Raw genomic sequence first — 72,089 nt, forward strand, 5'->3', positions numbered from 1 at the left:
AATTCCAAAACCGGGGTTTGACCTAAAGGCAAACCCCTCATCCCTAACCCCCCAATCGTCCTCTCTTTTCTGTGTGTAGGTTGCAGGTACGCGGCTGTAATTGAAGATCTGGAATCCTTGTGCAGAGATGAACAGATCCCCCTTCGTTTCGCGGATTTTTCGGAGGACCGTGTGCACGCCGGGCGCCATCGTCCCGTCAACTTTCACTCAAATTTGCAGAACAGCACCGTCTCGACATTTTACTGCTAATTCCAGGTCCGCAGCTTCATATCATATTCCTATCTCTGTTTATAAGTGAATCTTTCCTACTTTACATGCATTCCTAGTTCAATCATTCCATCTACATTTCTTTACAAAAGAGGGTATGCTTGCTATCACAACCCTTGAAACTCATATAGAATCCAATCTTGCATTGCGTGGGATTGGATCTTGTGGGTTTCAACCCCTCTTTTGAATGTAAAGTCTCTCCTAAGTGAAAACCATCAACCCTAGTGACTCTCCCTTCTCTCTCCTTGGAGATTGGGAAGGGGAGAACGACTAGGGTTCGATTTTTCCGCTTTACATGCATGTTATGAAGAAATAAAAAAAATATATAAACAGAATGCTTAGTGTGTGTGTGTGTATATATATATGAGAGTCTACATTTTTTTTTTTTTTTTTAAATAGACTCGGCCTGTGAATCTGATCCCTTTGAATCATTACATCCTCAGAAAGAAATATATATATATATATATATATATATATATATATATGTTTTGCCTTTTTAAAAAAAATAAAAATAAATAAACTTCATGTTGGAAACCCCCGGCGCCACACCACAAGGCGACTGACCCTAGCTATGGGCGGCGACCCCCAGCAGCGACCACAACCGCTCCTGTGGGCCGCAACCCACAGACAGGGAGGCTTCGGCCTTCCCCAGTGGGTGGCGCCCCGCAGTGGCGGCGGCAACCGAGCTACGGGCCGCGACCCCCAGGGGCGGCCAAGGCCGCCACTATGGGTCGTGACCCGCAGTCACGGTTGCGGCCGTCCCTGCGGGGAGTCCCCGTGAGAACTCCTCCATCGTCCCCCCCGTACATAAAACCCGCGGCTCCGCCATTAAAACCCTCGACCCTGCACAAGCGTCTTTTGCGGCCCGTGGTAATACGCCGCCTCCTTTGACCTACACAGTCACACACACACACAACACTACCAAAAAAAAATAAGATGATAAAAAAAAGAGGGTATAAGATTAGGGTTGCTACACCAAAAATATATATGCAACCCTAACCCAATTCGGGTTAGGGTTAGCATAGAGACCTTTTAGATTCTTTTTGAAAGAAATGAAAAAAAAAAGGGAGGGGAAATTCTCATTCGAAATTTGAATAGGGTTTTCCCCATCCCTTATACTTAATGATATGTGTTAGTTTTTTTTTAAAAAGGAACCCTTCAACCTTTATATATATATATATATATATGGACATATAATATCTAATCTTAGATTTATTAATTTACGTTCATATTTCATATGTATATATAATCATTTAAATATGATGCCTTAAATTTTAGACTCTTTGGGAGATTAACCTTTAGGGATTTATAATGACGTTTGTAAGTCATGATGGCCCTTTAATCGAGTTTGTTAGGCACATTTTAATTAATGTTAATTTTGCATAATAGGTTTTAATAATCTAAGTGTTAGGACTCATTAATTTATTTCCTAGCAAATAAAAAGGCTATTGGAGAATTATTTATATCTCTTGTCAATTTAATTTTGAGCCTTTGTTTAAATGAGTTATTTATTTATTAATTGAAGAGATAATAATAACTCTTTTGGAGAAACAATATCCCGCTTTTAAATTTAAAATATTTTTCACCGAATTGAGTTAGTTATTAGATTAGTTCAAAACATAGTTAAGACTAAACTTGTTATTCGAATCTTTTTAGCAAAATATTCTCATTAGGATGTGTTTAAAAAAAAAAAATTATTCCATTTGTGCCCAAATGTTTGGGCATGACAAGTCACTTCTCCAAATTTGGGGAAAAGTCTTCAAAATGTGTTGAAGACGTTACCTTCTTCAACAAGTTAACTTGTTGAGTCTTCCAAACTTGTAAGGCTCTTAAAAAAGCCTTGAAGGTTATCTAACTTTCAACAAGTTAACCTCCAAAGTCTTCAAAGAGCATTTAATGCCTCTTACAAAGACATCACCCTAGCCCATGATGGTTGTCCCTTTGACCATCCTTCAACTTTGCACAAGAGTTTACCTCTTGAACAAAAGCATGCTCCCTTAGATAATAGCATTATCCAATGATGTCATCCCTTGACGTTATCCCTAATGCTTGCTTAGCATCCTCTCAAGACATCTCAAGGCGACATCTGTCAACTTGGGATTGGATTGAATCCCCCTCATGGATTGATAACTTTCAATCCTAGCCCGTGTAAGCTTGTTCACTCTTGGCCATCCATTTCTCTATTTTTTCTATAAATAGAGCCCATTTCTTCAATCTTGGGATCCATCATCTTGTGCATCAAACTTATAGTCATTTTGCAACTTATCAAGGAGCTCAATTTGTCATCTTCAAGCACTTAGATCATCTTAGTTGCATGCTAGTTTAGCTTTCATCATGTTGATAGTATCATGATAATCCCATTTTCATGCTAGCTTAATTCATAGCCATTGTATATCAATTTCATAACAATCTCCATGTTAGTTTAATTAACACACCCAAGCTTTCAATTTGGAATCAGTCTTAATCTCATATCTTGCATTTCATCTTTTCTATCATTTGATCATCTAGCTAGGATCTTAGTTGCATTCATTTTGATCTTGGCATATCCTTCAATCTTGTTCTTTAGGTTGACATCTAAAAGATCAAGTGCTCTTCCAAGTGAGAGCCACCTTGAATCTTGAAGATCCTTGGAAATAAAGGAACATAAGACGTGCTTGGGGTTCTTGATTTTGAAACTAACTTAGTTTAGTTTTTATTTTGATTTCTAACTCTAACATAATGTTTCATGTGTGTGTTTGATGTTGTTTGATTCTCTTTTGCAAATTCCACACTTCTGAGCACACACAAACAAGTTGACAAAATAACATATACAATAAATTAAATAGCCTTCATATCATAATGCATACACATTAACCAACTTCCTTGTAATCTTATACATATCATCATCATTCCATTCCATATAGTCTTTTTACAATTCTTCTATCTTCTCTTCTTTCTTATACTTCTATTACACTTTGCACATTGTTACATATTATTATATCTTATACATATAAGATCCTAACAGGACGTGTCCCTTGCATTTTACAACTCTTCTAAGGGGTGTTTATCTACCCGAAGACTTTGCAACTCTTGTGATGGTTTGAAATAGAATCCTAAGACTATTTTGTTCCCTAACATATTTCAGGTTAACAAACTCATTTGCTTGATGTGTACTTGTGTATGTGATTGAAATGATTTGTAGTTAATTTAGATCTTTAAAAATCGATTTAATGAAGAGTGCATATAAAAAAAATTAAATTTAAAAAAAAAAAACTCTATATTTCTTGTTTTATTTCAACTTGCCAAAGACTGAGTCCAAGTCAAACATCAGCTTGCCAAAGCTTGCTCCGAGTCCAAATCTGCTGAGTATGCTTGATCTAGAATGTTTCTTTCAAAATCATACAACAAATTGGAGACAACAATCAATGGCTATATTTGTTAAGCTACGTGGGCATTTACTTTGTGGTCAATGCTGAAAACCTAAATTAGTTTGAAACATCCGTGTTGTTTGATAAGGACAAATTGTAGCGAATTTGTTGGACGTAGAATATTCAATACCTGATAGTCTGATACCCAACAACAGCTGTCCCAAGAGATTTTTTTCAGAGCAAAACTAGAACCTCTTACCATGGCAGATTGAGTTGTTTCTGGTTGGTATGAAGAGCAAGTCTTCAAAATGAGTCATGATGGTTTTCAACCCTGCAAGTGGCAAAAAGTTTCCTCCTGCAGTGAAGCTGGAAGGATGAAAATTGTTTAATCAATGAGAGGTTAATCGGGACCACTTTAATTAGTTTACTAGAGATAAACTTGACTTGACAAAGGGAAGTTTGAATTCTAAAGGATCAACATTGGCAGGTTTGGTTGATGGATTTTGAAAAAATTAATCGACATCAAAGTCAGACAAAGACGACAAAATTAGACAATTGCAAGGCAGGGAATTTTTTTTGTGATTACTTACACCAATTTTTGTGTAATTTCCTAAAACAATTTTCACACCAAAGTTCATGGTGATGCTAGAAGAAGATTACTTGCACCAAAGTGGAACCCAAATGCCGTGTCAAAGTCTTGGACAAGATTGGTACTAGAATTGCGCTAACATCCAATCCGCTCCAGATTCATTGATGGTTAAATTGTTCTTATTTACTTCCATGATTTTAAGCAGTTTTGATGAAAATGAGTGTAGGCCGGTGTCTCCACTTAAATCCTAAAAATTGATATCTCGGTTGGCTTCTTAGTAACTAGTTATTTTTTAAATTTCAGAAGTATTTTATCTACAAAATTTTGACAGGAACACTTAATAGAGTCAGTGCAATGTTGTATATAAAATATGTCAAATACAGATTTTCATTTTAGTAGAAGAAAAAATTATCCATAGAAGTACCATCTACTCTCGTATAGAAGCAGATACTTCCAAGTTCCAATCACATTAACAGGGGTCACATTAGCATATGACAAAGCATGAATACGAAGCATTCCAAACTTTCTCATGAAAACAATACAAATAGATCAGAAAGAAAATAGTTTATTTTTTCTATCAATACAGGATTATGATTTTACACATCCTCTGCAGTTCTTTCGTTCAATATAACATGATGAAGTGCGGCTACATATGAATCAACAAATGTGTATTTATACTATGTATAGAGATAGGCTAATTCATTACAATGTTCCTTTTGCACCCACATTGTGCGATTAAAAATATCTAAATTTGATGTTTGACGAAAAATAATAGCAGGATTTTTTCAAAGATTACAGTTTGAAAATTTATATTCAAAGATATAGCACAGTTTAACCTTAAACGGAGGAATTATATTTGCACAAATTCCAACGGGTGATAGAATAAAAAATTCTCTGATGTGGGGTGATAGAATAAAAAATTCCAACGGGTGATAGAATAAAAAATTCTCTGATGTGGGGTGATATTGCCTCAGAGACAACAGTATGCATCGTCTTATGGGTTACATATCCTGCACCAGAGAAATAACAACAATCACATTTAAATTTTGACCATAATCCACGCTCCCCAGATATTATGACGAAATTCCATTCTTTGTAAAATATTGGCCATATTATGTTCAATAGTTGGTTAATGCTCACATAGGACTACACATAAGTTGAGAAAAGATTCTGCTCAGTTATATGTGATCCAAAGAGTCGATCAATCTCCGTGCTTGCAAAAATAATTCACTTCACCACTTGGAAAACAGGGTCACCATGTGAAACTTGCCAGGTAACTCATCTTGAAGACAGCCAAAAATGATATTTGACCAAATTATTCGGAAATAAGGTTTATGAGTCAGAGATTTCTAGACCAATTATTTGGTAGGTAAGATCATCCCAGGGAAAGTGGACCTCAAGATTTAGGAATGCGAGTAAATTTAGCACGTTTCTTCCCAGCCATTCAAAATCTTGCACAAACAAGCATCATTTGTAATGCCCCGCCAGAAACCCCGAAGGGATAACACTAAAACACAAGAATAATGATACATTGAGATAACATTAAGTTCATATTACAAAATGGAAGACTTAACTAACACCTAAAGGGTTTCCCAACGTAATTACTTGATTCAACATTTAACTTACACTAATTAATCTAATTAAGTTGATTAACTTAATGACATGGTTATATTAAAACAATGGTTAAATTTATCCGATAGGTTAAAAATATAAATAACATGATTAAGTTCATCCATTACAATTTAACCATACATTACAAATACTTTCAATTATGCTAATCTACATGCTTCATGATCCATATTACTACATTTAATAACTTCATGCATACCTTTAAGATTAATATCACCTAATCCACATTATACATTTTAACCATAATGTCATCCTTACATGCAAAATAAAAAGGAACTAGATGAACACAAACACCACATAACACCAAATTGATATTGGAGTTCACCTCTAATGGGCTACATCTCCGGGTCTGCTCAACTGTAAGACCCCTCTGATAAATAATAGGGTGAAGAATACATAAAGTTCACATCCATTACAACCTGCCAATAAGGCGTACATAAACAAATAATGCATATGACCACATTGGTCAAAAGATACATGAATGATCTCAAAAGAAGGAAAAGGATCCATCTGAAACATGATAAGAAGCAAATACAAAAAAAACAACTAGAGCACCCGTGAAACTAAGTTCCTAGCAACCCATCATAAGCAACCCATGGTCTAACATGAATATCAGGTACTCTCAAAGGCATAAACGACCATATATGACTCCACAATAGTACTCCTAGCAAAGACAACACAAACTACACACTAGTGAACATAAGAGACGAGTGTCATCACATAGCTTGGTATGGTTACCTTGGCAGGTCTCCATAGGTCTCGGCCCCATCTACTAGGTTACCCTGACAACCTTTCCCGAACCTTCGGCCCATCCAAGTCTCATGTGGACCCAACATATCCTTTCGTGAAAACAGGGTTGTTGGTTTGTCATTTCAGGCCTTCTCATTGCATTCTGAGTCTGTACTAGCACTCATCCCATGTGTGAGGCACAATTATCTTACTTAGTGTTTTTATCTACTAAACTTTCTAATAAACTATTAAGTTATCACTTATTTAGACACATTTTCGATGGGTTACCCTGCTACCACTTTGGGCGCGGCCCCCACTCGAAAGCCACTCTCTCATATGACACTAAACCGCAATCAAACGAAACTCCTAAAACTAAGGTAAACACAAGGACTAGCATACGGAGTTCGATACGATAGGAACACACACTTGGCCACACAAGTCCTCACACGAGGTGCACTGACTGACGATTCTCTGACTAGAGACATGACCAGCTACAGTCAACCACATAGCAACATCCAACACTCGAATAAAGGACATGACCAGATATAAAACAATCACATGAAAATAGTCAACACTCGAGATCAAGGACATAACCAAATACAAAATAACCATATGACAATATCCAACACTCACAATCAAGGGCTTGCCATTTTTAAAATCAAATGCGAATACAGAAAATCAAACACGCATTGACATAAATCTGTAATGACAATCATTATTCCATATCGCTTAAAAATACAAATCGATCCAGTTTTCTAATTGATCTAAATCAATTACAATTTGTCTACTTTGTTAAGATACATGTCGCCCATGGTTTACTAATTCAACTATAATATGATTTATATCATAAAATGATATAAATACTTCATAATAAATTTTCAAACTAAAAACCCATTAATATAACTATATTCATATGCTATACATACAAAGATATAATTTAATTTATATTTATTAACTAAAATTGATATTTATTTTTCCAATAAATTCATCATTTCCATTATTTTTCGAAATAAATTATCTAATCTCATCTTTTTCCAAAACAAATACATACTTTCCAAAGTATTGAAATATAAATTTAAAAAGAAACTAAAATTGATAATCTTTTTTTTTTTTTTAAATAAAATAATATTTCCTTGCATATATTTTAAAAAAATATACAAACTAAAATATTAACTAGTATATATATATATTTATATATACATTAATTAATAAATTAATAATTAAATATTAATTAATATATATTTATTTATATACATTAATTAATAATTTAATAATAAAAAATACTATTTAAAAACACTTAAATTAAATTAATATTGAAACTTTATTTTATTTTTTTATTTTTTTTGTTAAAAAACAAAATAGCAAATATATTAGGGTAGACCCACGTGGACCTCCCTTTCCCCAAGGGAAGGTTTTGGCATCACTCGCTACCTTTGGTAGCACTACTACCATATGGTAGCAAAAGCTACCATCCCACGTGGTGGGGTATACCCTGCCACATGGGGGTAAAAAAAAATTTTTTTTTTTTTAACATAAAACAATTACCCAATTTCTGAGTACTCTCAGATATTTTTTTGAGAACAATTTCTGGGAACATTTTTCAGAAATAAAATAATGATTTACATATATTTTCTTTTTTAAAAGAAAACATCAATATGCCCCAAATACTCAGACTGACAAAATTTTAAGCATTCTCCACTTCCATTCAACCAAGCACAAACATACTTCTCAGTTTAAAACCTGAATTTGAATGCATTTATTTGGAATTTTAACCAAAGTTGCATGGACACGGATACGGTATCCGATACGGACACGGCTATTTTTTAAGACCCTCAATATGGATACGGCTATTTTTTAAGACCCTCAATATGGATACAGTTGGACACGTCATTCATAAAAAACACACACACATATATTTAACACAATTTTCTAAGTTATTCGAGGAGATTTTCACTACTTCAAAAGCAATATAGACATATAATTTTTATATAAATAATGATAAGTTGATTTACCATTTTACAATATGCAAAAATAAAAGAGTTGCATTGGAAGATAACCCAAAAAATGGGTCACTGAAATAGAAAAACATTTCATTTGTCTTTCTCATTTGGCGTAGGTTTTGTTAATACCATTTTAGAAAAAAAAATGCATTAATGAAGTTTTTTAAAATTAAATTTAGGAAGATTTACGTCATGTTTTTTTAAAAAATCAAATCACATTAGTATTTAGCATGGTTGGAAATCTAGGATTTTTGGGCATGTGTGGGTACAATATTCGACGTGTATCTGGGTTGTATCCCATACGTATCCATTTCAGAAACGGGAACGGATACGGGGAAACGTGTTCTCGGGGAGGGACAAAGTCGTTTCCGACAACTCTGATTTTAACAAAATTTTATTGTGAACAGCCAACCCCAAATTTTGATTTTGAAATCAATTTGAGCAAGTAAGACTCTGATTTGGAAGTGGGAAAAAGAAGCAAAGAGGATTTTAATTCTGAAATTTAACTAAACTCTTGCCATTCCATAAATCTAAAAGATTATCAAACCAAACCACATACAGATTTCTTCCAAAACAAATCAATAAATTTCTTGAAAGCAAAGAAAATTAACCAGAATCCTACCTCCATGTGCAATCCTGGAAGTGATTTGATGAAGAGCCCAACCTACAAGCTCAAGAATTTCTTCCAACCAAAAATCCCCAAAGTTTTCCATCCAAAAACAACTCTTCCCAAAATATTTTTCAAAACCTAGGTTAAAAAGAGAACTTTTTGACCAAAAGTCCATTTTTTTGTTGCAATTATTTTCCACCCAAATGAAAATTATTTATCAACAATTTAATATGCAAAAATTGTTTTTCTTGCCAAAATTGATTTTCTCAATTAAATTAAAACTAACATTTCTATTTCAAAATGCCAAAAAGAATAAGATATTTATTTTCCAATTTCTATTTAACCTTTCCTTTCAAAATGCATATACTTAATTAATTCATCATTTAAAAATAACCATTTAACCAAACTTGCTACAAACATGAATTTAGCTATCTGATTATTGATCAATCACACAAAAGGGTCTTATTTAATTTAGTCCCTTTAATTTACGAATGTGTAAAAAAAACATTTAATCTAATTAAATACTTAGGATTTAATAATCATTTTTTACCAAATGCACAACACGCAACCCAAGAAACCCAAACAAATACACGACCCGCATACAACCAAAAGAGAAACTGACGAACGACTGACGACGCTCACTAGAGCACGACTAAGGTAAAACGTAGGGTCTTACGACTACCTAATCCAATTCCTTAGGACCAATGAGATACACTCAAACTTGCGAAACCAGGTGGAGACGAATCTCGTACCTATGTGGTACTATACTTGCAATCTAACAATGAACCACACATGCATACATATATATTGAATGAAAGTGTTAGCCCGAAATTAATAACACGAATCAGAAGAACAATTAATCTTACATAAGGATCGATGCGAAAACAACATTTACAGGTACACACAATAAGCATAATACCTGACTATAACATTACAACATGGTAAATCAACCATCCAAGAAAGCTACTTAAAAAGTCAACCAAGGTCAAACCGGTTTTAAAAATCTGATTAGGGCAAGAGGTACTACATCCTTTCTTTCCGTAACTGATTAGTTTTTCCTTCTATTCTTCCAACTAGACCCATCGCCACCATAAGTGTTTTCTAGTCCACCTATCATATGTGTTACAAGATCAGTATCCTTCAATACTGTTTTAACTTTTCTGAGTATTTGCTGCTTTGACACCTGCCTCTCTGCTACTGATAAGTACTCACATTTATCTATTCCCTTTACAAAATTCATAACTGAACCCTTTAACTGAATGTTATCTTTTTCAAGTATTGCTAGCTTCTCAACAACTTTCAATGCCAGCATGCGTTCTATGCATGCTTTTCCTCCTAATTCTACTAGATCCTCAAGACAGTGCATACTAATCTCATTTGTTTTCAATGATTTACTCTCAAGTAATTGTACTAGTTTTTCAATTTGTCTTGTTTTCAAGATTCTATCTACAATCAAGTTCCTCCCTGCTCCTAGAAGAAGCTGATGAACTGCCATGTAAGCTGCATCTTGCAGTTCTGGGAATTTGCAAGACATTACCAAAAACAAGTCCTCAACAATATTGAACTTCAGAATTTTCCTGATACATGATTCACCTCCTGAACAACCCAATTTCATAAGCAAAAAAATTGCCTCAGATTTTAATCTATTCTTTTCAGGTAACCTGTGCTGTAGCTGTTCTGCTAAGTTTTCTATAAGCACAGTTTGCAAAATCATATCTCTAATCTTGGGCGAATCTGCCTTTTCAACAATAGGAACAAGATCCTGCATTGCTTTAATTGCAATTTTGGTTTCTCTGTTTAAAATGTTGCTAACAAGCTCTTCCACTGCCTCTTTCTCTTGCAAGGAAGGTACTAACCTTTCTGAAATTGTGAGTTTCTCTAAGCTAAGCCGTGCATGCCATGGCAAATTCTCCATGATTCCTGAACTTAGAAATCCATGAACTAAATCAGAACCTCCCAATTCATAAAAAGATTTCAATGTGACAACAGTGCGATGTTGAGCAACCTCAGAGCCATTCTCCAGTAGCCCTATCAACTTTCTCTCCATGCCAGCCATGAAAATTTTCTGTACTGCCTTTTCTTTTCCAGCCTTTGCTAGGCTCATGAATATTCTCAGGACATTATCATGCAATTCTTCAAAATCTGGGTCTAGCAAATCCACCAAAATTGTCATGGGAATTTTATTCAGTATTTCATTTGCCATATCTTCCCTTCCAAATTCAGCTACTCTTGCCAACACTGTAGCAACTTCTGTCTGGACCACTGGATTGTTGCAGGTTTCTAGAAGTTCTGTCAGCTTCTCAATAACATCCATATTTTCAATACTTTCCATGTATTGCATATAATCATCTTCACTAAAGAAATTGGCCATGGACCTTGCAACAGCAGCTTGAAGATCTTGAGATCCTATTGAAATTAACTCTACTATACCTGGACCTACAAGACTCCTAAAATTTGCGCTGCTTGTTTCTAATTCTGTAACTGACTTGCTAGCTAGAAGAGCTTGATAGATTGCCTCCAAAGTTACAACCACTTGTTTCTCATGCACTGATCTTAGATATCCCTTCAGCTTCTGTTCTGCAACTTTCTTTACTTTTTCTTTTCCAAAGACAAAAAGCCATGGAGCAACAGCTGCAGAAGCTTCAGGTCTTGCATCAATCAGAAGCATCTTAAGTGCATCATGCACCTTGTTGTCAAGGTAAAGGGAAACCATATCATGTAAATGATACATCTCATGTGTCTCTGCTCTTGTTAACAATGAACCTTTTGTCAGCAAAGAACCTTCTATAAGTTTGTTTGCCACAAGAAGAAAATTACTATCCTGCCCTAGAGCAGACCATACAGCTTCAAGGCATATCTCAGGGACAGGTTCAGCCCATGAAAGTGCTGCAAATGCAATAAAAAGATCTCTAGAATGAGAAGCCATTGCTTCCAGACTAAATTCAAAAGAACCATATATAGTAGCAGCATTTTCAGCCTCTTTTTCATTCAAATATGGGACTGGAACAGGAGCATACGTAGCAAATGTTTGAAGGTTGCTTACAGCCTTTTCCCATTTCTCTGATCGATTTTCCTTCCTTAGTGCTTTTCCAATTACAGCAACTGTGAGAGGATGATGACCACATCGATTAAGCAAGCTTTCAGCCACGTCCTGTGCAATTTAGGATACGTAGTCACTGATGAGCAACATGTTTCAAAATAGTCTTAGTTTCCCAAAACTTGAAAAAGGCATTCTTAAATAGAGCATGTGGAAAATACAAACAAATGGAAAATATTGGAACTTTCATTATGCAGGCCTTCAGCATGCCTGATCTTTTAAAGCAAGTAGTTTAACATTTTGGGGACAAACTTGTTAATTAACACCATAGTTCTAAAAAAGAAGGGAAAGCATTATATAAAATTTAAATTCACCCTCAAGTTATTCAAGTTCCAGTTCACACTGTAATCCTTAGACTACAATGCCAATCAATTTTTGGTCTGCCTTTGCTCTGTGCAGATTAATAAGTCACCCTAAATTTCTCAAATAACCTTAAGCAAATTAAGGTGGGCAGATATTATCAATATGTATTCAATGATCTTATTTCAAAACCCTTATTAACTGAAGTCTACGATTTTACAGTGCTTATTACTGACAACACTACTACTCAAAACAAAGACATAACATGCATTCGTATGTGTATTATTAAACATTAGATGCAATGAAATAACAAGTTTTCACGTGCAAGTTATTCAAGTTCCAGTCCAAACTGTGATCCTTAGACTACAATGCCAATATATTTTAGTCTGCTTTTGTTCTGTGTAGATTATTAAGTGTCACTAAATTTCTCAAAGAACCTTAAGCAAATTACCGTGGGTAGCTATAATGATATAATCAATATGTAATCAATGATCTTATTTCAAAACCTTTGTTAACTGAAGTCTATGATTTTACAGTGTCTATTACTGACAAGTGACAACTCTAGTACTTCTCAAAACAAAGATGTAACATGTATTTGCATATGTATTATTACACATTAGATGCACTGAAATAACAAAGGGAAAGAAACACTAGATGCATGTATCAAGGATTGGTTGCATAAGTTACACCCATTATAAGAAATTAGAATCAACCATGTCTGTAATCCAAGAATGGTCTAGAAAATTCCAACAAGACCTAGGTAAAGAAACCAACATTAATAAAGATCATTGCATAAGAAAGATGGAAATTACAGATTCACATATATCTAGAGGGAAAAAGGGAACAACTCTTTTTTGAGCACTCGACAATAAATCCATTTTCATTGGAGACCGTTGATAACTTTTCACTGCCTACCATTGGTCATTTTCATTTGAAACCATTCATGACCGAAGTGGAAAAATACCTTGTCTTTAAAACCCTAGAACTTGTGCAGTCAAAATTAAAATTTAGTTCCTTTTTTATGCTGTGAAAAACTTTACAAGGAATCCACTGTTGAGGATAATATTTGATTATTTTTACTGCAGGCAGTACTTTTTGAGTTTATAATAGTATGAATCTAGTTTCTCGCAACAGACAAATATATGTCAGAATAACCAAGCTTTTTTATAAGGCATGTGCACAATTTATTGTTGTATTTCCATGTAATCGCAGATTGATTGAGGCTAATAGTCAAAAATGCATTGTAAATAATTTCCTCACCATTGAAGCAGTCCAGGAGTTTTCTCATTCTGCATTTACTACTTCATTATTAGTTTGGCATTGATGTTTTATATAAAAAGCAACTGCTTCAAAATGATGAGTCAATGTTGTCACGTGTATCACAAACCAATTACACTATGTACTTAAAAGAGGTTCACTATGGTTATGGAAGCAATCTTTTGTTAAAGGAAGGCTTACAAAGTTTTTAAAAGAAGACAAAGATTATGTTCACATGATAGAACCTACCAGTTCTATGCGTACAAGGTTTACATGGTCAATTTGAGTCTCTTACATCTGGTAAACTGAAAAGGAGATTGAATGCAATAGTAATCTTCAATATATGCTGTCTTTGTAAATTTTCTAAATCACTTGCTGAATGGGAAAGGAAAATTAACACCCAGTATTGCCAGAGTATCTTGATTGTAAGATTGCAAGAAAGACAGAGGTATTTGTTAAAGTTTGATCAGATTTAGAGGTTATAGTATTTTTAAATATTTCTATATAATATGTTGATCACAATGTCTCTATAATTTCTTCTTGGATATATATTAATATCAATGTAATATGAATATATATCAATCTGCAGAATTCTTGATATCAATATTAATATGGAGATGCTTCAATACAATGAGATTGCAATGCAGATCAGAACTGTATATATAATGCTGCCGATATATACTTGATCCAACGATTCCAAAATATATATATATATATATATATATATTGCTGAGACTTGTTTAGCACTTATCGATTTCAGTAACTCCCAAGTCATATTGGATCGAATATAAATATTAATGAGTGGAGACATGTCTCCGTAGGGACATGTCTCTACGCGGACATAGTCCACGTAGAGACATGTCTCTACGTAGACATGTCTGTCCACTGAACACAAACTAATGTTAATCAGTGTGTGTTGGCTGTTAATTATCATTGATACTAATATCGATTCATGTTGTAATTTTAACCAAGGTCGATACTCATTATCGAACCGTAATGACATCAATGCAACATTAATATATATGATATCGGTATCATAGTATGCTATCATTGATAGCATAGTATGATATCGATATCAGCAATGTGGATATCGATACTCAATATCGATGTATGTCTAAATTAATATCAACAATGTGATTAGTATTAACAGCATGATTAAAGTTAATGATATGAACAAAATTAACAGCATGATTAATAATAGTTATATTTCAATCATGTATATGATAACCAATAATCATAGCAGAATACAGAAGAAGGATAGAGATCAAATGCTCAAGGCTGGTAGGCCACTTATGCATTTGATTTCATCGATAGGAATAATCCGATCGAAGCTACAATTCATTAACAGTATTAGTGTAAAATTGTAAATATACCAGCATTGACAGCAGACCAAGACAACTGTTTCTAGCAAATAGAAAAGATGTCTGCAGTTCACTGATAAAATTCTCTTCACTATTCATGATGCAAGAGCATCGTCTTCATTACAATGACGAAGACTATTGTCAGTGTTCAACGACAATGTTTCTTGCACTTGCTGATGAAGAACATCTCTCATGCTTGTTGAAGCAAGGTGCTGAGGAGTTTGATCGTCTCCTAGATAAAGAATATGTATAATGTTCTAAGAGAAGTTGCTAATCTGATAGAGCTTGTGTCTGGAAAACTGTTGGAGTAGCAGACTATATACTTCATAAATGATGTCATTTTACATGTCTGGTGGTTAAGAATTAAAATATCCCACTGAAAGGTGGGCCATATAAATAGTACACCAAGGGAGAATAATAATTAATTATTCTCTCAAAACCTCTGTCTCTCTGCTTCACAACAGTGATGTGTTCTACAGTCACAAGCAAATGAAAATTGTGTGTGTCGTGACGTTTTCACACATCGCCCCATTACAAATGGGGACCCCCACTTTCTTTGCTTTCTAGGTTAGCTGTCTTAGCTTAGCCGTTGGTAGTTTTAGAGTCTTTAGCTATTAGCCTTTCATTTGTGAGAGGTGTAGTTTCTCAAGTGACCAGGAGGAAATCAGGTTAAGTATCTCTCTTTAGGATGACTCATCTTTTGCTTGCAAAACTAGGGATGAAATGCTAAATTAGGTTAAGGCATGAAAATTTCCTTTGATTACCTGAGATCAGCAACCAAGGCATTGACGACACTTCCTTTGCCTAGCCAGGGCATAATCCCTTCCACTTCTCCCAGCACCGCCAATGGATGCCCAAACCCGATCACTCCCATTTCTATTCCTCACCATTACCATCACCATTTCACCTTTCCATTCCCCTCACCTTCACCTTAATCTCCTATCCTCGACCTCCCCTTTCATTTCCTTCTCCCTTACCTCCCATCTCCTTCCATTTCTTTCCATTCATCTTACCCTTCCCTTCACCTACCTTCCTTCCTTCTTTTCTTCCCTTCCATCTCCCACCATTTCCACTTCCCCTCACTTCCTTCCATTTCACCCCATATCCTTTACCCACCTACCTTCCTATCCACCATCTACCTTTCCACTCCCCCTTCCTACCTTTACCTTTACCTTTACCTTTACCCCCACTACCACTTCCATCTCCTACATTTACACCTACCTCTACCTTCACGTACACCTACCTTCACTTTCACCTACACCTACCTTTGCCTACACCTACATCCTCTACCCTCCATTTCACACCCCTTACCCCTCTACTTCCCTTAGCATCCCTTTCCACCCTCTACCTTTCTATCTTCCTACCCTTACTCCCCTTAGCCTACCCTTTCCCTACATCCCTACCTTACCCCTTCCATTTCCATCCCCTTCCCTTCCTACCTTCCACTACCCCTTACACCTCCCACATCCTTTATCCCTTACTACCACTTCCTACCCCCTCACACCTTCCACCTTAACCCCCGTGGCATCTTTCCTTACCTCTCCCTCACAACTCATCTTTTTCACTTCCAACCCATGACACCTCACATTCCTCTCCTTCTCTACCGTATTATATTACTTGCGCCCCACAAACCTTATGGTGGAGATTTAAAAGGTTTTTAAGGCATTAATAATGCATTTCAAGCACCAACAGCACTTCTTTTGACTGTCCAAGTCAGCAACCTATGAGATAAGTCATTTGTTTTGCCAATGAGGAAGAGCATTTAACATTGTAAAAACTTCCATTGCCACCGAAGAAGTACGAAATACTTCCATTGCCTTCTAAAAAGTACGAAATTCTTCTATTGCCTCCCAAATAGTCCAAATTTTTTCCTTTGCCACTTCAAAAGTCCGATGCACTTCCATTGACTCCCAAAAAGTACGAAGTACTTCCTTTGCTATTTGAAAAGTCCGAATTTCTTCTTGTGATCATGCCAAGCAACGATAGGCAATGAAGATTATTGATGAAATTTGTATATCCATACCACTAGGGATTTGCTGATTGTAAGTTTGTCTTGTGTGGTCAACTGGAATTCTTAAATGAGCCTAACTTCAATTGTTATTCACACTTTGATATGCATTGCCTTGATGGTATCCTTCTTGTTGATAGTGATTTGAACATCATTTTGGCTTTCCTTAGAAGATTGCACTAAGCTTTGTGGAGTTGTTGCTTTGCATGTCAAAGCAAGGCTTAGTTGAATTTCATCCAATCGTTCATTGTCTCTTGCATTCTTAGGATTAGATTAGACTCCTTGAACCTTATGTCTTTTGCCCTTTTTTCTCAAGCTAGTAGTTAGAATCTAAGTTCCAGCAATGTCCAAACGTTCAACATTCAAGTATTCAACGTAAGTCCCCTTGGATTACCAGCAATCACATCAACCAATTGAGCTATCCACATGTCATGACCTGACTATAGAAACCTTGGAGTCGTCTTGGTTGATCACATCATTTAGCATCCAAGAAGATTTTGATCAAGGGAGGATAGAATACTTCTGGTACTTTATTTTGTGTTCGATTGTGCTAAAAAACACATCAACAGTGTGTTACAATAAAAGTCAAATATTTGCAAAGCTGGATAGATTTTGTCTTCATCCCTTTAAATCAAGAATAATGTCTAGTTTTTTGTAAATAGTACTAGCCATATATTAAGGTGACTATAATTAGTCTAGTGACTAATCTATAATATTTGTTGTAAATTTGTAACATTCCATTTTAATAAAAATGTTTCTCAATATCTGTGTGCTGTATTTTAGTATATTCCAGTCTCAGAATATTCTACAGCACTTTCCATAACCCTGCCTTTTGTAAATTTCTCTAAGAAGAGGCCTCAAAATTCTTAGCAAAAATCTTAAAAATTTTAGCTAGCAAAAATTATTGTTGCCAAAAGAAAATAATCCACAGTTTGATGATTTCCATCCTTCCTTCTATCTGTATCATCCTACCACAGCCTCAGTTGGACAAAAAGACTGAACCTGTTAACATGAGTACACCTATATAACTGCAGAACTCATTTACCAGCACTACAAGGAAGTGGACCTTACAATGAAAGCATTTGCAAACTGTGGGATGCACTAGTATTAGACCATTCAATAGATATTTTATTATCAACTCATTGCTAAAATAGCAAACACATAAACCTTAGATGACAGGAGAAACACTATATCTAACTCCATAGTCTTTTCTGTTAATGCATTAGTAGCTTCTGCAAGATAAGACTTCTCTAACCCATTAACCTCCTTTATTCTGTTATGGTTTATTCATCTATGCTATTAGATTATCTGATTTATGCTTTCCGAACTGAATATGTTTATCAGATTGTAACATTGATCATGATTATGATATTGGCATTGGATAAAGATGGATTAGATCGACGACTTGCTTAACATAGTTAAGTGTCGATCTAAATGCTATCGGGCTAATAACCCGATAGCATATGTAATGCTATTTGTTATCGGGTTTAATTCATACCGATAAACATCTATAATCGGGCCATTAACAAAGCATCATAACTAACACCGTTTCAACCGAGTGTTTAAGTATTAAATGTTAGTTACCAAACATAACCGAAATCGGGATGTGCAATATGGAAAGACACCGATCAATAGGTGCCTTGATCGGTCATGTCTAAAAGACATGACCGATCAAGACATCTATTGACCGGTCTTCTAAAACATATAAAGCCCGACATGAATCATTTGGAGAAGACATAAAAAAATATTAATGATCTCTCTCCTTCAGCCTACAACAAAACAATCAGATTATCAGACAATTTAATCATATAAAATTCTCACATATATAATTTGTTCTTTTATTGCAATTGAATAAAACTTTACATGGTATCAGAGCGAGGCTAATCGAATCTGAGGCTATTCAATTTCTGAATAATTCAAGAACAAAATTATATATTACATCACATTTCCAAAATGGCCAGCGCTATTAGATTCGAAGATAGACTCAGAGGTAGCAATGATTTCTCAGCTTGGAAGTTTAGAATCAAAATGATTTTGATAGAAAACAAAGTTGATTCATATGTTCAAACTGAAAGTGCAGCACCTGAGAATGAACCCGACAAAACAGCATGGATTGAGGGAAATGAAAAGGCTATTAAAATAATAGTTGATGGGGTAAGAAACAACATAATGCCCATCATAAAGAAACAAGAGACGGCTTACAAAATGTTCAAAGCACTTGAAAGGACATTTGAGATATCAAATGCAAGTCGTACTCTGGCATTGAAACGAGAGATAAATCATATCACGGTGAACAAAGGGGAGACAATCAACTCCTACTTCATGCGAATATCAACCCTAAGAGATGAACTTGAAACCCTTGATTATGAGATCCAGAGTAAAGAATTAACACTCATTGCTCTAGATGGGTTGCCCAGTGGATGGAATACATTTGTCCAAGGCATTAGTGCAAGGTCCAAATATCCTAAGTTTGAAAGGTTAAGAGATGATTGTCTCCAAGAAGAGTCAAGATCGAACAAAATAAAATTAAAACCCTAAGAACTGACAAAGGGGGGGAATATACTTCAGAATTATTTAAAGATTTTTGTAAAAATTCAGGGATTAAGAGGGAGTTAATAATACCTTATAATCCTCAACAAAATGGGGTAGCTGAGAGGAAAAATAGGACTATTGTAGAAGCTACCAAAGCCATGATCCTTGATCAAAATCTAAATATCAAACTTTGGGCAAAAGCAACTAGCACTGCGGTATATATACAAAACAGATGTCCTCACTCCCACCTTGAAGATAAAACTCCTAAAGAAGTCTTCACCAAAATAAAGCCAGATATCAGCCACCTTAGGATATTTGGGTGTCATGTCTATATACATGTACCTAAAGAGAAAAGACTAAAACTAGAACCTTCTGGAAAAAGAGGAATACTTGTAGGATATAGTGAAACATCCAAGGCCTATAGAATTTATATACAAGGTCAAAGAAATATTGAACTTAGTAGAAATGTAATCTTTGAAGAAGACTAAGCCTTCAAAAGAGCCCAAAGTACAATAGAACCTGAAATCTATATCCCTTTCCTAACATAGAAGAAGATCCTACTCCTGAGCTTCAGAGGGAGAATCTTGAGGAGAGTATAGGTGAAACTCAAAACCCACCTAGAGAAAAACTCAAGAAAAGACCACTATGGGCCACCAAGACTGTAACAGAAGCTCAGAACTTTGCTGCTCCTTCAGGAACCTTCAGGGAAAGTAAAAGGCCTAATAAATTCACTAGCTATGTTGCCCTTATGAATGATCTCTCTAAAGTTGAACCAAACAATGTATCAGATGCACTTGAACATCAAGTATGGAAGGATGCCATGTCTGAAGAGTATCAATCCATTATGAAGAATGATGTTTGGGAGATTGTTCCTAGGCCAACTAAGAAATTTGTTGTTTCATCTAAATGGTTTTTCAAGATCAAACATGCTACAGATGGCAGTATTGAAAACCACAAGGCCAGATTTGTAGCTAGAGGGTTCTCACAAAGGGAAGGAATAGATTATGAAGAAACATTTGCACCTGTTGCCAGATATACATCGGTAAGAATTGTACTAGCCATTGCAGCAGCAAAGGGATGGAAGGTACACCAGATGGATGTTAAGACAACATTTTTAAATGGTGAGATCTCAGAAGAAGTCTAGCTAGAGCAACCTGAAGGGTTTGAAATTCATAATGCAGAGTCTCATGTATGTAGACTTAAGAAAGCTCTCTATGGGCTCAAACAGGCTCCCAGGGCCTGGAGATGATCACCTTATAGATCAATGCAAGAAAGATCTATCCACAGAATTTGATATGAAGGACTTGGGACTACTTCATTACTTCCTAGGGTTAGAAGTATGGCAGAATTCCAATAACATTGTACTAAACCAAGGAAAGTACACCTTGGACATTTTGACGAGATTTAGAATGCTAAACTGTAGGCCCATGACCTCTCCTATGGAAACCAACTTACATAAACTTAAAGAAGCAGCAGCAGAATCACAATCCACTGATCCTACTCAGTACAGGCAGATGATTGGGTCCCTAATGTATCTATTAAATACAAGGCCAAATATTTGTTATGCTGTTAATGCTCTAAGTCGGTTTATGTGTGAACCTAAGGAGATACACCTGGTAGCAGTAAAACATATTATGAGATACTTACAAGGTACCCTAAACCTTGGTCTTAAATATGAGAAAGTTGATATAGATCTACACGGATTTACAAATTTAGATTGGGCTGGCAACATGACTGACAGAAAAAACACTTCAGGGTGTTGTTTCAGTTTAGGTTCAGCCATGATATCTTGGATCAGCAAAAAGTAGTCTTCTATAGCTCAAAGTTCCACCGAGGCCGAATATATTGCAGCTTCTATGGCTGCCCAAGAGGCAGTATGGCTTAGGAAGTTGCTTGTGGGATTGTTTGGAGAACCTATGAAACCTACTATTATTCATTGTGACAATCAGAGCTGCATAAAACTTTCATTAAATCCAGTATTCCATGACAGGTCCAAACATATTGAGATCCCATACCACTATGTACGAGATATGGTTGACAGGAATGTAATTCAATTAGAATATGTTTGTACAGGAGATCAAACTGCAGACATTCTGACCAAACCTCTTTCCAGAGTGAAGATTGATCACTTCAAAAAAGGTTTAGGTATGATAGAAAGGTAATCTGCTTTGTAAATAAGATGTTTAATGTGTAAACTTCTTTTGTCATGTTGGGACATTTTGGGTTTCACCCCCTGTGTTCATATCTAAGAGGTGACGATCTCTCAGATTATGAACACTTGTATGCAGACATCATAAGGTGGTGATCTTATGATTCTCTAAACCAGTTATCATGTTGGATCTCTGGTATGTCATGGATGTGCCATGATGGTGTTGTGGTAAAACATTTGTATAAAATGTTTGTGCACATATCATAACCTGGATAAGATGAGAATTTAACCATCCTCATATGTTTATCCGTAGTATTGTGTGTTTAGGCAATATTGATATCACGTGTTTAGGTGATATCTTGTCATAATGAAATGATGAATCTTCTATATCACATGGTTAGGTGATACTCTATGTCACATACTTAGAGTGATGTTTTATATTTGTATCTTGTGTCCTGATGGTACTTCATATCATATGTGTAGATGATATATATTCTTGGAGACTGACATTATTTTGGTTATGAAAGAGAAATGTGATGCAGGTTACTTTATCTATCTTCCAAAGCTAAGAGGGAGTGTTAATGCATTAGTAGCTTCTCCAAGATAAGACTTCTCTAACCCATTAACCTCCTTTATTCTGTTATGGTTTATTCATCTATGCTATTAGATTATCTGATTTATGCTTTCTGAACTGAATATGTTTATTAGATTGTAACATTGATCATGATTATGATATTGGCATTGGATAAAGATGGATTAGATCGATGACTTGCTTAACATAGTTAAGAGTCGATCTAAATGCTATCGGGCTAATAACCCGATAGCATATTAATGTCGATTCATTTATGAATCGGCATTAATATGCTATCGGGGTATTAACCCGATAGCATATGTAATGCTATTTGTTATCGGGTTTAGTTCATACCGATAAACATTTATAATCGGGCCATTAACAAAGCATCATAACTAACACCGTTTCAACCGAGTGTTTAAGTATTAAATGTTAGTTACCAAACATAACCGAAATCGGGATGTGCAATATGGAAAGACACCGATCAATAGGTGCCTTGATCGGTCATGTCTAAAAGACATGACCGGTCAAGACATCTATTGACCGGTCTTCTAAAACATATAAAGCCCAACATGAATCATTTGGAGAAGACTTATAAAATATTAATGATCTCTCTCCTTCAGCCTGCAACAAAACAATCAGATTATCAAACAATATAATCATATAAAATTCTCACATATATAATTTGTTCTTTTATTGCAATTGAATAAAACTTTACATTGTATCAGAGCGAGGCTAATCGAATCTAAGGCTATTCAAATCAACATGGGTCAAGGGAAATGAAAAAGCTATGAAGATCATAGTCGATGTAGTAAGAAATCACATCATGCCAATAATAACAAAACATGAAACTGCCTATCAGATGTTCAAATCACTCGAAAGTGCATTTGAAATAAATAATGCAAGTAGAACCCTGGCTCTAAAAAGAGAAATAAACCATATAAGTATGAACAAAGGGGAGTCAATCAATGCATATTTTATACGGATATCAGCCCTAAGGGATGAACTGGCAATGTTTGGATATGAGATCCAGAACAAAGAGCTAACACTCATTGCTCTAGATGGGTTGCTTAGTACATGGGAGACATTCGTCCAAGGCATCAGTGCAAGAGATAAATATCCAAAATTTGATAAGCTAAGAGCAGATTGTCTTCAAGAAGAGTCAAAGCTAAATAAGAAGGGGATCAAACAAAAGAATATAGATGAAGATCTCCATGTTTTAAATACCAACTCCAACAAGAAAAACAAGAAGAAACATTTCAAGAAGAGAAAGAACCGACATGACAAAAGATCATCTAAAAGAGAGAACTCTCACATTCAATGCTTTAGGTGTGATCAATATGGACACTATGCAGAAAGATGTCCAGATAGAATCAAACAACAAGCTACATTTGCAAAAGTTAAAAGGGAAGAATATGACTCTGAGAAGCATGTATTCTACTTTGCTCTCTCCAATCAAGTGTCCAATAAATCTAACACCTGGATCATTGACAGTGGGTCTTCAAGACACATCACTGGGTATAGAGAATTACTGGATTCCATTGTAGAAGAAACTGATGAGGAAGTAACCATTGGAGATGACTCTGCACATCCAGTGAAAGGCGTCGGTACCTGCACCATTAAGCTGAAGACAGGCATGTCTCTTCAACTCACTGGAGTCCTATATGTTCCTGGCATCAAGAGGAACTTAATCTCCATATCCGCACTTGAAGATGATGGGTACAAAATAACGTTCATGAATGGTAAAGTTCTAGTATTGCCACAGAACTCTTCCATCAAGAAGGCTACAACCCTAGGACATAGAAAAGGCTATTTATACGAGGTATGTACTGAATCTAAACTAGCCCTACTTCATGAAATTACAGATTCAAATGAAATTTGGCATAGAAGATTAGGTCATTTAAACTTTCATGCTTTATGTTCAATGGAAAAATTAGTAATTGGTTTGCCTAAGTTAAAACAATACCATTATGGTACATGTAAGGGGTGTGCCCTAGGCAAAAATACTAAGAGTTCCTTTCAGAACAATTCTAGGAAAACAAGCAATGTTTTAAAGCTAGTTCACTCTGACCTATGTGGGCCAATGTATGTACCATCATTAGGGGGGTTCCTTTACTATGTAATATTCATTGATGACTTCTCCAGGAAGACCTAGATCTATTTTCTTAAATGTAAGGAATCGAAAGAGATTCTCAAGAGATTTAAGGAATTCAAATCCCTCTCTGAAAACTCTTCCGAAAGGAAAATAAAAACCTTAAGGACTGATAATGGGAGGGAATACACCTCAGACATCTTTAGAGAATTTTGTAAAGCTGTTGGGATTAAGAGGGAGTTCACTGTCCCCTACAACCCCCAACAAAATGGGGTTGTTGAGAGAAAGAATAGAACCATTGTAGAGGCAGCCAAAGCCATGCTTCTTGACCAAAACTTAGAAACACATCTTTGGGCGGAAGCCTCCAACACTGCTGTATACATACAAAATAGATGCCCTCACTCCCTCATTGAAGATAAAACCCCTGAAGAAGTTTTCATAGGTATAAAACCTGACATCACTCACTTTAGGATATTCAGGTGCCCTGTTTATATTCATATACCTAAAGAGAAAAGAACAAAACTAGAACCTTCTGGAAGAAAAGGAATCTTTGTTGGGTATAGTGAAACTTCTAAAGCCTATAGGATATTTGTACCTGGACATAGTAATATTGAACTCAGTAGAGATGTAATACTTGAAGAAGACATAGCCTTCAAAAGGGCTAGATACTCAATTGAGTCAGAGACTTATGTTCCATCTTCAGACCTAGAAAAGGATCATGTTCCTGAGGTTCAAAGGGAGTATTCAGAAGAGAATGAGAATGAAGTTCAGATTCCACACCAGAAAAACCCTAAGAAAAGACCACTATGGGTTTACAAAACAATGGAAGATGCAAGGAATTTTGTAGCTCCTTCAAGGACCTTTAGATAAAGTAAGAGGCCCCAAAGATTCACTAGCTATGTAGCCTTAATGAATGATCTCTCCAAAATAGAACCTTCTAATGTATCAGAAGCACTTAAACACCAAGTATGGTAAGATGCCATGTTAGAGGAATATCAATCCATCTTAAACAATGATGTTTGGGAAATTGTTCCTAGACCAAAAGGAAAATCTATTGTTTCATCCAAGTAGCTATTCAAAATCAAACATGCTGCAGATGGTAGCATAGAGAAACATAAAGCCAGATTTGTTGCCAGAGGCTTCTCACAAAAGGAGGGAATAGACTATGATGAAACTTTCGCTCCAGTTGCTAGATACACCTCAGTCAAAGCAGCACTAGCTATTGCAGCAACCAAAGGATGGAAAGTCCATCAGATGGATGTAAAGACTGTTTTCCTGAATGGGAAAATTGAGGAGGAAGTCTACTTAGAGAAGCCAAAAGGGTTTGATATCCACAATGCAGAATCACATGTGTGCAGATTAAAGAAAGCCCTATATGGACTGGAACAAGCCCCCGGGGCCTGGTATGAAAGAATTGACAGCTACCTCATGGGATTGGGATTCTCAAAGAATGACGCAAATCCAAATTTATACTTCAAACGAATCAAAGGTGATATGTTGATATTGATCTTGTATGTTGATGATCTTTTAATTACAGGAGAAGGTCATCTTATTGATCAATGTAAGAAAGACCTTGAGAAGGAGTTTGATATGAAGGATTTAGGCCTTCTACATTACTTCCTTGGGTTGGAAGTTTGGCAAAACTCTGACAACATTGTGCTTAATCAAGGGAAGTGCACCTTAGACATATTGAAGATATTTGACATGATGAACTGCAAACCAACGACTTCTCCCATGGAAACTAATCTTCACAAACTGAAGGAGGCAACAGCAGATTCCCCATTGGTAGATCCTACACTCTACAGACAGATGATTGGATCTTTAATGTATCTAGTCAATACTAGACCTGATATCTGTTATCCAGTAAATGCCTTGAGTCAATTCATGTGTGAATCTAAGGAGATTCATCTTATGGCAATAAAACATATAATGAGATACCTTCAAGGCACTCTCAACTATGGACTCAAGTACGAGAATATTGATTTAAATCTACACGGGTTCACTAATTCAGATTGGGCTAGAAGTGTGACTGACAGGAAAAGCACCTCAGGATGCTGCTTCAGTTTGGGTTCAGCCATGATATCTTGAATTAGCAGAAAACAGTCTTCAGTAGCTCAGAGCTCTACAGAGGCTGAATATATTGCAGCTTTCATGGCTGCACGAGAAGTTGTATGGCTACGGAAGTTACTTGTGGGATTATTCGAAGGACCAATGAAGCCTACTATAATTCATTGTGACAATCAGAGTTGTATAAAACTCTCCATAAACCCTGTGTTTCATGATAGATCCAAACACATTGAGATCCCTTATCACTATGTGAGAGATAAGGTGGATAGAAATGTGATTCAGTTACAATATATCAGTACAGGAGACCAAACAATAGACATACTGACCAAACCTCTAGCCAGAGTAAAAGTTGAACACTTCAGAAAAGGTCTTGGTATGATTGAGTTATAATCAGTTTTGTAATCTGCACTAATATATGAGATGTTTAATGTGTGTAAACTTCTTTTGTCGTGATATGACTTTATGGGCTCCACCCCCTGTGTACAAATCTAAAAGGTGACGATCTTTTAGACTATGAACACTTGTATTAAACATTATGAGGTGACGATCTTGTAATGTTGATATCATGCTAACTTGATATCACTTTGACTCATGGATGTGCCATGATGTGTTATGGTAGACATTATGGGACGTAATGTCAATGCACATGCCATAACTTGGATATAAGGGAATTCAACATTCCTAAGTATTTTATATCCAAGGTATCACGTGTTATGTGATACCGATATCGCGTGTTATGTGATACCGATATCGCGTGTTATGTGATATATTCCTATGTCACTCATTATGTGATGTTTCATGTTACGAGCATATGTAATATGATCCTTTGTATTATGTAGTCATATAATACATTTTATTATGAAAAATATGATGCTTATTTCATGGGTATATAATTATCTTCCCTAGCTAAGAGGGAGTGTTGAAACTTAGTAGCTTCGGTAAGATAAATGATTGAATGAGAGACTTCATTTATCTCTCATTCAATCATCTACCTTATCGATATAACTACAATTTAAGTATAGACCTCATGATTAAATAAATGAACATGTTATAACCATCTCATATGCATAATCGATAATATTAATCATGTTGTGATCAGACCGGAATTATAACTACCATAGCTATCATATGATAGCATTGATTAAATGCTATCATATGATAACTATAATAGTTATCATTCTAAAACACATATTAATACCGAATCATTTATTCGTTGATTATGTTTAACTTATCCCAATTGGGTAACTATACATTGCCCTGATTATTAATAACTATCGGCATATGTTAAATAGCGTGACCGATAGTGATCGGTATAACACGTTAAAAAGGAAAGACGTGACCAATGATTAACAGCACAACACATAAGTAATGTGTTTATATTAACCGAAGGTGTAGCTATGCACTAATCAAGACATGTCTTGATTGGGCATGTCTAAAAGACATGACTGATCAAGGCATGCCTTGATCGATGAATCATAGGCTATAAGTACATGCAAATGAAGTGTTGGAGAAACATCGAAATTATTAATGTTATCTTCAGCAACCCGTGACACAAGGCATAGAAAATATCAATAAGGAGAATAATAATATACATAACTTCAGACTTGAACATAAATTTGAATATCATTTACATAGAGAAATAGGATGTAACCAGTTTATCATGTTTATCAACCTGAGGCCTTTTGTCAGAAAGAAAACATTGAATAATGAAATCAGAAATTCTATTTTTTGTTGCTTCTATACTCAAATCAATGAACATGTTACATTGAATATCAAATTCCATACATTATATGAATGTCTAAACTTGAATTTTGATGTTGAATACATACATACATGTGTGTCATCCCCAATAAGATCCCTTTGGACCAGAGTAATGACTCACCTGGACTTGGCGAGTCTTGACTCAAGTCACCCTGGGCAGGTCCTAGGGGCTTGTACTCAGACTTGGCCGAGTCCTAGCGAGACTTGTCGGGCTTGCCGAGTATGGGCAAGTCCTGACTCTCGGACTCAGACAGCGACAACAATAAAAAAAAGTGACAAAAAAACATTTAAAAAAGAAGGTTTTAACTTGTTTTTATTTGTTCTATATTTGATCTACAACCCTAAAAGCAAGTTCATTTCATTTTGATGGCAAAATAGGAGGAGAAAAGAGAGTTGTGAGGAAAAATAATAGTGCATTGTTGTTGTTTTTTACATTTCAACTTATTTCCTTCCAAAGAAAGAACAAGCACTACATTTTTTTGGAAGAAAGTTACAAACCCTATATTTTGTTTTGGAACAAACCCTACATTGTTTTTTTGGACAAACCATATATATTTTTTGTATTAATTTAAAATTATAAATGACCAATTCACAAATGCTCATTTTTTTTGTAATTATGTGTTATTGCAGCAGCCTTGAGCTTTTCAAAACATAATTTTCACAATGTCTACTTCTAGAACCCCAGCTAGAAAGTACCTAGCTTGGAGACATGCTGAAATTTTCCGGGACAAAACAAAGAAGAAGCAAAATGTATAAATTGCAAAACAATTTTTCATAGAGGCAATAATAGATTGAAATATCATCTTGCCCACATAGCTTTCTATGGCTATGTTTTGCAATCAGGCACCTCCTGAGGCTATTCTTGAGGTGCAAGTGCAATTAGAAACCTTTGAAATGCAAAAAGAATTGATAAAGAGGCAAAGGGAGGAGTTGGCAAGCATTGGTGATGTTGGAGAGGCTTCTTCCATACCTCCATTTCATCCTAATGCTAGTTCTCGTGCTAGTGTTAGTGCTACTACTATTGCTAGTGCTGGTGCTAATGCTAATGGTAGTGTGTTGGTGTGTTTTTAATGCACGGATAACTCAAAATAAAATACCCTGAGATATCCTATTCTCTCTTGATCAAAATCTTCTATGTGTTAAACAGACAGACTGTGTGATCACAAAGACGACTCCAAGGTTCCAAATTCATGCGGATAGTCTCAGTTGGTTCGTTGTGATATGCTAGTAATCTCAAGGGGGACTTACGTAATTGTTCGAGGAGTGAATCAAACAAAAAATTTTGTTGATTGCTGATGCTTGTAACTTTTTTCTTTTTTCAGAATGATTTTGCAATAAGCTCCTTTTGATCCTACTTCTACTAAGACTTGAAAAAAAGGGCAAATGGGAGGGTTTAGGAAGATAATCTAACCCTAAGCTAATCCTATGAACTTGGGAGACTGAAAATACAAAAGTGGAATCCAAAACCAATTCTTGCTTCACCAAATTCAACAACTAGACAAGAACGGTGCAATCTTCTGAGGAAATCAAAAGATTTTCATATTACTCATATTCACCAAAAATTTTAACAATGAATAAAGCAATACAAGTTAGGTTTTCATTTACTGGTTCAAGCTACCTTTGCACGATAACTGAAAGATGTCGTTTGGAACTGAGCTCGAATCTGATTGATTTGTTACAAATTTGGGTCTTTGACAGCGAAAGTTTTGTTTGTGGTTTTTTGACAACTGTGATATTTTAAACATTTTTTTTAGGGACTTTATACTTGGAATTTAGGAACCAACGTGAAATAAAATTTGAAATGCAAGAGGGAACAATTACTGAAATAGGAAATAGAGATGACTGATTTATTGACAGAAATTTACCAAACATCCAAAATTCAGATTTAGAAACACTAAAAGCCAAAATTGGCCTACCCTTAGTCCAATGCTTGCACGGTTGAGTCTCTTTTATTGACTTGAATTGAAAGAATGCTGATGTAGAAGTCCCCTCAGAGCAATAATGGCCCCAATTGAATTTATTACACTAACAATGAATTATCTAAACAAATCTGAAACTCAGATGCAATTCTACGTACTTCTGGAATTTTGCCTATAGGATCCCTCTTCTAAATTGGTAGTTTTTTCCTAATAAATTGCTCATGTAGTCCACAATTGCTTCAATACTGCTGAAGAGATCATACATTCATTCAAACTAACACCCAACAATGATTTTAGAAGCAATTAGAAGGGGTAAAACCCTCTAAATTATTTTAATGGTCTCTAGGCAAGGTGGAGTGGTACGTCCCTGTCTAGGAGTGTACGGCTTGCTGATTGGATGGCTATACTTGCTGGTAACACCCTGTAAACTGCCCAGATCAGAGAATTCAACCTTGTAATTGCTGTTGCAGACTGTGAATGCTCAGAATTTTACCCAAAATGGCCTGATCTATGCTTCTTCCTTATCACCAGAGATCTATAAATGGCTGGGTTTGCATCCAACCAGTCCAAAATTGAGAGGGAATCGTTCTCAACCCTTGTACCCTTTCTGTAGCTGCCGATTGTAGGTTTGCAGAGCTGAAAGTTGTCAAAAAGTAATAATAGAATGAATACAATATGTCACGCCAAGGCTGCTATATGCTTCTCACACTCAACGCAAACCTAAATGGCATGAACTAAAGATTCCATTGGAATCTTCTTTTCCTCCAAGGAGCGCTCAGCTATGAGGGTTGGCTCATCACTAAAAATTGACCACCTTTTTATAAGTTATTACTTGCCTAGGAGTGGGGTCATGTAACTTTTTTAAATAAAGTTACTTATTAATCATCATTTAGGAAATTAACTTTTCTATTTTTAGAAAATGTTACCTTTGTAACTTTATATTATAAAGTTACCTTATTATCTTCACCAAAGACATAAATTATGTCTAAGTAAAAGTCCCCTTTAGCTAACCAATCATCCCCTTACACTATGAACTCACCTGTGGGAATGGAGGTCAGGGAAATTCATACATCTTGATAGCGCTAGAGAAATGGGGAAATTACAATAACTGAAAATCATCCAGTTATCAAAAGTATGATCACATCATTTCACATTGAGCAATTCCATCAAATCTTTCATTCAATCTATCAACTTGAAAATGAAATATATTCTAAGGAGAGTCGAGAAACCATGCTAACTTGCAAAAGTAGACAAGATTCACCAACAATTGAACAATGAATTATGTCTTAGCACTTAAGAAGTATTATTACAACAATTTCTCAGAAGTCTCTCCCCTTAAAAATGAGAGGAGGGCTTATATAGGCACCCCATTACAAAGCAAAGACCCAGATTGATCCAAGATCAATGGCGAAGATTAACAAATAAAACCCTAATTAGGATTAGTTGCAAAAGAACTCCTTTTGGCCAATCAAAAAATTACAATGTTTTGGATAACCAATGAGAATATAGGAGGCATTTCATGTCCTCCACATGTTGAGTCTGGTTCATTGCACCTGGACATGTCTGACCTGGAACCCTTGAATTGGTTGATTGATGACTGGGATGCCACCTCAACTTGCCTTGAAGATTTGATTCCTCGTCCTCAAGAAGTGTTGACACCTTACTCTTGGATTTCCGAAGGTAAATCAAGATGATTAGAACATTTTCTTCATTCTCATTGCATCTTGAACCTATCGCTCCTTGGTGTGGAATCTTTTGTGTTTTGGATTTTCAAAAAAAATCCAAGGTAGATGTAGAGTCTTTCATCCTTGCTTGACTTGATCTTCTTGAATGTCTCGATGAAGTGTAAGTCCTTCTTTGTTTCTTTCATCTTTGGATTCCAGCTTGAAGCGTGAATGTTGTCCTTCCATGTGTTGTGGAATAATCTTTCCAACTAGTTCCTTTGTTTCATCTTCACCTTTTTGGAAATTTCTTCCTTGAGCTGACATCTACTTCTTGAAAATATGAAAAAATTCCTAAGTTGGGGAAATAGGCATGATGCCTATTTGACAAATTTCGAAAGATAACTCTAATTTTCTGATTGAATTCTTCAAATCAGACTAAGTAAAGTCTGAAAAACGAAAATCAGAGCAATACAAATCAGACTTTAAGAAGATTCTGGAAATTTGAAATCAGACTTGTAACATTCTTGAAATCATTAAATTAAGTCTGGTCAGGCCTGGAAAAAGATTTTAGAAACATGACTCAAAAGACTTAAGAGTATACATGATCTAACATGATTTCTCAAACTGCGCAAGAGTAACAAGGCAAAGGTGATGGTTCAAAGTCGAGCAAACTCATCCTTGAACTCGGGGAAACAGGTTCTCACAACACATCTCTCAAACTCAATTAAGACCTCATGCAAAATTATCAATTGGGGCAATTCATCGGGACCGTGATCAGTCCAAATGCAAGTTGTTTTTCCTAAATCTCCATAATCAAATTCATAATAACTTTCAAAATTAGAATTAAGAGCAAGGAAAGAGAAAACCTGGTGTTTTTTGTGCTCAAATGGAAACTCTCACTCGTTCTCCACCATCGCATCATAAGAGAGAACATTAGTTACCTCAGGAGGTTGCCATTGGTGGTGTACAATTCCTCGAGCATTCATGACATGTTGATTATCACTCACTTGTTCTTCTTGAGAGAGACTCAGCACCCCTTCGAATAGCTCAACATCTTGCTCATCTTTTGCATAAACCATGCATTCTTATGAAACTCTGTACTCACGCTTATCTCTCTCTTTTGTAGAGAAATCTAGAGGCAAGGGGTCCTTGTCACAGAGACGGGGATGTGGTGCAATATGCACAACAAATGGCGACTCGACTGGGAAATGTTCCCGAACATTTCAAGGATGACTATCTGGATCAAACCCAAAATCTCTAGTTAACACTCCACAGACCAACCCAAATGACAAAAGACAAATTCAAAGTAAAAATGAAGTTACAAACTAAGTCAAGTCACCAATCTTGGGAATCAAGTGTGTGCAATGAATTTCATTCCAGTTTAAAGATAGTTGAGACATCATTGTTCAGTCATGGCAAGCTACGTAGGGCGACTCTACTCCAAAAGCAACTTGGATATTGCCCCTCTACCAGCGAGCGTCTATAGCCCCAGTGAGGTTATCACCTGTAAGCTCACAGAGATTGCTCTATTTCTAGTAAATTTTCTTTTTCAATACCGGTAGACGTGTCTGCACTCCCAAAGCCAAGCATTTTTTTATATTTCTTTGCTTTTTCAATTTCTTTTCTTTTGAATTTTCTCTTTTTCTTTTCATTTTCACTCTTTTGGCTTGTAAGCAACAAAGCCTACGTGGGATTGAGCGTTAAAATGGCCATTGAAGAAGAGCTTCAAATTTTTCACTTGCAATGACTTCTCTTTGACAAAACAACAAACCTAAGCAATTCGTTAAATGTAAGATGTGTGATGATCGCTACATTGGTGACAAGACACAGTAAGCAACTAAATTTTTAAAATGACTAAACTTTGGGCCAAATGAGCTGACTACAGGGGCAACCATCAATTAGGTGCTTTACCAAAGTCGGCATACAATAAACAGACTGGAAAACATCTTGACCTCATACACCAAAGCTGGGCAAAACATACATACCCCTACAAAAAACGACAGGGAGACAACCCCTTCGAAAGCAAACCTACACTAAAGCAAACGAAGCAAACTACTCTAAAACGGAAAACATGAAATCCAGGCTAAAAACAGAAAAGAAAACTACTTTAAAACATAAAAGAAAAAATCTAAACTAACTATGTACAAGGAGAGACCAACTGTACAAAATGTGGACTATTTGCATGAATCCCAGACCCAGAATGATTTCTTAGTGCGTGAAACAGCAACAAGGTAACGGGCGTAGTCCTAAGTCTGGCTGATTTGTCTTTGTATTCTAAAAGAAAAAATTTCAATGGGCCACTCTCGGGTTTAATTAGGAAATCGAGTAATATTAACAGTTGGGGCAATTCATTGGGTCCATGGTCAATCCATATACAGGGTGCTTTCCCAAGATATTCAAAATCAAATTGAAAATATTCAAAATTAACAGCAAAAAGGAAAGAAACAACCTCGTGTGTTTCTGAGTCATGCAGAGCGTCAGGTGGAGGGAGATCTTTAGCAGCTTTAAGAGGTTGCAACTGGTGGTGCAGCATCCCGCTTGTGTCAGTGTGTGCATATCTCCATCAAATTCTACAGCAAGTTGCACAGGCTGAAAATTAGTCCTAAAGTCGAACTGAGGGAAGTGGAGTGCATCATCTATTTGTGTCTGTTCGGGTTGCATAAACCATGCAGCCGTATGCATTTCTGTCAGCATATCCTCAAACAACAAGGATTCTTTGATAGTTTGGTCCTCAAAAACATCTCCAACTAGTCCTTGGAATGCATCTTCCACTTGTGGGGCTTCCACGGCATGATCTTCGACCTTAGGCTGCTCTACGGGGTGCACTTGATTATTTGCACCAGCACTTTCCTCCTCAAGAACAGGGCATACAAAATAATTCGCTGCCATAGGTCGATTGGTGGTTTCATCTAAACAAGCAACTGGTAACTCTTCCTGTTCATCTTCAGAAGGTAAGGTGCTGCAATGATTTTGCATTCTTTTGTATTCATCAGCAGCAAGGTACGCACTCCACACTTTATTTGTAATGCACTCCTCTGGTGATTCCGGCAGTCCATATTGAGATCTAACTTGATTGACCCCCTCCATACATAGCAAACAGGTAAACTGAGGAGCATGATGAGCTCTGCACCACCAAGGCAACATGCTTTCCAAGCAAATCTCCTCATTAAGACCAAATTGGTTCTCAATCAAACCCTTAAATCAGGTAAACTCATTAGTGCTTGACGGATGGTTGGAACTATCTTGCTGAATAAATACCTCTAGCTTAGGGATATCCCAGAAAAAGATCTTTCCCTGCGACGCTAGCTCGACCCTTGGCAGAAACGTCAAGCAGTTTAGCTCATCGTGCTCTGTTGTACCATGGATTCTGCAATGTCCTGCAGATGAAAATTCAGACAGCTGCCCGGGATACAATTGTGCACTCAATCTCTCATGAAACTAGAAAATATTAGCCTAAGGACAATCTTTACAAAGTGGCTGCTTCTACATTTTGACTCAAAAAAATTTTGCGTATTTTTCTGGTTTTCTAATTTTTTTGGTATTTTTTGGTTTAACAGGGATCTAGCATATCCCAAATATAGCATTTGAAAGAGTGTTCTAGACTCAGCTTGCTGCAAAATCCCAACAGGCCCTCCTTCAAGCGCCAATTTTGTTGATGCGGGAAATGTACTCACACTTATCTCTCTCTTTTGCGGAGCAATCTATAGGCGAGGGTCACAGAGACGGGGATGTGGTGCAATACGCATAACATTTCCTTTGTTTCATCTTCACCTTTCTGGAAATTTCTTCCTTGAGCTGACATCTACTTTTTGAAAATATGAGAAAATTCCTAAGTTAGGGAACTAGGCATGATTCTATTTGACAAATTTTGAAAGATAACTCTGATTTTCTGATTGAATTCTTGAAATCAGACTAAGTAAAGCCTGAAAAACGAAAATCAGAGCAATGTAAATCAGACTTTAAGAAGATTCTAGAAATTTGAAATGTAGACTTATAACATTCTTGAAATCATGAAATTAAGTTTGATCAAACCTAGAAAAAGATTTTAGGAACTAAAATCAGACCTGAGAAATCTTGAAAATTTGTGAAATGAAGTCTGATTTTAAGAATTTCTGCCTCTAAGATTACAAAAACATAAAAAAGCAACCCTTCTCTTTTGATGAAATTCGAAAATTTTGATGTAGAAAATCTAGGCATGGGTCTGATGATGAGAATTTAGGATAAAAGTAGGAATTTTGAAGTCCAAAATTTGTAAATTCTGTATTGAAAATGCTTCAGACCTGCAAGAATTGAAGAAAAACCTCAGAGAAAAGCTTCTGATTTGTATTTGAAAGCCTGAATTCTTCCTTAGAATTTGTTGTGAACCTGCAAGTACACTTCAAATTTGCCTAGAACTTTGGAAAAGATGCTTGAGAGAGTTCGAATTCCTTAAGCATGAAAAGAGAATTGTGAATAATGAATTGCCAAGGTTGATGTTTATAGACAACTCGAACTTTGCTCTGCCTTGTTTTTGTGTTTTAATGAGCTTTATTGGTGATTTATGTGGTCAAGTTTTTGTTTTAAATTGAATTCTCCTATTGTATTTTTGTTTTTGTGTTTTTAAAACTTAATGGCAATTCCCTTTTTTTTCTCTTAGAAGCTTCTCTTCTTCATGAGCAAACTTTGCTTTATTCACTTTATTTCCAAACTTGGCCTTGTTTTATTCCCTTTGCCAAGTTCAAAACTTTTCATTTGATCCAACACTTAGGTAAATCGTGCTTTCTTTCTTTAATTGTTTTTTTAATCTTTTACCCAATACTTGAACTTTTCCCTCTCATGAGCTAGGCAAATTTTTATGCCTAGCTTTTTGTGTTTTAATCAAATAAAATTCCAACTCTTTTTCAACTCCCTCTTCATGTTGGGCGAATTGTTTTAGTGTGCTTTATCTCTTTTTGCCTTGATTTTTTTTCAAAACTTTCCCTTTGCCCAACAAGGGGGGACTTTGCAAGTGTCTATGCAACTTTTCACATGGGGTAAGGCAGACTTTGATGCTAGCCAAGGAAGTTTTCCATGTACTTGGGCGGACTTGGGATGTAGTTGAGGAAGATTTTACCACCCTGAGGGCGGACTTTGCAAGCACTTAGGGAATTTTTCATGTTTGCCATACTTCACCAATATTTCTAATCTTTTCCTCAACACTTAATCACCTTCATACCCACCCCTAGGGCGGACTTTACACAAGCGCAAGGAAAAATTTGTCATGCCCACCAAGGTGCACTTCACATTTAGATTGAAAATTCTATCATGTCAAGGGCAGACTTCATGTGTTGATGAGGAAAACGCTATCATGCCAAAACACAACCAAAATTTTAAACTTTTCCCCTTCCAAGCACCAACATTAAACACTTTTTAACACCTTTCTAGGGTGGACTTTGCATGTCCTTGCATATAACTGCCAACCTAGAGAGGTTGGACTTTGCATGTGTTACACCCCATTGTGATGATACTATTTACTTTTACTTGTTTGAGTTAAAAAACTTTAAGCACATGAACATGCTTTGAATATATGTGCAATCATTCTTATATTTTGAATATTTAAAGATGAAATATATGATGTTTTAATAACAGCTGACTACCGTTGTAATGCGTTCAGTTGGATGCAAGAAATGAAAAATCCTCCAGAGCGGAGAAAGAGTATCACTCAGGAGAGGAATTTGGTTTGGTAATCTTTCATATATGCTTTATTGAATTATCACACACTCAAAACCTAGTTGGTCTAGTTGGGTTAGATTAGTTGGGTAGCGATAAGATGCTTTCTGTTGTTTGGGTGATGTTTTGGAGATATGTCCTAATGTCTTGGTTTGTGTATCCTTGTTTGAAATGTTGGATTGAATCTCTTCTTAGGATTAATTCTTGTGCTTTCATGTCGATGAATGTATATATATATATATATATATATATATCGGCTTGTCTTACATAAATCCGTGCAAATTAGTAAAAGGTGGTTGACAAGTATAAGGGGGGTGACCACCATAAAGGTGGTGCACCCCATAATTATGGAGACTATGTGTTTGATACAGCCGCCCCACCACGTGGAAAGTGGTATTAACTAGGTGCTGATCAAAATAAAAGGAGCACTTAATATATGGGAAGCACTTAGGTATTATTATGTTCCATGTGTAGGTTTCGACCCCATATTTTAAGGGAAGCATAGAATTAAGGGGAGATCACTAGACCCATTCAATGGGAAGCAAACTAAGTAATAATGATACCCTATATTAATTGAATAGGAATTGGAATAGGTCAACTAGGCATCGACCTAGTTAATAAGGGAAATAGTATTATTCATGGGAAGTTTGTAATAAGTTAATAGCATGCTAAATATAAGGAAGACTTAGTCGATTTGTGTAGGATTATTGGAGTTAGAAGCCTAATGATTTAGGTAAGTGATTAATGATAACTAATCATTTTGACTTAGTGAATGATGATTCAGAGTATTATTTTGGTGGACTATTATGTGTCGACCTTAGAGTTAGAGAGTAGCCACACAGTCTTAGTGGTGGCAATAAGTAAGAGAGATGTGGCAAATTAGAGAGCTTAATTGTAGCATTAAGTCTCTCGACTTTATGTATAAATAGAGGAGCATATCTCATCTTTTGGAGATCATAACATCGCATATCGCATCTCTCGCTTTTTTCTCTAATCCCATCTCAGTTATCCATCTCCATAATCTCTTTCCATTTGCTTATTGTTCTTTGTTCCAAAGTTATCCATTGAGAGAAAAGGATAGTTCAAGAGTTGTGAGGGAGTGGGCTAACTTTGCTATTGTTGAAGGCTTGGGTATTTATGTGTGAGTGGATATGTTGTTAAGCTAGTGTCATTGGAGGAAGTAATCGGTATTGCATGGTAGCTATAATCCAAGCATGAGGATTCTACCCTCTCTTTTATATTGATATGTTACATATAGATTATGATGTTGCATAGGCTCAGTTGAAGCTATGATAGGAATTGTGTTACTTGGAGTACATGTATTCTTGAGTGATGGAAACTTGAAATCTTATGAATAGATTCATGTATGTGATTGATAATCTAGAATTATGCTTTATTAAAGCAATGATTGGAATTGAGTTACTTATGGAATATGGATTCTTAAGTTGATAGAAACTTGATAATCCTTATGATTAGATTTACATATATGTATGTAATAGCTAAGATAGAGCTATATTGTGATATGTATCTATAGTATATAGGAATGATTGATTTGGTTAATCTTGGGGTTAGGATAATCCATGGATGGGAATAAACCTAGATAGTCATTCTATTATTTGACCTTATGAGAAAGGTGTGTATCTTTAGTATGTAGGAATGATTGATTTGGTTAATCCTGGGGTTAGGATAATCCGTGGATGGGAATAACCTAGATATCCATTCTACTATTTAACCTTATGGAAAAGGTATGGGAATAGATGGTCAGTTTAATACCAAATAGAGCAATGAAGTCGGTGGACATACGACTCTCACTCGAAGTACTTGGTGATGAATTCTTTGGCCAAAGTAGGGTCTACACTGTCGGTTCACTATGGTCCAAGTTTACATACTAGACAGGGAACATCATACATGTAGGTTGCAGCCTATGTATGGTAGCTCTAGTTATGTAGGACACAACACTGTTCTTAGAAGGTTATATTATATTGAGAGGTTACCAAACCAAACTCTTCATTGAAGGGTCGGGCTGCTTCAGATAGAAGAGGCACGAGGGACTGTTAAGTCTTTGGTTGGGAGGAAAAGTGCTTGAGTGATGCTCTTCCTCATGCACTTAGCGGCCGATATTTTAGGATGTATGCCGAGAAGGACATCTGGACCACTATGTTTTACTTATGTACTCTATAAGCTCAATAGAAGTTTTATTGTATTCAAATATTCCTAAAGCAAATGGAAGTTTGAAAAGGATAATGTAAATGCATTCATATGTTTATGAATATGATATTGTATATGTTTCATGATGAATGAAAATGAAAAGAAATTTATTTCAATAATGTATCTTGAATTGAAAAGGAAAAGAGAACTTCTATTACTTGTATATTGGCAATGTATTTCTTTCACTTGTGGGTTAAAACTTGGTAAAATGAAAGGGTAGGACAATCAGGATGTTACATGTGGTATCAGAGCTACCAGGTTCAGCTCTAGAACCTATGATTATGAATATGGAAGTTTGAAAAGGATAATGTAAATGCATTCATATGTTTATGAATATGATATTGTATATGTTTCATGATGAATGAAAATGAAAAGAAATTTATTTCAATAATGTATCTTGAATTGAAAAGGAAAAGAGAACTTCTATTACTTGTATCTTGGCAATGTATTTCTTTCACTTGTGGGTTAAAACTTGGTAAAATGAAAGGGTAGAACAATCAGGATGTTACATGTGGTATCAGAGCTACCAGGTTCAGCTCTAGAACCTATGAGCTTGATATACTTTCCCACCAACATTAAAAGAATCTAATGTTGGAAATTCTTGTGCCAGGATGGTGTGTCTCAAGATGACTGCAAGGAAGTCAAGAATCAAGAATGAGCGCTACCTTAAGGTCAAGAAGGAAAAGGAAGCCATTGTCAAAACCATAGAGAGAACCAATTGACAACACAAATTGGTTGAGTAACACTGAGACTTTTAGTCATGTCTTATCTCGTGTCCATTAAGAGAAAAAGAGAATACATGAGGCAGTTAGCTTCATACCTCCTATCTCTCTTGCCAAGTCAGACTCTTTATCACTTTCTAGGGATATGCCTATGGAATGGAGTATTGGTCATGACATAATTTTGTAGGGACCCTCGTTTACCCACATTGTTTGAATTGATTGAAACAGTCAAGTGATGAATCAGAGGAATATATATATTCCCCACGATTATGTATCTAAAGATGAGTCTATAGGTTATATACCTTCCAATCATGAGTGTGAACAAAAATCTGAGGGATATGTTTTACTAGATTATGTATCGGAGGGTGAATCCAAGGGATATTTTCCCCTTGACTATTTGAATAGTCATTCTATGAAAATACAAGGATATTAGAAATCCTCATGACATGGCAAAACTTGTGAAAAAGTTTCTTTAAAACTTTTATGATCAAATATTTGTACTTTTCGGAAGTTAGACAATACAAATGAAACCTCCAGATGAAACAAATTTGTGAAAATGGTTAAAACTAGAACCAACCAGGAGGGTAGCCGGAAGAAGGCCGAGGTGTGGAAAACAAAGAGGCAAAACTGGATCGTATTCTGGCTATAATGAATGAAAGCAAGGAGAGAATTGAGAAACTAGAGAAAAAGGTGAATGAAACAGAAAGGCAAGAGGAAGAAAATGCCGAAGAAGAGGAAGGAGAAAATAATCATGAACAATCACAAGCGAGTGATCACGATAATGATGAATCACAAACTAGGATGGAAATGAGTGCAAGAAAAAGACTTGCAAGTGAATTATTCCATGACATGAAGAAAATCAAACCTGTAAAGTTTGAAGCAACCACCAGTGGTGATGCAACTAAAGCATGGCTCACTGAGATGGAAAAATATTTTGGGATTGGGAATTACTTTGGGATTACTAAATCTGTTTGGGGAGCTTATCAATTGGCTAGAGAAGCATCCAATTGGCGAATGAACAAGAAAATGGAAATTAGGTTAAATCCTTACATAGGCTGAGTTTGTATTTCGTAATCAGTGGTTACCACAACTATTCTATGATCAAAAGTTGATTGAATTCCAAAACATGAGGCAAGGTGACACTCTGATGAATGAGTATTGGGAGAAATTCATTGTCTTCGGAAGTATGTACCCATGTGTCAAAAAGATGAGTGATTTTCGGATAAGGAAGTTTATGATAGGTCTTTAATGCTTAGATTGAAGGAAAAGTGGATGTATACTATCCTACAACCATGGGCTTAGTGAATGAGAAAACTATTAATTAAGAGCAAAGGCTTAGGTCTATCTCAACTATCAAGGAAGGAGTCGGAAAAGTTTAAGTGGTCACAAGATAATCAATTTTCCAAGAAGCTAAGTGGAGGTGAAGATTTTCCAAAAGAAAGGAAACAAAGGATACCACAACAATAAGAATGAAACAAGAAAGGAGATAAGGGATATCATTTCACCTAGAATAGCTAGTAAGATTTCTAGAAAAGTTGGTTTTATGGCAAAATCTTGGATTGTTGAATATGCAAATCAAACAAGAGCTAAGGTGGGACAATGTCTCTTGAAGCTAGGGTTGAACTTCCATGTTATCATACGGAAGTGAACTTGTATGTAATCCTAGGTTCTTATGATGTTATTTTAAGGATGAATTGGCCATGGAAACATAGAGCTAAAGTAGATTGTCATGCCAAATCTATAGAATGTCTAGATGATCAAGGGAATCGGGTATCTATTCAAGGAACTCCTAGAGGAGTTAAGTTGCGACAAATCTTTGTCATACAAATGCATAGGGCTAAGATGAGAGTTTGTCAACTTTTTGCTGTCAAGATGGAACAACTTGAGGGAAACAAAGAGTTCATAGCTCAAGATGATATGATATACTATGGACCTCAAGATTGTCAAGATGCTGAGGATGGTGAGATAAAGGAACTAGGAAACTCAGACATGGAAAAGTATCCTATACTTAAGGATTATGTGGATGTATTTCCAGATGAATTACCTGGATTGCCTCCCAAATGAGTGTTTGATTGACATCATTCCAAGGTCAAAACCAATATCAAAGATTCCTTATAGGATGACTACAATAGAACTAATGGAGTTAAAATCTCAATTGGAAGAACTATTGTCTAAAGGATTGATTAGACCCAGTGTTTCACCCTGGGGAGCGTCAGTGATCTTTGTGAAGAAGAAAGATGGTGCACTGCACTTGTGCATAGATTATCGATTGCTCAATAAAGCAACGATAAAGCACAAGTACCCATTACCATGTATTGATGATCTATTTGATCAAATGCGAGGAGTGGCAATGTTCTCAAAAATTGATCTATGATCAAGATATCATCAATTAAGATCAAGGATGAGGTCATTTTCAAAACAGATTTCAGAACTAGATATGGTCATTTGGACTAACAAATGCACCTGCAACATTCATGAACTTAATGAATATTGTATTCAAAGATTGCTTAGATAAATTTGTGTTGGTCTTCTTTAATGATATTCTTATATATTCCAAGAATAAGGAGGAACATCTCCAACATCTGGGAATTGTCCTACAAAGGTTAAGAGAACATAAGTTGTATGGGAAACTCTTTAAATATACATTCTTTCAGAAGAAAGTACAATATTTGGGACAAGTGATTTTAGCTAATGGGATTGCAGTTGATCCTACTAAGATTAAAGCAGTACTTGAAATGGCCGATACCAAAGAATGTAAAGAATGTACCAGAAGTGAGAAGTTTTATGGGTCTGGTTGGGTACTATCGTAAGTTTGTAACAAACTTTCCTAGGATAGTTTTTTCCCATTACTTCATTGCAAAGGAAAGGGAAGAAGTTTGAGCAGTCGAAAAAATGTCAGGTAGCATTTGACCAACTTAAAGGAGAAGTTGACTACAACTCTTGTATTAAAAGTACCTAATTCAGATGGTGATTTTATAGTCATCACAAATGCATCAAGAGAAGGATTAGATGGGGTGTTGATGCAAGAAGGGCAATTCATAGTCATAGAGTCAAGAAGTTAAAGCTATATGAGTAAAATTATGCTTCACATGATTCAGAATTAGCTGCAGGTTGTCCACGCATTACAAATACGGAGACACTATCTTTTGGGAAAACCCTTTGAATTGAAAACCGATCATCACGTTAGGAAGTATTTGTTCGCCAAATCAAATTTGAATGTTCGACAAAGAAGATGGTTGGAATTGATATTGGATTATGATTTCAACATCTATTACATTAAAGGAAAGGAAAATAGAGTTACATATGCTCTCAATAGAAGGAGGCATATCTCCTCAATGATATCTATCCAACTGATTTCAGGGGTCAAGTGTTGCAAAAATCCAAAGGTGATGAGTACTATGAGCAAGTAAGGAAATCACTCTCGGATAATCCACAAGACCCAAGGTATGAAGGATTTCTTTTTAACCCAATGGGTTATTGAGGTTTAAGGGAAGAATCGTACCTAACTTTGGAGAGTTAAGAGATTCGGTATGGAAAGGCGTTCATACAACACCATATTCTGACATTATGGAGTAACAAAGTTGTTGGCTGATGGTAAGCCATTGTATTTTTGGAAAAGTATGAAAAGGGATGCTACAAGATTTGTAGCAAGCTGCTTAGAGTGTCAGAGGGTAAAAGCAAAATATCATCATCCCGCAAGATTGTTGTATCCTCATGAAAATTCCAGAAGGGAAATGGTAAGACATTACATAGATTTTTCTAAAAGTCTACCTATGTGAAGGAATAAGCATAATTCCATTCTAGTAGTAGTGGATAAGCTTACCAAGGTAGCAAATATTATTCCAGGGAATTTAATTAATGGAGTTGTTGTTATAGCTCAGAAATTTATTCAAGAGATGTTTTAGATTACATGGAATCCTTAAAAGGATTAATTTTGATAGGGATGCTTGTGTGACATCTAGGTTTTGGTAAACCTTATTTTCTTCGCTTAGGACTCAGTTGAATATAAGTTCAACATACCATCTAGAAACTGATGGTCAAACTGAGAGGGTAAACCAAGTACTGGAAGATTTACTAAGAATGTATTGCATGTATCAGCAGTAGAAGTGGGAAGATTACTTACTTTGGTAGAATTTGTATATAACAATTCTTATCATTTTGCTCCATTTGTAGCATTGCATGGAAGGAAGTGTCAAACTCCTATAAGCTGGGATAAGCTTGAGGATAGGGTAAATCTTAGACCTGACATGCTAGTGGAAATGGAGGAGCAAGTTGGTATAATTAAGCAGAGAGGTTCTACAATGCAAGGTCCAGTAGAGATCAGTATGCAATAAATTTAGCTACTTGGGAGGATTATGCTGAGATGAAGCCAAATTTCCTCATGTTTTGCTTGAATATGAAAATTCATGAAAACAATGCTACTATGAATATAGTTTACGCTTTATGACATTGTTGATACTTAAAATCATCGGGGATGATGATTCACAAGGGGGGCAATATGTTACACCCCATTGTGATGATTATATTTACTTTTACTTGTTTTAGTTAAAATACTTTAAGCATATGAATATGCTTTGAATATATATACAATCATTCTTATATTTTGAATATTTAAAGATGAAATATATGATGTTTTAATAACAACTGACTACTGTTGTAATGTGTTGAGTTGGATGCAGGAAATGAATGGTCCTCCAAAGGGGAGGAAGAGTATCACTTAGGAGAGAAATTTGGTTCGGTAATCTTACATATGTGCCTTATTGAGATATCACACACTCACACCCTAGTTGGTCTAGTTGGGTTAGATTAGTTGGGTAGCGATAAGATGCTTTCAGTTGTTTAGGTGATGTTTTGGAGATACTTCCTAATGTCTCAGTTTGTGTATCCTTGTTTGAAATGGTGGATTGAATCTCTTCATAGGATTAATCCTTGTGCTTTCCTATCGATGAATGTATTTTTATATGTATGTATTTGTATCGACCGAATAATATTGATATTATCAAATTATAGTTTATATGTTTTCATTATATATATACATACATACATACATACATACATATATATATATATGTATGTATATTCTTATCGGCCTGTTTTTCATCAACCCGTGCGAATTAGACAAAGGTGGTCGACAAGTATAAGGGGGGCGACCAGGCACACCCCATTATTATGGAGAATATGTGTTTGATACCGCCACCCCACCACGTGGAGAGTGGTATTAACTAGGCGCTGATCAAAATAAAAGGAGCGCTTAATAAATGGGAAGCGCTTAGGTATTATTATGTTCCATGTGTAGGTTTCGACCCCATATTTTAAGGGAAGCACAAAATTAAGGGGAGATCACTAGACCCATTCAAATGGGAAGCGAACCAAGTAATAATGATACCCTATATTAAGGGAATAGGAATGGGAATAGGTCAACTAGGCATTGACCTAGTTAATAAGGGAAACAATATTATTCATGGGAAGTTTGTAATAAGTTAATAGCATGCTAAATATAAGGAAGACTTAGTCAATTTGTGTAGGATTATTGGAGTTAGAAGCCTAATGGTTTAGGTAAGTGATTAATGATAACTAATCATTTTGACTTAGTGAATGATGATTCATAGTATTATTTTGGTGGACTATTATGTGTCGACCTTAGAGTTAGAGAGTAGCCACAAAGTCTTAGTGGTGGCGATAAGTAAGAGAGATGTGGCAAATTAGAGAGCTTAATTGTAGCATTAAGTTTCTCGACTTTATGTATAAATAGAGGAGCATATCTCATCTTTTGGAGATCATAACATCTCACCTCGCATCTCTTGCTTTTTGCTCTCATCCCATCTCAGTTATCCATCTCCATAATCTCTTTCCATTTGCTTATTGTTCTTTGTTCTAAAGTTCTTCATTGAGAGAAGAGGATAGTTCAAGAGTTGTGAGGGAGTGGGCTAAATTTGCTATTGTTGAAGGCTTGGGAATTTATGTGTGAGTGGATATGTTGAGAAGCTAACCTAATTGGAGGAAGGAATCGGTATTGTATGGTAGCTATAATCCAGGCATGAGGATTCTACCCTCTCTTTTATATTAATATGTTATATATAGATTATGATGTTGCATAGGCTCGGTTGAAGCTATGATAGGAATTGTGTTGCTTGGAGTACATGTATTCTTGAGTGATGGAAACTTGAAATCTTATGAATAGATTCATGTATGTGATTGATAAGCTAGAATTATGCTTTATTAAAGCAATGATTGGAATTGAGTTACTTATGGAATATGCATTCTTAAGTTGATAGAAACTCGACAATCCTTATGATTAGATTTACATATATGTATGTAATAGCTAAGATAAAGCTATGTTGTGATATGTATCTATAGTATATAGGAATTATTGATTTGGTTAATCCTGGGGTTAGGATAATCCGTGGATGGGAATAAACCTAGATAGTCATTCTATTATTTGACCTTATGAGAAACGTGTGTATCTTTAGTATGTAGGAATGATTGATTTGGTTAATCCTGGGGTTAGGATAATCCGTGGATGGGAATAACCTAGATATTCATTCTACTATTTAACCTTATGGAAAAGGTATGGGAATAGATGGTCGGTTTAATACCAAATAAAGCAATGAAGTGGGTGGACATACTGCTCTCACTCGAAGTACGGGTCGATGAATTCTTTGGCCAAGTAGTGTAGGTTGCCATTGTCTACACTATTGGTTCATTGTGGTCCAGGTTTACATACTAGACAGGGAACGTCATACATGTAGGTTGTAGCCTATATATGGTAGCTCTATTTATGTAGGACACAACACTATGCTCAAAAGGCTATATTATATTGAGAGGTTACCAAACTAAACTCTTCATTGAAGGGTCGGGCCGCTTCAGATAGAAGAGGGAAGGGGGACTGTTAAGTCTTGGCTGGGAGGGAAAGCACTTGAGTGATGCTCTTCCTCATGCAGTTGGCGGACGATATTTGAGGATGTATGCCAGGAAGGACATCTGGACCACTATGTTTTACTTATGTACTCTATAAGCTCAGAAGAAGCTTTATTTGTATTCAAATATTCCTAAAGCAAATAGAAGTTTGAAAAGGATAATGTAAATGCATTCATATGTTTATGAATATGATATTGTATATATTTCATGATAAATGAAAATGAAAAGAGATTTATTTCAATTATGTATCTTGAATTGGAAAGGAAAAGAGAATTTTTATTACTTGTATCTTGGCATTGTATTTCTTTCACTTGTGGGTTAAAACTTGGTAAAATGAAAGGGTAGAACAATCGAGATATTATAGCATGAGGCCATGTAAGATTCCACTATGCTAAGGCGGAGTTTGCATGAGGTTAGGGAAGTTTTGTACAAGGCATAAGCAAACTTTGCACGAGAACAAGTATAATTCACCATAGAGAGGGCGGACTTTGCACAAGGTCACATAAGATTTCACTCCCCATGGGTGGACTTTGCACAGTGCCATGCAATGTTTCACATGCCATGTCTTCAATTGAAATTCCAAACAACTTCCATGATTAGAACAAGGAATTTCTTGATTTTGATTTCAAACTTAGCCATTTCTTCCAGATCTTCAACTTAGCTTTTTAGGAATGCATCTTCTATATTCGAAAACTATTTCACAATTGTTGCATTCTGGATGAATTTTTCCAACCTGACACTTTTCCTAACCTAATGACCACCTGTGATCCCACAAAAAGAAAAAAGCAAATTTCTATTTTTTTTAAAAAGCAAAAAAACAAACCAAAAAAGCAGGTTTCTAGATTGGCCCCGAAATGCTGAAAACAAAACTTTCTAAATTTATAAAAAAGCAAAAAAGCAAAATTTCCTAAAAATAGGAAGTTGTCATAATTGACCCCGAGAAATTGCGATTCTATTCCTTCGACCTATTCGGGCACATTTGTAGCATCAAAACATTCTTCTCCATTACTCGGAGCCAGCAAGCACCCAAAAAAGAAAGGCAAGAGATTGAAGCAATCATTAACTTCAAAATCATCAAGTGAACAGGAACCAAAGAGTACAAAGAATATTTGGTGAAATAGAGGGATGAAGCCGCTAAAGATGTTATTTCAATGAGTCCATCCAAGATTAATCATTGTCACCAACCATTGGAAGAACTCACTCAATTTTCATGAGCAAGAGCTTGAGTTTTTTTAATCTACCCAAGGTGTCTAATGTAGCAGGATCCAAGTAAACTAGCAATTCACATTAACAGAAAAAGAATCTTGTAAATTTTAAACTTTTAACAATTTAGCATGTTGTCAATTGTTCCTGAATTCACCTGTCTACATTCCCTTAATTTGTGCCATGAGTTCACCCATCTGCAGTCCATTAATTTATGCCCGAATCATTCCAAGAATAAGAGTAACACTAAGCATGAAATCTATGTATTTGGGCAAAGGTTCTAAGCAGTCTTTTTGCAGCAAGAAAAGCCATATGCCCGCAAAATGAAAGATTCAGTGTTTGGGAAGGTTCTAAGGGAAACTAAGGATAAATTTGATCTAGTTTCATTTTATTTGAGGCTCCATCTTGAATTTAGAATTGCATTGTATTTGTGAAAAAATTGTCATTAGCTTGACACCAATCCTTGACTACGTCACATGCTAAGCTTCATCCCACCATGCTTGACAATTACATATTTGAGATAACAGACTTACAAGCACTCAAGCAATATTCATACAACTAAAGTTTTAATGATATAACGTTGAGTTTCAAAAATAGTTATCATATGGAGTTGGAAATGCAAATGCAATTTCACCCCAAAATCTCAATCGTTTCAACTGAAAAAAAATTAAAAAATTCAGAAAACTACACATCTCCTTAGAAGTCTAATTCTTTGAAATGAACCCTGAATTTCCCTAATTTCATTTTCTGCCTATTTTAAAACCTTCAAATGCCTCACTCATCAATCCGCTAACTACAATGTTGGTACTGTGATTTTGGTTGTTATTATTCGTGATGGTGTTAAATTGTCTACTTTTGCATATCTTATACACATAGTTCTAGGAGTCGTCGGGAACTCGGCAGACTCACTGAGTACTTGACAACCTCACCAAGGCCCAAGGAAGGCAACTCAAACAAGGCCAAGGGAGTCGAATCCAAATCCTAACAAGTCTGGTCAAACTCACCAAGTCTAACAAACTCATAGGACACACCAACTCTCAACTACTAGACTCAATTGTGCAACAACAATTTTTAAAAAGAAATCTAAAACATAAAACACTAAAAAGCATATACAACACTTCAAAATGCCATTAATTTCATCTACAAGCATAAACAAGAAGAAAAAAAGGTGCATTGAAGATAAAATACAATCTACTGAAGCAAAAAATATATTGGCACCAAACGTTGACTGAATTGAACTTGAACAGATTACTAGTAGCTCTTAGTGCATCTAAAGGAGCCTACAGTGCACCTGGAACAGCTCATTGTTAGTTTGGAGCAACCCACCATAATTTTGGAGCTAATTTGAGGAGGTATTTTGAATCTTTTTTTTTATTTCTTTTTTTTTTTTCATTTGGTGCATCTTTCTACATTATTTTTTTTCCATTTAGATTCATGGAATGAGAAACAAAAGAGAGAAAAATAAAGAGAATAAGTTCTCTTTATTTGATCTACTTTTTTCTTGTTCCACAATGGATCTTTTCTATTTTTTATCTACAAACCCTTTTTTAAATTCTATTCCTTTTTTAATCTATAAATCCTAAATGTTAACTAGTTTTTCATTTATTTGTTATTGCAGCATACTTAAAATTTATAAATTGTTATAATGTTTGCCCCAATTAGAAAGGACTCAAGTTGAAAACATGCCACACCATACTTGAGTTCTCAACTTAATAAAGCAATACATAGGCAAGGATTTGATTCATCTTAGAATAACCTGCTTCGCTACGAACTTTAACATGTTACAATCTTTGTTTCATTCAAAGGCTTCCTTGAGGTGCATGTTTGTTAGTGAGGAGTGGTTTCAATCTTGATATACGAAGACCACTATAGGAGTTGATACAGTTAAGCAGATTTTCAATGAGCACAACTTCTAGCTTTTGGCAAAGGAGATCATAGATGTAATTTTAAATTTCATCTCTATTTTTGTTCATTTTACTAGTTTATCAATATAATATTTTTGTGTTGCCTTCTTTAATCCATTATCCAACTACTTATTTATGTTATTGATTAAGTGCAATTCATGGAGTCTTTAGTTGTCCTCCTTTGTGTTGCTATGGAGAGAAGCCCACAATGGGCTGTGTGTATAATGGCATGGACATAGTCAAGAAAGCCATAAGATCCATCGGGTGGGCTTGAGGCAAAATGTAATCCCATATAAAATAACATTGACCAATAATGGCACCATCAACTTCACAAGTTGTTACAGGCAATTGATTATTTTTTGAATCTAGCATTCTAATTTCTCTCAGATTTCATGGCCAATGAGGAGGTTTTGAGTGGGCTTTACATGGTCATGAAGCAAATGGAACCTAATCCTTAATTTTTGAGTGAGGATAGCACATGTTACTTCATTCTCATCTTGGAGCAAGAATCATCTTTAAGATTGGGATCTATTAATTTGTGCAAGCGGATTTCTTTGTGTGAGGCATAGATCAGGAAACTAAGATGACATTGCAACCAAGTACAGGTTTATTAAAGGCATACTTTAAAAAATTTGAATTTTTTTCTGTTGATGTTGAAGTTGAACAATGAGATTTTTTTTCTCATTTCAAATGCATGGTGTGAGAGGTGTGGTGCTAAGATGTCAAATCTTTAGACAATTATCATATGTGTCTTAAGCTAACCACGTAGTGCTTCAAAACATAAGTGTAATTAGAGTATGTTTGAGAACATGCACTTCAAGAGCTGTAACAAAATATCAATGCAAAGGTTGAATAATCTTGTCTATGATCATTACAACCTTCACCTTCAGCACAAGTGAATCCGAGGCTCTAACTTATCCCCCACCACATAAGAGGAGATTGATCTACAATCAATGTGAATCCTCAACATTGAGGATCCTATTTTGACAAAGGATGACCTTGCAAGAGTTGATCAAGTTAATCTTGAAGAAAAGGCAATAGTTGTGACAGAGGAAAGAACATGAACAAATCCCTTGGATGTCAATGTCACTGATAGATAGGCAGATATCATGGATGAATCAGCATCAAGAACCTATCTCAAATGTGAGCATAGGATCCACCATTGAGCTATACATGTTGGGTCAAGTGATGTAGGCTCCTCTCAGCCATAGTCATACTTTTGATTTTTGTTTTTGATACCAAAGGTTTCATAATCCATGGGTTTTGTATACCTAAAACACTTGAAAATATTTATATATTTAAAAATGTTATTTCTTTCAACTCAAATCTACTGTTGTACTTATTGATCAATGCATACTTGTGTATGTGATCAGTGTAGCTTCTATTTAATTAGTTTATTATCTCTTTAAAGTTGATGCAGTGATGGGTGCACAGTAAAAGCTTTAAATCCTTCAAATATCTATTTGCCATAATTTCTTCAGTTTACCAAGTCTAAGTACTAGTCAAAAATTGCCATACCGAGTTCAAGTCTTGTAACTATGGTTACACATATTTAGCAGCTAAAAGTCTGTGTACTGTGTTCTATGTGGAATTAGTTTGGCTTATTAGTATGTGTATTTTGCACTTTACAGAAAAAGAAAAATACAATTGAATGTGTGCATACCGGAAGCTCTGTATCTGACATCTGACTGTGATAGAGAAGAATTGCCTTGCTCACTTCAACAGTATCATCTTTACATATTTCTACTTTCAAAGCTTCTGTTATTTCATGGACAGCTTCATTCCGTGTGGTTGCCAAATATTTGCAGTCATTGTCATACAACTTCGCAAAACGATCAATAATATCAGGCTCCCACACATCATCGAGCAATATCAAAATGCTCTTACCAATTAAGGCATCTTGTAGCTGATAGCAAATATCTTCCAGATCACCCTTTGTTTCATCCCATGTATTCCTACTGCAGCCAATCTGCACCAAAAATCTAAATATTTTCTTTGCCAAACGTTTGTGATATTCTACCTTGTTTCCACCGCATGCCAATCTGCTGCACCACTGTCCGAAAGTGAGCTCTACTGCACCATGAAGGAATCTCTCCGGTGGTTCGGAAGCTACTTGTCGAGCCAGACATGTTTTGCCTATTCCAGACAACCCTACAATCAGAACAACAGGCGGTGAATCATCTTTGTCTAACAGCGTTCTTACCAGCTCGCATTTCTTTGACACTGGATAACCTGATTCTGATCTGACTCTTAACATAGCAGGCAGACCACTTGCTGCTGAATCGATAACCTTTTGAACATGAATAGTCAATTCTTGAGACTCGAGCCACCAATTCAAGTCATCTCTGATGGAGCGTGCAACTTTTGCAAGAGAATCTCCTACCACAGAACTCAATACGATGTTAGCTAAATGCCTAATTCCTTTCCTGGAAGAAACTTTCTTTGCCAATTTTACTTTGGGCTGCACACGTTCAAGTAATGTACTGAAGCTCTGTATTTGGGACTCCAGTTGAGGATTATGAAGTTTATGATAATATTTTCTTTTTGCATCTCGGATCAAACCTTCTAGATTAGTTATAAGCTCTTCTAGAGCTTGCACTTTCTTGGGTGCATCTTCAAGGTCACGAGAAGCCTGCTCCAATGCTCTCACAGCTCCTATAATGTTTGACACTAATCCAGCAGCTGCAGCTACTAATTGGAAAGCATCCATCTTTTCACAAAATATGTTTGTTGCCACCAGAGTTTGATTACCAATAATTCAACAATTGAAGGTTCAAACTACACACTGTCAAACCCCATACATGTTAAGGACCAATATCTCAATGGTGGCGAACCCAGCTGTATTGATGGGAAGCCCTAGATTAGTCCTAGCAGGTCCATACCTGAAAAGAGCAACATACCTTAGCTAAATTTTAAAAGGAATGTGATCTCCCCAAAATAAAGCAACATGACAAAATTAATTGTCCATAGATATATGCTCATCCTTGTGTCCCCATGAGGCTAGAAATAGTTTCAAAATCAAATGAGGTACAACATCTCTTGATCAGGCATGGCATCATGGTTTCTTCCCTAGGGTCTACTTCTACTTAAGAAAGATGGCATTAACTATTGAATTCTCAGTAGCTAATTCCCATACCCACTTAGACCACACAATGGGTAGTTCTCATGACATAACAGCTTATTGCTGTACTGGAAAACAGAGTGGCCGATCAAGAAAATCCACATAATCTGAAGTCGAAATCATGTAATTCAATATTCTACTTTGAAATCAAAATCTAGTGCCCGAAAAATTACTATAATCATTATTTTCATCTGAGATGGGCTTTGATCAAACCTGGAACAGATTGATGGATAGCCGACAGCAGGAATATTTATTACTGAATCGAGGATGTCTGCTAAATCTCAATTTGACTTCCGCATCAAAATGTAATTTTTGCAGTTGACGTTATGGGTAATGATGGTATTTATATTTACAATGTAATTCCCATGTCAATTAATAATTGTTTTTTATTCTAGAATTTTATTCACACCAGTGCTTCTCTTTCCGTCTTTTCCCTCTGCGCGTGTTTTTAAATTCCCCTAATTCAGTTTCTTAAACAACTGAAGAAATTAACATTTGACTGTAAGCAGCAAGCTGAGCTAAAAGGAGAGTTTACGTGGGGCCGGCCGTCGAATTTGATATGTTTTTTTCCGTATTTTACAGTTTTAAAATATATTATTAGATGGTATAGTTTGACTTGTTATTAGTTCCTCTAGTATGTAAAGAAATGAATGAATGAATGTTTAATCACGTCCACCAGGTGAAGCAGCCTAAAATAGACTAAATGAATCAAGATGTTATGTCAAAATTTATTTATTTATCATGTGTTGGGTTTTCATTTTTATTTTTATTTTTTTATTTTTTTATTTTTTTTATTGTCTTATTTAAAAAATAAAATTATTTTTATTCAAAAGGTTGTCAAGCAATGAATATAATTTATTATTTTATTATATTTGAGAAATAATAAAAGTTAATGAATAATTTTTGTTTTTTTTGTTTTATGGGTGTTTCAGGTTTCAATGGATTCCACCTGACAAAGGGTGGGGCAAAGTCAACTTTGATGAGACTATTAGGGGCAATCCTAGGTCGTATAGGGCTAGATGTGTGCTCAAGGATCATGAAGTCTTGATTTTGACGGTCAAAACCAAGAAGTTGCCAATTGGAACAAACAACAAAGCAAAAATGATGGCGGCCTAGTTTAGGGTTCTATTATGTAACAAACTAGGATTTCAAAAACTGCACTTGAAAGGGGATACTTTGATTGCAATAAACACAATTCAATGCCATAATACATCAAATTAGAAGCTGAAAAAGCTTCTTCCTCAAATTTGGCTAGAGTTGGCCAAATTGGAAGATTACAAAATCACCCACACCTACCACGAGAGAAACATTGAGGCAAACAAGTTGTTGAAGGTGGCAGTAGATTTGAAGGTCATTGTTGATGGCTTGGATTTGACAGACATAAATCTCTCTAATGAAGAGCTCGTACTAGTGGAAAGGACACTCAAGAGCACTACATTTATGCCCTAGGTAGAGGAGAATTAATTGTGCAAGGGAGAAAGGGTGGTGAATGACTTTGTTAGCCAATGAATTCTATCGATGGCCATCATTTTGGATGGATACAACAATTTGCCTTAATGCCTCAGAGAGGCAAATGGCCTTCTGTGGAAAGATAATGGAGCAACAATTAAAGAAAGTCTTCAATTTGCCAGAGCCTATGGGGATGGATGCCATTAAAGGTATCCTTGGAGAAGCCTTCCTTGGCTCAACACATCGCTACAAGGTAAGTAGCGATGTGGTATCACTACTCAAAGCATGGCTTCTCTAAGCTTGAGAAGAGAAAAGTGTGGTGAAGTTCTTAATACAAAAGTTGGTGAAGGCTAAGTGGAGGGTCGAGGTGCAATTTTATCTAGATATGGCACTTTGTGGGCTTGGACTCTACCCAACTATGGGAACCTAGCCATAGCTTACTCTCCACTCCAATGGCCCATGGATCCCCTTTTTGATATGGTCGACAGAGGAAGATGAGGAAGCAGCGTCTACAAGTTTATTGAGTATTAATTTTCTCAAGGAGCTCATGGGAACGATATGGATGGCAATCAAGACATCTAGTTTTAGCACTCCAGGCTTCCCCAACAAATGCTAAATAAGAGCATGGGGAAGACAACTAGGACCAAACATAGTAGTAAGGACTAGTAGTCCTATATGTTTTTTTGGCTCTGTATTTTCATTGATGTATGACTCTCTATTTCGAGTACAACTCTCTTATGTTGATTTAACCGATCCAGAAAAAAATATATATATTTATAATTTTAGAGGAGGATTACTAAATCTTATAGTCTACATTTTTTTTAAAATAATGGTTACAAAAATTAAAGCACATGTCCAATGATTCTAATGACATGAACACTATTACATATCATAATAGTCATTTTCTACGTGACAAGTAAGTTAATATAAAAATATTTTTTTTCTTTTGTAGACATTGAGTTTCCATAGTCCATAATTATTTTTGATTAAGGTAAAAATAGGTTTTGAAGGGACCCAAAACCCTTTAACAATAAAGCAGAGAGTAGTCCAGACTTAACAAGGCATTAAGAAAAAAAGAGACCACAAAAGACCATGTTGCCCCATAAGATATACAATAAGCCTCAAAACAGAGAGGGGGCAAACAAAAAGACAGACCAAAACAACGGAAATCAGAACACAACAGAGAAAACCAAACAACAAAAACGCTAGCAGCAACAGACCCAGCGAAGAGGCAGCAGAGCACCAACACTAGTCCAACAGATTCATTGAATGTGTCATCTCCTTTTCAATCTCAATCATTGTATTGGTGATCTTCTTTAACTTCTGGAAATCAAGAGGAGGTCCCACTGCCTTTTTCTTCAAGGTGCCTCTCGTTCTTTTGTTGGGGCCTGAGGAGATGTCCTAATCATTGTTGGTGTCCACATCCCCATTATATTTCAACTGGAACTGTTCTTCAAGACTACTAATCATATTCTTAAAGATATCAACTGTGGCACCAATCACACCATAACTAGTTTTGACAACAGCTTTGATAGAATCCTTTATTTTACCAATTTGTTCTTCATGGATCGCCATCCTAGCTTCATAGTCTTTTTTGAATTTTTCAAAGGCCTCCATAGTAGTCTTTAGGCAATTGATAACAAAAGCCTTCTCTTTCTCAGACCAGGGACTGTTCTCATCAGAAACACGCACATTATCCATATTCTTAACTTTTTCTTTAATTACCTCCAAATTACTGCTATCAGCCCTTTGATTTAGTTGGATATCTTTGATCTTGAGGAAGATCCACTTGAAGATTTTGAAAGTGTCCACTGCCCCATCTCTAGCTAAGGCAAGGACATCAGATACAGACTCTTTCTCAACATTGAGCAAAGGCGAAGTAGGGTCAAAGGTATTCGGAAAAGGCGATCGTCTCTCGGTGTTATGGTGTATAGAGCTTCTACATTTGACTGTCCAACAATTGAATTATTATCTAGTTAGTTATTATATTTTCTTTTATTTATTTAATTTTTTTATAAAAATATTAAATGTTTGAAAAAGTTTTTAAAATATATAATAATTTTTATTTTAACTATATTAATTTACTATTTTAATTGTACGTAAATTGAGGGTATTTATTTTATTGTAAAATCTAAAAGAAAAATGATTGTTTTTCATTTTTACAATTTTACTCTTGTACATACATATGCGCCCCCCCCCCCAAAAAAAAAACCTTAAATTGAGATCATTATAAAAAAACCCACTACCCAACAATAGGACCAAAACTAGCCAGCCTATGATACCAACTAAAAGGAAGCTAAGTTGTAGAAAATGCTTCCTAACACTACTGGGGGAGATAATTCAAATTTTATTACAAATATTAAACTATTATAGAATAAGAAACGCATACAGAAGAAGATTTACAACATGCAAATAAATAAACATGAGATATATCATCGGAAAAATCTTTTTAGGAGAAAAACCCCACACTCCAAAAGCACATTACTTTGTATTATTGAAACAACAATTACAATACAAGTTACTTGTTGGTTGAAAATTTTGTACACTCGTGAAAGCAAACAAAATTGTGGCTTCAACCACAGTGTGTGAGTAAGAAACTCTCTTAATTAAGGGAAGGCTCCCCCTATCTATCTAAAACTGAAATAAAAGCAGGATGGGACAACAGTCTTCCTTCTTTCTTCAAGGAAGCCTATATCCTTTTCTCTCCTTAGAAAAGTGATAGCAAGAAAATGTATAATAATGGTAACAACTTCAAATGAAAATGAGAGAAAGGAAATGAAGTTTCTTGAAAGCTCAAGGACTCTCGTCACTTCCTTCGGGACGGGACAACAATATCAAGCTCAAAGACTTGACTATTGGAAGTCCTATCTACCCTTTGCTATACTAAATTTTTACAACAAATAAAAGACAACAGCTCAAAGACTGGAATAATCTATTCTTTCAACACAAAGACAAGAACTAATGCAAGCTCAAAGACTTGCTGCTATTTCTTATCAAACAATATTTTTTCCTCAAGAATAGATGCAAGCTCAAAGACTTGTTGCTCCTTCTAGAGATTTTCCTATTTTAATTAATCTTCTCTACTTGCAGCTCAAAGACTTCAAATCAGATTAGACTAAGCTCCTTTAGAATCACTTTGCATGGAAGAAATAAAAAGATTCAAACTCAAACATGTAGCTCAAAGACTCAAAACTTGAGTAATCCTTCTTTATTATTCTTCAAAACTTTCAATTCACATACATAAGCTCAAAGATTTCCTGCTATAAATTTGGTAGAGTTTTTGCTTGCTTTCCAAAAAAGATAAAGATTACAATAGACTCCTCCAGTATTCATAGAAGAGGAGCCTTGAGAAAAAGGTGGGAGGATCCTAACTAACTTGAGAGATTCTCTCAACCACCAAGACTCATTCAATAACTAACTGAGACTTCAATAACTAACTAAGACTTATTCCAACTACAATCCTAATTGGACACAACTTGTAGTTGCCTTACATGTAATTACAAAAGTGCAAGTAATGTGTAACTTGCATTTTACAAAAAATACTTTTACATGTAACTTGTCAAAACAAAATTACAAATGCATAACTAAAACTATTCCATGTGTCTAAAGACATGACTCTAACTGCATCATCCTTTGTCTGTGATGATCTTCATGTCGCTTCAGGATGCTAGAACTTGAAGTATTCTGGATTGGTAAAGACATCTTGAACCGGAACGGGAACTTGCATCCTTGTCTTCTTGCTTGGGGTAGTACTAGCTTTTCAAAAGGGAACGGGCTGCCTTCCTCTTTTCATGTCATGACCATCTTTGTCTTGAAAGAATTTTATGCTCTCAACCATGAATTGTTGTTGTATTTCTTCTTTGTATCATCCTTCATTCTTGAAATTTGCTTGCAAAATAAGGCCCATGCCTTAATCCATTGATTTGGTAGATTGTGTGTGCAAACTAGACTGACAAGGGAAGAGAGAAATTGATGCAAAAATGGGCTCACAAGTGAATTTCAGGTTTTGGAAGTTGCATTACATGTGTGGGGAAAACAAGAGCATTAACTTGCAATTGCAGGGAACAAACATGCAAATTCATATGCGTAATGGGTAACTACAAGTTTGCACTTGTAATTGGACCTTTAAAACTCATTTTCAAGTGTTTTTTGAGTGCATTTTGGACCAATTTCGGGTTCTGGATGGCTAACCGCAGGTAGACTTTAAATGGGGAAAATGAATGAAGGTGTGGAATGAGTGGATGAAATGGTATGTACGGATGATAGAAATGAATATGAAAAGATTTTGGGAAGATCATCTTCAAGAAAATGGGAAGAAATTTTCAACATGTAATCCGGTTCCAAAAACCCGATTTTGAAAGGATGGGTATTTCTCATCTTTGCAACTTCATATTTAAACAAAAGATGGTTAAATATTTTATCCGTAAATGAAGAACAATGATTTTCATCCAACTTGTAATCGGGATTTAAAATCCCGAATACAAGTAAAGAGGGAAAATGGGGAAGAACAATGCAATTCTAAAATTGCTTTACAAAGGGGAAAATCTCTATCACAAAATCTGATTTTTGGGGAAGAACCAACATATTTGAAAACAAGAAAAATGAAACAAGAAGAAAAGAAATCTTACCTTGCTCCAAACTAAAAATGCCTCTTCAACAAGATGATTAATCTTTGAAATAAAGAAGGAGAACTCTTAAAAAATAAATTAATTGCATTCCAAAACCCTAGCCACTTTTTTTAAAAATGCCCAAAACTGAAAAACGTGGCTGCAAATGCATGAGAAATGGCATGGAAAGTGGCTAAGACTCTTTCTAACCTCAACACCTTAGCGTACAAGCCAAAATGATTCATAACATTGCTGATTCGTGGCATTTCAAATGGCAAAAAATGTGGTTGTTGTTATAAAGCAAAAAACCAGCAATCTTAACTTCCATGTGGCGTGAAAGGTGTTTGAAAATGCATAAAAATAGGGAGGAATCCAAAATGCCTTCTATCTCCCAAAAAATCTCCACAAAAATTTGCCTAAAATCCTCAAAATATCGTTTTTCCTTGCAATTCGGGTTTTTTGGAACCAATAACAAGTTCAAAATGCATTGAAACCAGGCCTGGAATTTGACGGTCACCCCTACCTGTCATATGAATTTTTTATGATGGTTTAGTCATTTCAATGCCTTTCATTTGACGTTTTCAGATAAATATTAACTGTCAAAAAATATAAAAGTAGAAGATTGAAGCAATGAAAATCAATGCACATCTTTCTTGGGAAGAAATGAAAATCATTATCTTAATGAGAAAATAATGATAAATTAGTAATATATGCAAAAATCTTGAATTTACTAAATAAGTTTCTAAATTAATACACTAATATATATTATATTATATATTAACATTAAATGATAATCAATTAATACTTACTAATTCAGTAATAATAAACATAGAAATTTTAAAATTATATATATTATGACAAGTTTCTATAAAAATCTTATTAAATATATTTTAAAATTAAATTGACTAAGTTTCTAAATTCATATATAAAAAAATAGAATATATTGTAAAAATTCATATTAAAATATTTAATCAATTATATTCTATCATTTCAATAATGACAAGTTTCTAAATTCATATGAAAAAATAGAACTATTCTAAAAAATCATATTAAAATATTATAAAATTAGAAACAAGTACATCCTTCCATATTCTAAATCCTTCCATTTCAAAATATTTTAAATAAATTTGTATTTTTATAATAAACATTCTAAACTAATATATATATTACCTACTATATTTTTTTACGGTTTATTTATAATTTGAAGTGTCATCTATACGGTTTTAGAAAAAAAATAGCATGTCAATGCATACGTTCCACTAATTTTTTAAGCTCTCAAATATGGTTCAAAAGTGAAAAAATGGCCATTTTGCCTGTCAAATTCCAGGCCTGATTGAAACAATGAAAATCGGGTTTTTTTAGAAGATATAACAAGTGTAAAATTTCACTTTTTCAACATGTTGGGCAAAATCGGGATTTTTTGGCCAAATAGCAAGTTTAAAATGTCAAAAATGCACTTGATGAGCAAAATCGGGTTTTTTAGACCAAAGTGCAAGTTTTAAATTGTCAAAAATGCACTTGCAAGGCAAAATCGAGTTTTTTGGAGAGAAATGCAAGTTTTAAATACTTGTAAAAGGGAAATAAAATCCCTACAACAAGTTATACTTGCTTGCACATATGTAATGGGGATTTAAAATCCCTATTACATGTAAAAACCATTAAAGTAGGGGTTTTTAGAGAGAACTACAAGTTTACTTGTAACTTAACCAAAAAATCCCTATTTTAACTAAAAAAAGCCAAAAAACAATAAAAATAATAAAAACAATAAAGGAGAAATTTAAAACAAATGACAAGTATTCATCTTTTAATAAAAATGCACATGTAATAAGCTAAAAATTTCCCTACAAAGACCAAAACAATGGACATCATTAAAACTTGCAGTTTGAAGAAAATTCTCCACCTGCAGTTGGGATTTTAAAACCCAAAATTGAAGGAAAGACATAGCAAACGAACCCAAAATTTGACGAAATTTGAAACGTAGTTCGAGGTTGGAATGAGGATTAAGCCAGTCCAAGGATTAGTCAAAATTTTGCCTTGGGAAGCATGCCATAGAGTAAAAATTTTCTCTTTTTTTTTTTCACAAAAAGTTCATGTAATGGTCTTTCATTTTTGAAAACAAAAATGAGGACAACATTACTTCTTCAATAGGAGTCTTCGACAATCAATCCAATAATACTTTGAATTGATTTTGACAGCATAACACTTCACTTGCAAAACATAACATGACTAATACTCTCTAGGGTTACTTTATATGGAGAAATACAATAAAGAAGAAAGCTTCTAGATGAAGCGAGAAAATGGGGACATGCAAAACATGTGGCGTGATATTCCAGCCACCTAGAAGCATGCAAATGACACATGTACATCTCCAAATGACTCCCCATTCAAACCTCCTAATTTGGGCAGCCAAAATTTACTATCTTGAGCTATGACAGATGCTCTTACACATCTTACAACTACCATAAATATATATTGTCATAACTTACAACACTTACAAGTAAGAGAATTTGTCATAATTGACCATAATTAAAAAATTCTCCTAGAACTTGTCATATCCCAACTTAGGTGCCTACCTTCTCCATGCAAAGGTATCTCTTGTCACTTGTCCATTTTGTCATTGAATCTATCATAGGCTATCATTTATAAGTGTGTCGTAATAATCATCATAGATTGTCATAACATGACACTTGTCACCTATATATACTAAATACAATATCCTCAAAGTGGTATGCCTAATTGTATATGTGCAACATATGTGTCATACAATCATCACCAAGTAGGATGCCACCAAACCTTTGTGTCCCACTAAAGACTAAACATTTGTAAGTAATTATATAAATATAAAATAATAAATAAATGTATTAAATATTGAAATAATCAATGCTAGAATATGTAAAGGTTGAGACATCTTAATGCTAGCATTCTACCACTTGTTGAAGACCTTTTAGATAACCCATAGATCAATAATAGAGTATAGGGGGCCCATGGCACTGGAACACCATCCGAACTTCTTTGTGCTTACTAGAGTTGTCGATGCATCTGCAACATTCGTCAAAGTGTCAACCTTCTCTTATTTTACCTTCTCATCCTCTACCATATCTTGAACAAAATGAAACTGAACATCAATGTGCTTTGGTCTAGCATAAAAAATTGAATTCTTTGCTAACAAATTGGCACTATAACTATCACAATAGATAGTAATAAATCTTGCATCAAACCCAATATCTAAACACAACTATCTAAGCCAAATAGATTCCTTACAAGCATGAGTAGCTACCATATGCTCTTAGCCTTTTGTAGAGGAATTTTGGTTTGATTCAATGATAGATACAATGCCTTATCAACTTCCAATGGATTTTGCAACCTTCGGTCATTGGCTTTTATTTTCAAGCTTTGTGAGTCCTTTGTCAGGGTTTTCCTTCTTGTTCACGAGTTCCTTTTGCGCTTAAGTTGAAAGTTCACGTGGAGACACACCACATGTCATCCTTCGTGCATTTTCAATCTAACTTGAAGACTCAAATTCTCATTACAATATTCTAGTGCACCACGTGGAAACTTCGCAGACCACCAAGAAAAGGTAAGCAACACATTTCTTTTTTGGTGTGACTAAGACTGCATCACTCCACACATCAGGATAGCAGAAGTCGAAGGGTATCCAAAGCTTGGAGTGTTTTATATGTTGTGCTATTGACCCAAAATCTAGGTGGGCTTGTTGTGAAGGCAAGGAAGAAGCCAACATGCGACAAAGCCCACACAAGCTCTACAAAACAAGGATTTTCACCCCAAAATTTGGGATGGCTTAAACATCACACACTAAGCCTTTGACCGCTTAGGTGGCCGTTGTGGGCCCATCCCCTTTGTCAAGGTTCTACACTCGTCCGTTTCTGTTTCTGTTAACACTAAAATTCAAAATTTTATCCCGCCCAGATTTCGGTGGATGTCTGTAATATTTGATTGCAACTTGTGATAATTTATTATTTCCCAACGTACTCAAAATGGGAGCTCCAAGGTCTATTCCTCGCTACCATTTATCTCGTAACTGGAAACTTGTGAGCTTGTGATCACATGGAATTGAGGAGAATTGTAGTAGGTCGACTTAGTGGCGACCGGGCAATGATCTTTATCTTGTATGATTGAAGGATATGCACAAAATGTGTTTGTTGAAAAGTATCTAAAAACTTTCACCAACAAATGTAATTTGTAGGTGTAAAGAACCCCTGCTCACAGACTCTGCGAAAATGGGCGATGTGGAACAGGGTATGTAAATACATCACACAATAAATGATAAGATGTATTTTGCAGATGATATAGCTGAAACTACCTTGGCAGACATGTATACAAAATGTGTAAGCATAGATAAGGAATGTTTGACAACGTTTTTGGATTAAGATTTTTTTTATTCCTTCTTTCTCTCTGCATATAAAGAAAGCCCTTTATCCTAAATTTCTTTTAATTCAGTTGTCCAGGGTTTTTAATTTCTTTAATTTGTGAGATCTGGAAAATTAGAGGATATAACCTGCCTAAATTTCTTTTAATTCAATTGTCTAGGGTTTTTAGTTTCTTTTATTTCTGAGATCTGCAAGATTAGAGGATATCTGCAAGTAGTTTGGGCAATAATACAATTATGAGATATCTTTTGTAACTTACAAAATTATCATTTATAAAATAACCTTCAACATAGTTTGGTACTACTAATGTTTTATTTCAGTTTCTTTAAGTGAAAAAAGATTGTTTGATTGTCCTAGTTTATTAAGGAAATTTCTATAATTTATTATAGAATATATTTATATTGTTTATTTGAAACATGTATGTTGCTTATTTTTTAAAACATATATTTATTATAATTATAAACTATTGAGTATTATTAAAATTAATAAAATGGTTATTAGAATTAAAATATATATAAATTTAAAATAAATTGATTTGTAATGTGGTAATGGAAAGATGACCAAAATTAGTAACCTAACAATTAATGGTAGATATATGTCTTTTTTACAAACAATTATTTATTTTTATTACATGTAAAGACCATTTATATAAATTGGAAAACCATTTATAAGTAGAACTAATATTTTTTATTTATTTTTTATATTCACTATTGTGGAATTTGGAGGTGTCCTCGCCGAAGCGAGACTAATCCCCCAGTGTGTACGACCCAAGACCATGGGGAGCATACCCATGTCTTAAGTTGCGATCCACGACCGGGTGAGCTAGGGCTAAAGCCCTTAGAACTAATATTTAATAATTAGTATTCGCATATATATCTAAAATACATCAATTTAAAAGATGTTGAAAAATATTAGTTTGAGATATGAACTTTAATGTATCCCATTCTACTTTATGTTAACGAGTACGAGTTGGATGCATATACTTTGTAGTTCATCCAACTATTCGTATAATAAAATATTTATCCCACTTACATAGATGGTAGTTTTCTTCTTTGAAAAAATATATATTATAATGACATGCTTGCAATTATTGTTTATGATCTATATATATGTTGTCTTCTTGAAGTGGGACTACAAATATGGCAAAGGGTTCTATTTCATTTTTTTCTATGCAATTATATTTTTAGATTATTTTCTTTCCACTACATTGCAAGTGGTATTAGAGCTCATTGAAGGCATTTTTCATAAATTAGCTTACTAAAATATGTTTTTTTATAAGTATTCACCATATAATAAAGAAATCTTGATGATTAGAAAGTGCTCACAACATTAGCCACACTAAATATGTGACTTTCATTTTTTCAAAACACTTTTCCTTGCAAGTAGTTTATATTTATTTTTTGGTTAGAAACCTTATGTTGTGGCTTTTCAAATATCCTCAAATACCTTATTATCGTTATTTACTAATATGTATTCACCACATAAGGGACTAGCATAGTGAGGATTATTTGTCTCAAATATCTAGTCCTTAGAAAACTTTTGTATATGACTACAAGCTTCCATATACCTCTAGATATAGCAAAAGGTCCCATCGGATAATTTTCATAGTTTTAAATCATATTGAAGTCAACAACCAGGATCAAGAAATTTGCAATACCAAATAACCTTCTACACATAAGATAGAAACAATAAAAGATGCTTCATGAGCTTATCTAGTGTAAACAAAAAAAGATGTTATTGTACTTAATAAGGATGCCAAATCAAAACTATAAACATGAATACAATATGGGAAAGATGCTCAAGAAATACAATGTACAGGAGAAGCCGTGCCTTTAAATCTAAGGTGAGACTAGAATAAAATATAGGATTATGTTAAATGTTGCAATCATATGATATGGGGAGCAAAGAGAAAAGTATAGTATGTGTACCTTACACAAGACCTAAGTAAACTTAAGACTTGGATGTGAATAGGTCCTAGAAGGAAACCAATTAGCAAATAATCAATTTCACATGTAATAACCCTAGCAAAATATTATATCAAGTTTGAAGACTTTCTTTTTAGTTCTAATTCAAATTTGTAAAGAATGTAAAATAGAGAAATCGAGTATACCAAAATGTTTACCAAAAAACACAACAAACTGAAACTCAATTTCACATATGTGGAAGAAACATTAAATAGTGGTAGTTGGATGATTTTATTCTTACGTTTTTTACATAAGCGGGCTATGGGTAAAAGGTTGTGACAAAATCACCCTAATTGAGAAGACTAAGGAAACTAAGTTGCACATGGAATGTAACACAAGAAATAAAAATTTCCAAATGAGACTATGCAACCTAGTGTGTTATTAAACCATAAATATTGGAAATCAAAGGGAAGAAGGTTCTAATTCTACCAAGACAAAGGAATTAGCACTAAATTATTTCAATTTTATTTAATGCATAATCGTAATAGGTGGTTGGATTCTTCTATTTGAATATTTTTTTATGTCTATAACATGCCATTTTGTGTGGCATTCTCTCTACATTTAACAAATATTCAAATATGAAATTGTTGTTGGTTCCTCATTCCTCCCTTGACAATGAAAGCTTCACAACACCCTTCTTAATAGTGAACATTCTCTGCTCTATCACCATTGATGGGTGGACCAATATCAAATATTGACTACTCATCAATATATTTGTCACAAGTTTAATTGTCTTATTTTATTAGAGCTATTGATTGTTCAATTGCAAACTTCCAATTTCAAATTGTGAAAGATGTTAAAGAAGACATTAGGGCCTCTAATATTTTAGATTTTGTGACTAATTCAATGCATGAATGTAAGTTATTTGGCTTAATAGGGAAAAGTGGGTACAAACACCCCATGTTATGATCATGCATCCAACAACACATTAAAATGATTAGGAAGATATGTTGAGTTTTAAAGGTTTTCATTTAACCCTAAGTTTACACAGTTCTCATGGCTTGTCTTATAAGCATACATGTCTGCCAGGACAATTGCAGCTACACCACGTTACAAAATCCCTCTATTGTTTATTGATGGATGTCCAAAGCTCAAATTTTCGCAGAGGCTGAGGGGGCTTTTGGCAAAGCTTTACACCTGCTAATCGTATTCGGTTGGAACTTGGAAGTATCTAAACGCTTTTCATCAAACGCACTTTCTGCATAATTCCTGCAACCATTTCTTGGGGCATTCTGTCAAACGGTCTACGCTTCCACATTTTTGCATTCATATCTACCAGAGCATTTCCAACTGTAATATGCTTTGATGTATGTCTACTCTGTTCCGAAGCTCCCATTTTGGCATAGGCAGGGAGTACACTGCAAATAAAAACTGACGGAAACCTGTTTGTTGCGTACAATGGAACTTCTAGGCGGGAAAACTGCGAATTCGAAAGTTAACGGCGACGTTTATCTGGACGGAACGGATGGGAATCGAATGTCAAGTGAAAAGACTGGGCCCACAGCCACCTAAGCGGTCAAAGGCTTAGTGTGTGCTGTTTAAGGCTGGCCTCAAAATCCTACAGCAGATTGATTTATTATCAACTTGGCTGGCGGTTTCAACAAACATAATGGAAAGATAGATGGTGTCACCATCACCTCAGGACGAGCTAATATGATTGCTTGATCAGGCCATTTGAATAATCGCCATGATGGTGACGCCCTCAAAAGAGGAAGTGGAATATTTTTTTTTACGACATTCTTCCAAATGCAAAAGGATTTTCTATTTGAACCACATGAGGGCTTTGTTTTAAGGGTTCCTTATCTATTATTACAAAGTAGAGATTGAATACACAAATTTTGTCTATAATTCTCAGACCTCAACCTTTATTTTACAAAGTAGAGATTGAATACACAAATTTTGTGCAATTGGGCTCTATGATGTGTTTTTGTCTTTGTTTAATTAATTAAATTGATGCTATGTGTTCATAATCAAGATATTATAATTATCAAATATTATTATTTAGTTTTCATAATTTTAGTTATATTACATACATGCAAATATTTGGATCATGTTAACACTCTTTCAAATTTTTATATCTAGAACTTTATAAAATTGGAGTTGTATTATGTTATGTGATGGACAAAATCATTATAATGTTCCAATGCATCAACTTAGATTAGTTGGTTTTAATGCTTTTGATTTCTTTCTCTCCTTTATTTGTCTCTAAAACAAATAGTCAGCTTCTAAAATCCTGGAGGTTGTTTGTGAATAATAATTTAGTCCCACATTTCTAGAACTTTCAAAGATTGTATCTCATAAGTGTTGGTTTGTGAGATCAACATTTTTTTTGGCACATCTAGTGTGGGTTTATAAGCCAAAGGCCCATTATGAGGTCACAAATGACATGAAATCCAAGACTACTACTACCTCCATTGGTGATCATAACCCAAGTGAGAGTTTTTGGACAAAGTGTGACACAAATTCAAGCATAAGCTCAAATGGGCACACTAGTACAACCTAGAAATTTCATGTTATGGAATAGTGATAGTCCGCTCATACCTCCTACTCATCTAGTTGTGTGGGATCTTATTATGCCAATTCCTTTAAGGAACTCACTAATTTCATAGGGGAGGATTTTATAAAACTATCTGAGCATTTGCAAGATGTGGATGATGTGTGTATAGTGCACCATGTTACAGAGAAAAATATGGTGTTGAGGTTGCTCGTTGATTCATTCAAAGGGAAGGCTCTAGACTAGTAAAGATCACTGCCCCAAATTCAATTAGTACCTGTGATCAACTCATCTAGATAGGTTCTTATAAAGTGAAAAATTGGATCCTAGTGACTCCCCACCTAGGAGAGAGAAAGGAAGCCACTAGGATGATTTTCACTTGGGGGAGACTTTACATTCAAAAGAGGGGTTGAATCCACTAGATCCAAATCCAAGGGAAACAAGGATGTGAATTCTAAATGGATTGCAAGGGTTGAAGTGTGGTTTACCCTCTTTTGTAAATGAGAAAGTTGACTTGTTGACTATGTGGAAAAGAGAGAGAAAATGAGTGAAATGAGGAGCTACCAGTTTGGGATCGCGCTGTAACTTCAGATCTGAGCTAATTAGACTGATACAGATCTGCCCTGCAAATTTGAAGAAAAGTCGTCAGGACCGTGGCGGGAGTGTACATGGTCCTCCACAAAATCCACGAAACAAAAAAGGGTTCTTCCGTCTCTGCAAATGAAGCCCAAACTTGCAATTACAATTGCGCACCTACAACCTACACACAGAAAATAGAGGAAAAGGGGTTGTGGATAGGGGTTTGCCTCAATCAAACCCTGGTTGAGGAATCAATCTTAAAAGAAAGTAATGCAAATGCTTGAATGTAAACAATAGAAATGTATACCTTGTAGATCTGCAACTTGTTAATGATGATTGATTTGCTTCTTGAATGTAATCACAAGTGTTGCATGGAATGGCATGTAACATGACAAAACCCTAACACACATACATGCTTACAAATTAATGTTGAAATATTGCAATGGATGAATGAAGAAGACTTGAATGCTTGAATGCTTGATGATGTATATCTTCGCCTATGCTTGCTTATCTCATTTATGCTTATCTAATTCTCTTGCCTCCCATCTCTTGCTTATGCAAATGAGAAAACCAACTCCCTTTTATACATGCCTCTTGAAGATAAATTCATCTCATAAAAGACAGACATCGGGGAGATTTAGGATCTCAAAGTGCAAATGGAGTTGGGGGGACCTATCTTGGGGCGACCCTAAGAGGGTGCGCCCCACACCCCTGTCCTGCCCTATCTTGGGGCTCAGATAGGGTCTTGAGGCTATCTTGGGGCTCAAACATGAAGGGATCAAGGGGTAAAAATACAGAAAGGGGTCTCGGCTAGGGAGGAGAATATCGTCGCCAAGGTGAGGACCTCAAATGTGGTTAAAATTACAAGAGGTGAAATTTTATGACACTACGGTTCTTTGATCAATTTATTGAGAACGATAATTGGTCTTCCTGACTTTAACAACTAATAACCATTAAAAGAAGGACTCAAGAGGCTATCACCAATTTTAACACTAGGTTTCACAAGACATGACAAAAAATCCCACCAACGACTCGTCCTCCAATAGGCATGGCAATTTTGTCTTCTACTTGAAGGCATTCAACTCAAATATGGCTATTATGATCTCATTGCTTGGAGGCCAAACACTTCTAGATGCATATTATTTGGATATAAGGACCAAGAATAATTTAATATATGTTGGGAAAATTTCCCCCAGCCACCTATGCATGTATTCCCTGAAGTATCAACGGTGTCATAGAAAGATGTCACTCCTAATTATACTTCTTCTGCACCACCTTCTATGTATGTACTCTCCAATGCTTAGACGAATACATCTTCCTATTCTTCTTTAGCTACAAAATTGAATGACATGAAAAGTCTAATGTGAACCTGTTGGCAAGAGACATTGTTCCAGTGAAGATCAATGCTTGATTGATGCTTAATGGTTGTCATTGATGGAAACTCAATTCATAAATCACATCCGATGTACATAGATTTGATTTACCAGAAGTCATTTTGTTCATAGGCATAAGTCTGGAAGGTGGATCACAATAACCTGTAGAGGATGAGATCATGGTGCACATCTTGACATTGGTGTTGTAATTTTGGTTATGGTGGTTAAGGCAGTTGGTTTGAGGTTCGAGACATATTATTTTGTGATCTTGATATCCGGTGTTGAATTGTGTGCAAGTTTAGAAGTCTGGTATCCAGTAATTCAGTTAGAATAGAGCTATTTTGGTGTAACGTGTGTTGCGGATTTGTTGGGTTGATTGCGGTGATCAGCTCCGTGTTCGAGGTGATTGGGCTGACTTATGGGGAGCTTATTATCATCTTGTTTTGGTCCGCATTTGGATTTGTGGGCGGATTCAGCCGACTTGGAGATACATGTTTCATGTTGCGTGTAATGCGGTTTTTGGAAGCCGACATGGTAAATGATTCTCTTTGTTTGTGTAAATATATATTATTGACTTGGTTAATCATTATAGAGGGAGTTATGAGCAAAGGGAGTCTGTGTAAGTGAATTTGTAAGTTTGGTGAAGATTTTGTTGCTCCGGTATGTAACAGAGAAGAATAATAGAGTAGAATGACAAATCAGCTGCAAGAGACAATCTGAACCTAACCAGAACTATATTTTAGCATAGTTAGATGCTATACTCCAGTTCATTTATCATTGTAATTCATTTTGTATTAGCCTGTAAGGCAGTGAGCCTTCCTCCAAGGTTGTAGCCATGTTTTGTAATTGAGTAGTGAGCTCTAGGTAGTGTGCCTGAATGCAAGTGCATTCCCCTTTTGTAATATTGTTCTACTACTAGCCATAGTATAATAATATTGTGGGTACTCGATCCCACTGTGGTTTTTCCCTTTCTAGGTTTCCGCATAAAAATCTTGGTGTTATGGTTGTGTAGTTGATTATTTTTTGTTTCTGCAATTTGACTTCCTTCTTATGCATCTGGTGGTTTAAGAATCAAATTAGTAAGTTTGCAAATTATAGAGCACTGATTCACCCCCCCTCTCAATGATCATTGATTCCAACAATTGGTATCAGAGCCTAGTTCCTCGGAAGAAGCCTAACAACTTGAGGAAGATCTAGAAGATTGAACCAATGGACTCCAGTTTGCAGAGACAACTTAGTGTGGCACTTGAAGATCTTGATGCAGCAAGAAAAGAAGTAAGTTCCCTAAAAAGAAATCCGGATGCAGATGAAGACTTCATTGAGACATTGAAAGATCAAGTGAGTACTTAAAGAGAGAAGAGAAAGGAGCTTATGGATAAGTTGAAGGAGAAAGAAGAACAAATTGTTGACAATCAAGCCCTACAAGACAAGACAGATGAATGTGAGAAACTTTCTAGAGAGAATGTAGTCCTGAAGAATGAGATACAATCTATTGTGATGAACTGACAAAGGAGATTGAAGA

At 35.4% G+C, this 72,089-nt stretch overlaps 1 protein-coding gene across 2 annotated transcripts; it reads right to left on the minus strand.

The window, feature by feature from the left end:
• Positions 1-10,018: 10,018 nt before the first annotated feature.
• LOC131067507 (uncharacterized) lies at positions 10,019-54,226 on the minus strand. Of its 2 annotated transcripts, XM_059211210.1 has the most exons (3): positions 53,927-54,226; positions 52,256-53,474; positions 10,019-12,322 (listed from the first exon to the last, which is right to left on the minus strand). In XM_059211210.1, the coding sequence occupies exons 2-3, from the start codon at positions 53,300-53,302 to the stop codon at positions 10,220-10,222; spliced, it is 3,150 nt and encodes a 1,049-aa protein (XP_059067193.1). In that variant the 5' UTR covers positions 53,303-53,474; positions 53,927-54,226; the 3' UTR covers positions 10,019-10,219. The 2 variants fall into 2 exon arrangements, with proteins under 2 accessions (XP_059067193.1, XP_059067192.1); XM_059211209.1 differs by having other exon boundaries at positions 52,256-54,226.
• Positions 54,227-72,089: the final 17,863 nt, after the last annotated feature.

Source organism: Cryptomeria japonica, chromosome 9, assembly GCF_030272615.1.
Source record: "Cryptomeria japonica chromosome 9, Sugi_1.0, whole genome shotgun sequence".
In the NCBI taxonomy this organism is placed as follows: Eukaryota; Viridiplantae; Streptophyta; class Pinopsida; order Cupressales; family Cupressaceae; genus Cryptomeria; species Cryptomeria japonica.

Excerpts from the sequence above, each read along its gene's own strand:
- LOC131067507 (XM_059211210.1), bottom strand. The coding sequence starts at position 53,302 with ATGGATGCTTTCCAATTAGTAGCTGCAGCTGCTGGATTAGTGTCAAAC. Across the intron at positions 12,323-52,255 it reads TGTCAGATACAGAGCTTCCG|GACGTGGCTGAAAGCTTGCT; the intron begins GTATGCACACAT and ends TAAATTGCACAG.